The sequence below is a fragment of the Durio zibethinus genome, chromosome 7 (genome assembly GCF_047325235.1).
Source record: "Durio zibethinus cultivar Kanyao isolate XHJ-2024 chromosome 7, ASM4732523v1, whole genome shotgun sequence".
Classification (NCBI taxonomy): Eukaryota; Viridiplantae; Streptophyta; class Magnoliopsida; order Malvales; family Malvaceae; genus Durio; species Durio zibethinus.
In genome coordinates, this window is record NC_143168.1 from 12,460,398 (window position 1) to 12,532,486 (window position 72,089).

At 29.5% G+C, this 72,089-nt stretch overlaps 5 protein-coding genes across 10 annotated transcripts; 3 read left to right on the forward strand and 2 right to left on the reverse strand.

The window, feature by feature from the left end:
* Nucleotides 1-8,535: 8,535 nt before the first annotated feature.
* On the forward strand, nt 8,536-19,329 carry LOC111276750 (O-fucosyltransferase family protein). Of its 3 annotated transcripts, XM_022862526.2 has the most exons (11): nt 8,946-9,085; nt 9,195-9,288; nt 10,846-10,918; nt 11,331-11,407; nt 12,976-13,064; nt 14,222-14,419; nt 15,353-15,557; nt 15,663-15,830; nt 16,146-16,313; nt 16,448-16,638; nt 18,943-19,329. In XM_022862526.2, exons 2-11 carry the CDS (start codon nt 9,256-9,258, stop codon nt 19,109-19,111), a joined length of 1,371 nt encoding a protein of 456 aa, XP_022718261.1. In that variant the 5' UTR covers nt 8,946-9,085; nt 9,195-9,255; the 3' UTR covers nt 19,112-19,329. The 3 variants fall into 3 exon arrangements, with proteins under 3 accessions (XP_022718260.1, XP_089619621.1, XP_022718261.1); XM_022862525.2 differs by having other exon boundaries at nt 8,536-9,288; XM_089763495.1 differs by lacking the exon at nt 18,943-19,329 and having other exon boundaries at nt 8,536-9,288; nt 16,436-16,574.
* Nucleotides 19,330-22,821: 3,492 nt separating this feature from the next.
* LOC111276751 (2-isopropylmalate synthase) lies at nt 22,822-27,274 on the forward strand. Of its 2 annotated transcripts, none has more exons than XM_022862527.2 (5): nt 22,822-23,152; nt 23,272-23,835; nt 24,527-25,801; nt 25,901-25,971; nt 26,662-27,274. In XM_022862527.2, exons 1-5 carry the CDS (start codon nt 23,069-23,071, stop codon nt 26,990-26,992), a joined length of 2,325 nt encoding a protein of 774 aa, XP_022718262.2. In that variant the 5' UTR covers nt 22,822-23,068; the 3' UTR covers nt 26,993-27,274. The 2 variants fall into 2 exon arrangements, with proteins under 2 accessions (XP_022718262.2, XP_022718263.2); XM_022862528.2 differs by having other exon boundaries at nt 22,824-23,152; nt 24,833-25,801.
* A 3,341-nt stretch (nt 27,275-30,615) lies between these two features.
* On the reverse strand, nt 30,616-39,799 carry LOC111276752 (ran-binding protein M homolog). Of its 2 annotated transcripts, XM_022862529.2 has the most exons (10): nt 39,189-39,799; nt 38,129-38,275; nt 37,908-38,000; nt 36,982-37,027; nt 36,660-36,736; nt 36,020-36,182; nt 33,648-33,716; nt 32,606-32,665; nt 31,647-31,733; nt 30,616-31,146 (listed from the first exon to the last, which is right to left on the reverse strand). In XM_022862529.2, the coding sequence occupies exons 1-10, from the start codon at nt 39,587-39,589 to the stop codon at nt 30,865-30,867; spliced, it is 1,425 nt and encodes a 474-aa protein (XP_022718264.2). In that variant the 5' UTR covers nt 39,590-39,799; the 3' UTR covers nt 30,616-30,864. The 2 variants fall into 2 exon arrangements, with proteins under 2 accessions (XP_022718264.2, XP_022718265.2); XM_022862530.2 differs by lacking the exon at nt 33,648-33,716.
* A 651-nt stretch (nt 39,800-40,450) lies between these two features.
* On the reverse strand, nt 40,451-41,788 carry LOC111277691 (V-type proton ATPase subunit G1-like). Its single transcript, XM_022864097.2, has 4 exons — nt 41,701-41,788; nt 41,447-41,547; nt 41,193-41,349; nt 40,451-40,768 (listed from the first exon to the last, which is right to left on the reverse strand). The coding sequence occupies exons 1-3, from the start codon at nt 41,786-41,788 to the stop codon at nt 41,206-41,208; spliced, it is 333 nt and encodes a 110-aa protein (XP_022719832.1). The 3' UTR covers nt 40,451-40,768; nt 41,193-41,205.
* A 2,123-nt stretch (nt 41,789-43,911) lies between these two features.
* Nucleotides 43,912-44,684, forward strand: LOC111277662 (serine-type endopeptidase inhibitor). Of its 2 annotated transcripts, none has more exons than XM_022864058.2 (2): nt 43,912-44,190; nt 44,315-44,684. In XM_022864058.2, exons 1-2 carry the CDS (start codon nt 44,142-44,144, stop codon nt 44,491-44,493), a joined length of 228 nt encoding a protein of 75 aa, XP_022719793.2. In that variant the 5' UTR covers nt 43,912-44,141; the 3' UTR covers nt 44,494-44,684. The 2 variants fall into 2 exon arrangements, with proteins under 2 accessions (XP_022719793.2, XP_022719792.2); XM_022864057.2 differs by having other exon boundaries at nt 44,010-44,190; nt 44,312-44,684.
* Nucleotides 44,685-72,089: the final 27,405 nt, after the last annotated feature.

Below are 72,089 nucleotides of genomic sequence, written 5' to 3' on the forward strand. Positions count from 1 at the left end.
TAGAAAAAATAAATAAATCCACCTTAAATGGAAGAGTAATAAAAAAGTAATGAGAAGATGGAATATTCTGTGAAAAATAAATTGAATGGAAAAATGGTAAAGAATCAAGCAATATAATTTTATTTAATCCATAAATATATTTAAATAATAATTTTATCTATTTAATTATCTTATATTTAAATTGATTTTTCATTTAAATTTTGATAAACTGTAATCCATAAATATATTTAAATAATAAATTTATCTATAGATAATATCTAATCAGATAATAATATTTAAATTTTAGTATTTATACCTTTATCTTATAGTTTTTCTAATGTTTTATATCTTGACTCTATTCATAATAGATATCTTGAAAAATTTCTACTGCTAACATTTTTATTGTAAAGGTATGACAAAGTTTAAAATCTAAATGGATTCCTCATAACCAATTTCTCAAACATATCATAGATTTAGAACATAAAATATTCTTGCATGACTAAAAAGTGTAAAAATTATATATCAATTCTATTTAGTTGCACATGAAAGACTTAAGAATGTTGTAAATGTGGAAGTGTCATTGATACATCTAGCTTTATTTTATTTTTTTTAATTTTAGAAATTATGCATTTGCCTTTTCACTAAGTTGAACTAGTCCACTAATTATTAGACAAATAGTTCCTAATTTGTAAGATAGAAAATAATCTCTAGTCTTCATTTCTGTCAGGGTTTATATAACTGTGTTAGGACATGTGTTTGTTTATTTATATATATTTTTTAATTTTCTTTATGAAATATATTTAAAAATTAAAGATAATGTAATAAGTATTTATAAAAAATATTAAAGATATTAAATAATATTTTTAAAAGTTGTGATAAATTTAAATATTAATGTTAACTGTAGATAAACTAGAAAAGATAAATTACTTGAAAATTGATTTTAAATTAAGATAAAGTGATGTACATGATAAAAGAATTTCATTAGAATTTAAATTGATTTTGGATTAAATTTTAAAATTTTAGATAATTTAATAAATTTTTAAAAATATTTTTTTATAAATAATTTAAAATTAATAAATATTTTATGTGTCATCACAATGAGAAGTTTTAAAAATTATTTTATGTGTCGAAAAAAGAAACTGTCCACATAAGTGTCCATGTCAGCAATTACTATCTGGTAATTATGTATGTTATAATATAATATATATGATTAGATTTAAGATGAAAATTTTTGAATTTTCAAAATCTTACATAAAATTGGTTGAATTTTTAATGTCTTATGTAAATTTTTTAAAAATATAATTTTTTTAAATCAAGATAAAAAATATTGGTGAAAATTTTGGATAAACTTAATCTTTGTAATTTTTAAATATGTTTAAAAGATTTTGATAATTAAATAATTTTTAAATAAGATTATTTGGTAAACAACTATAATTATTTATTAAAAAAATAAAATCCATATTTTACATTTTTAATTTTAAGAAATATATCTCTAAATTAATTTGATTTTCAATTATAATTTGAATAATTTTGATATTTGAATAAATTTAAAATTATCTAATTTGTAATTAAAAAAATATCTTATGTGTCATTTAAGAAAGTTATACACGTAGACATCTATATAACAAACTTATTTATGTATGTTATATAATATATATCAGATATTTTTTATTTTTTATTTAAAAAATATATCTCTAAATTGATTTGATTTTTCATTATAATTTGATTAATTTTGATATTTGAATAAATTTAAAATTATCTAATTTGTAATTAAAAGAAAACTATCTTATTCATTTAAAAAACTATTCTGTGTCATTTAAGAGAGTTGTCCACATAAGCACTTATATGGTAAATTTATTTATGTATGTTGTTATAATATATATATATATATATTATGGATTAGATAACTTTTCAAAATATAAATCTTTATATTAATTAAAAAATTCTAACAATTTTCGTCTTAACAAAAATTTTTATGGAATTTCCATTTTATAATATAAATTTTATTTATACACAAAAAACACCCATTGAATCACACATATAAGTAACCTCACATACTCCAATACTTGGAAATTAGAATACCATAACATAGTTTTATTTATTTTTGTAAAGAGGCGGCCCTCTATAAAATCTTAGGCCTAGTTTCCTTTTCGGTTGTTTAATTAACTTTACCGGTAAGTTTTTTTTATTAAACAAGTCGATATAAGCCCAAAAAAAAGTCTAGAAAATCATGAGAACTATTGCCGGCCCAATGGACCAACTTAAAAGGAAAAAGATAATAATTTTTCTTTTAACATTACTTAAGTGTGTAAAGTAGAGAGAAGTTATAGCTTGGTAAAAAAGTACGTTTTCTTATTATTGGGATTTTAATTTATTGAGTGATTATAAGAGGATAATTTTTTATAAATTCGTTTAATCCGACATAAATAAATTTGTTTAAATCAATTCAAAATATATATATATATATATATATTAAATGTAACTCTAAATCTCTTTCGTTAAATTAAAAAATCAGAGAAATGTTTTATTTTAAAAAAATTAAGAGGTGTTTGTGGGGAGTCAGGTCCGTTGATACCTTCAAATTTTGAATTTAAACTAGGATTCTAACCGTTAGTTAATTTTTAAATTTTATTAAAATATTAAAATTATTTTGAATTAAAATTAATAAAATAATATCAGGAGCAGAAATGAGTTGAAATTAGGTATAAAAAAATTTATTCAAGATTTAGTTTGCATCAGAGTCGTAGGCCTGCCAAGCAATTCTACCCATGCATAGAAAAATAAAAGTTTTTTAACATTTACAAACTTGATATATTATCTATCTATTATATAATACTTATTTTAACATTTTTATAGGGTAAAATTTATTGTTAGTCATTTAATTATAGTAGTGTTTTTAAAATGATCATTTAATTATTTAAAATTTTAATTTAATCACTAAAATTTAGTAAATATTTTTTTACTCAATTATTAATCTCCAACGATAAATTCATTAGCATTATCATATTAATTGTTAGGTACCACATAATATTATCACATTATTTAATAAGTTACGTGATATTATAAATTTTGAAAAAAATAAAATTTGTTGACATGACAATGCCATATGATAGCTAATGTGCCATTATCATGTGATCAACCTATTAAAGTTTAACAATTGGATTACCAAAAAATTTTACTCAAATTTTAGTAATTGAATTATAAATTTTATTAGCTTAGTAATCATTTTAAAAACATAATTATAGGTGAATGATCAATGATGTAATTTATTTATTTTATATTTAATTAGTAAAACTATTGGGTATGAGTATTATTGTAAACACTAAATTTGACACTCTAATTTATACTTAAATTATTTAAATTTACTCAATTTAAAATCATATTGAACTCGAAATTAATTAAGTGAGGATTTAATCTTTCTAAATAAGCAAAGATCATCTTATTTGACTTATGACTTATCAATACTTGACAATAATAAAAATACCTCTTAAACATGATAAACGGTATTAAAAGATAAATTTTGTAATTATCTCCATGTAATGATTAATAAACTGATTGTAATTATTTTGATAAATCAAAAGAAAATGAAAAGGATGCGGTAAAATAAATCTAGTAAAAATTACGGTAAGATAGATTTGTTCTTTTCTCTTTAAAGCTTATCTCAACAATATTTCTCATTTAATTTTTATTTTGAGAATATAAATGACCCCTTTTAATTATAAAAAAAAATATATATATCAAGTTTGATTCTTACAAGTGAATTTGACAATTTATGAATTCGTTTTGTATAAAATATATTAACAATATGAATATTCGTATTATATTTTATATAAAAATTATATATATAATTTTATGTCAATTTAAAAACACAAGATATAATTTTTTATTTTGTTAAATTCATATATAATTTTTATTAAAATTTTAAATTATCTTTTCTTTTATATTATTTTTATATTATGTCACGTGTTGTGTTTTAAATTATCAAATTACTTACAAGCACTTTTAATATATTATTTATTTTCACATAGAGAAAACAAACATTGACAATTAATAGAATTAAATTCACAAATCATATCACATATATACTAATAAAAAAATAAATAAAATTTAAAATTTAATTCAATTGATTCATATAATATTTTTAAGAGAATAGTAAAAATCTAGCAAGTTTGAAATTTAAATTCTAACACATACAATCTTATTTTCTATCTTCAAAATACGATCTTTTAAAGAAAATAAAATAAAAATGTATGAAAGCTACTAAAGATGATGCCAATATATGCTACTAATATCAATGGGTTAGAGATTAACTTTGGATCCAACCTTGCCTAATGCCCATTAATTAGTCCACGACATCCAATGAATACACTTTTTTAAGGCTCCCTTATTTATATATATATATATATATATATATATATATTTAAATTTTTAATAAAAAATTGGTAGAAATGAAAAAGCAAATAGATAACAATAAATAAATAAATAAATAATAAGTAAAATAAGAAGATATCTACCAAATAAAATCTAAAAATTAATTAATTAATTAATTAATTAATATCCACAATAGATAAATTGCTCAACCAATTGATTTCTTTTAAGAAACGTATTTTCCACTTTATAAAATTCCTCTCATGATAAGATAGAGAACAAAAGTTTTGATATGTAAAATTTGTTGGCTAAAATATTAGCATAAAAATTTTCTTTTTTTTAATTAAAAAAAATCTAATGATTTATTATACAAAATTAAAATTTTAAAACATTATCTTTATTTAATTGATCCATTTTGTTATCTTTATCATCTCAGTGAAAAATATGGCAATGCGAGCTAGTGCTATATATTATTTAAGTGTAGACTACTTCACATTTTCGTTGAGTTAATTACAAAAATCATACTTAATAATAGAAAATTATTTAAATTGATACCTAGATTTTGATAAACAACAATTTAATATTTGTGTCACGGTTCTGAAGTGAAATTATGAATCTTATATCGAATGAGTATTAGAGTTAATATTGAGATATAAGAGTTTACATATTTTTTTTTTTATGAAATATTTTTTGTAAGATAAAATCATGAGATCAGAGAGATCAGAACGAATAATATCTTATAAAAATATAAATCGTAACAGATAGACTGATTTGAAATATCGAATGAATGTATATTTAAATTTTGAAGTTATGCAAATATAAAGATAAAATCTCGACCCATAATATTTGAATTAATAACATACTAATATAATTGGTATTCGGATTAATACTGTTAATAAATTATTAATCAAAAGTGACAGATTAACTTTCATCTAATAAAATTAAAACATGTGTAAAATTAATATTTGACTATAAAAATAGTTTCACATCAGCATACATGTGGTCCAAAAATTTTGTTTGGTAAATATCTTGTCAAGAAAAAAATTTCAAATAGCATTTAACCCAAAAAATTCTTTACTATTTTTTAATTAAATGTAACTTAAAAATACATAATTGTTTATTACCAAAGGTAATAAATAGATTAACCTAGTAAAATCAATTTCTTTACTTAATTTTCTTATAAAAACTTTTTTAATTATGTTTTTCTTTTTACAAAATAAAAATAATATTTTACCAACAAAATTAAAAGAGTTTAAAGGATTTTTAAATTAAACTTAAAAAAAATGTAATTTTTTCCTTAAAAAAAATTACAATCCTTTTTTTTTTCTGACCAATGATGGCATAACTTGTATGGTGAGGTACAACATTTTTTCATGGGTCAGATATTAAATAATTTCATACGTGACATTATACCTCTGATGTTTTTATTAAAATCATTAATTTTTTATTTTTAAATATATCATAAAAATGAATATTATCCTATTACTTTTACTTGTGAAATTAAAAATTTAGACTGATAATATATTTAATAATTTATCTAAATAGAAACCAATTCATCACTTTTTACTAAATACTAAATATGTTAACAATTTATTAGTTCTCGTACAATAGTTTTTCAAAATTTAAGTATTAATTTAAATATTTGACTATTGTTCAAGCATTTTCTGTCATTAACTCATTTTTATAATTTTTCACATAAATATTTATATGGAAAAGATAAACACGCTGAAGATAACAAAATTCAATAGATTTTCATTAAAGTAAAAGCTTAATCAAATAAAAATAATATTTTAAAAACTCATTTGGTACAATTAAAAAAAATTAAAAGTTTGGTTGAAAATTTTTGAAAAGAAGATATCCTTTTTCGTATTTTAGCGAAACAGTTGTTTGGCTTCATCGCATCCTTTTTAATCATTCTCCACATAAATGCAAAACGTTTTAAATACGGCGAGTACCATCGGAGTTGGTAACGTGTCCCCACCGGTACACGATACGGCTTTTTTAAAAGGGAAATAACACTTGGGTGCGTGAGATACAAGAAAATTAATGGTATAAGATTTTTTCTAAACTAAATACCGCTTGGTGTAATATGTACAACATAATTTATATATTTGAATGCAATGGGATATTTATTGAAAATGTGAAAATTAGTGATATAGACGAATAAAGTTTTTATGAATTATTCGTAAGTATATTTAATTTTTATTTATAATTATTCATTAAACTTAATAAAAGATTTTAAATAATATTTTTATATTTATTTATTAAATGAATCAAATATGAATAGAAGTTTGTTTAATTTATTTATATTTACGAATAAAATCATTTCAAGATTCGTTTATCGTTTGTTTATAATAATAATAAAATTATATTTTATCTTTTATTTTTATCTTATTTTAAGATTCGCTTATATTTGTTTAAGATTTATTTGTTTAAATTTATTTAGTTATAATTAGTTTATTGTTAATGAACATATTTATTTATATATGTTTGTAAATATATTTGTTTAATTTAATCGAACTGAATGCAAATATCTTACTATTTAAATGAATCGAGTTCAAACAAATAAGGTAATTTTTTATTAAACACGAATCAAATCCGAATACTTTTAAAAATAAACGAATAAATGAACATATTTGTTCATATATATTTGTTTAATTTAATCGAATTGAATACAAATATTTTACTATTTAAACGAATCGAGTTCAAACAAATAAGATAATTTTTTATTAAACACAAAACGAATCCAAATACTTTTAAAAATAAATGAACAAATGACATATATAAATTCATTTATTTAGATTCAATTGATTTAAAAGTCTAACAAAAATGTCCTTAGTATTCTTATTTTAACATTTGAAAAAAAATTAAATCAAAATGAATTGTACATGATAATTAAGTAATATATATCACCTTTATAATAAAAGTTAAAATAATATTATAATAATTTAAACTTCTCTCACCGTTGATTTTGTTCTTTTTTTGTTCTTTCTCTTTTAATTACACCTCCATTTTATTTATTTAAAAAGAATAGATTAAGATTAAAATTATCATTAAAGGGTATGGATATCTTATGACGATTAAAAATTGTGTAAAATTGTCTTATGTATCTTGTATATAACTATATCACGTATACATTCAATTAAATTAATTACTATATTAGAGTAATATGTATATTCCTTTTTAATGATTAAAGTATGCACATTTTTTCACATTTTGTACACAATTACTAAATGACGCTCATATTCTATTTTAATAAGAGATCAAGTGTTTATAGATATTGAGTGTTTATATCTAGATATTTATTAAGGATTTTTAAATTACTATTTTAAGAAAAAAATTTTCTTTTAATGCATTATTTCATTAAATTAAAAAAAAAACCAATGCATTAGTTGTAAATTTTTTTGGGTTCAGGCTAAGCTCAATCAAACTTTTGAAGGTCTTGTTTGGTCTTACTTATCTAGCCAAAAGTTTCGAAATTTTCAAAAATATTAAAAATAATAAAAAATAATTAATAAATATATAATTTTATATTTTAAATTAAAAAACTCTTATTAATAATTCGATATTTTAAATCAAACTAGATTTGAATTTAAAAATCTTTATTCAATTCTCAATCTAAGTCGCTAGACTCACTAATTAGAGGAATAATTTGATCGTTAGACAAATCTATTAAATGATAATTAATATGCATATTCATAATAATATGCAATATACAATAGTATTAAAACATTTATTAAATTAACACATATATTATAATTAAACAATATTTATATTTTATAATAATATATAGTATCTTATCATAATAACATGCACATTAGATTAAAATAATAATAACATTTACAAAATTTGTTCACATATATTGATAATAATGGAATAACATGTACATTTTTAAAAAAATTATATGTATATTTTGTTATATTAATATATACATTACATTATAATAATTTGCACTCCTATTCTTCAATTAATTTTTTTATTACACTTACTTGTCAACATTGCCATTCAACAATTGTTTTCAATGAAACACTAATTCTTAATTTGCTTCTACATCATTACACCAAAATGTAATTTTCACTCTCGTCGGCAGTGGAGAAGCAAAAGAGTGAAGGTGGATGGCTAGCGAATACAGTGTCCCCACTCCTCACGCGCACCTCCTTTAAAACTTCCGCTTCTGCAAATCAAAGCAGCTGGCTTTTGTCCGTGACGTGATCCCTACCACCAAATAACCAAGCCAATTCTTTTTTTTTTTTTTTTAATTTTTTCCTTCGTTTTCGCTCGAAATCCTTATCTAAAAAAAATCTCACCTTTTTTCTTTTTATATTATTTCATTTTCTTTTAATTAGAAAACTCAGATTTTCCCAACCTTTAGAAAATTACTATTAAAAGAAAAGAAATGGAAATGAGAATCTGAAGGCAGTAAGGCACCGATTATTTTTATTTTTTTGGAAATATGTGGCATTTTTCTGCTGAAGAATTAAGCGCTTGCTTTTGCCGACAGATCGTTACTCATTTCTAGGTTTTCTTGATTAAATCCGTTCTCAAATGCACGGCCTAAGCCGCCTCGGCACCGGCAATAACCGTTCGGTCTCCTCTTCACCGCCTACCTCGCCGCGGTTCCGCCGCGGACGTTACAAGAACATTTCAGGTGGTGGTGGCGGAGGTGGACGTGGCGGGAAGCAGAGCGCGGCGGATAAGATAGTGTTCGTGTTGATATCCGCGGTGTTTCGAAGAAAAGGCATGCTGTTGTTTGCACCGTTATTGTATATTTCGGGAATGTTGTTGTACATGGGGTCGTTAGGTTTCGATGTTGTGAGCTTGAAAAATGCGGTTGTTGTTGTTCGTAGGCGTTTGCCGCCTGGCTCCGTTTACCGTAGTCCTCAGCTTTTTCAGAATCTTTGGCCGTTTATGGAGGCTGATAGCAATGCCAGTTACAATGCGGTACTCTTTTGCTTCTGCTTGTCTCTTTATTGCACTTTTATTTTGATAATTCTAAGATATGATTTAAAAAAAAAATTTTTTGGAATATCAACTTCTGTCGAAATATTCTATATAAATTGGTACATCAAGCTTATAGATATTCAATATCATTTGGTTAAACTTTGAATGAAAATTATGGAACCTTTTAGGAGAAATTGTAACTTCTATGATTTCTAAGATTAAATATCGGAGAAATAACGAAGGGCACGGTGGGTAACTGCGTGTGATTCTCGTTGCATGCTGAGAAATTTTGGGAATTGAATTTTTTTGGGAACAACAAATGGGAACTTTAATGCTGATTATATTATGAAATGAGTTGGGAGTATATATTAATTTTGTAAAATGAGTTAAGAATATCTGTTGCATTTTTAAGATTTGGTTCATTTAGGCTGTCTATGCATCAAAGTTTCATTTTCTTGGTATTGGTTGTGCTCGGTTTGACAGAGAGTGTTTAAACCATTTCTTCAACGAGCTGCTAGCATACTTGTCAAATTTTGGCCAGCACCATGCTTTCCTTCTTGCAAAGTGTGTGTTTGATGTGTAATTTGTTGTGATCCATGTTGTAGCTTCCTCGGTGCTCGAGGGTGGGGGATTTTCTCAACTTAGGGTTTATGGTACTAAATTATGGTTATTGGGATTTATGACCATGATTGGAGTTAGAACTAGGGTTTAGGAATCAACTATTGTTTGAATTGAATTTTATCTTAAAACTGGAATTTGAGCAGAATGCTTGCTGGGATTTATGTACAGCAGAGAAATCAGAATGTAAAGTTTATTTATGTTCTTGTGCTGTGAACGGTAAGGTGAGAACACTAGAAAAAGAAGGGAGGTAGCCTGGGAAGGAAAATGCAATCAATTAAATGACAAATTCTCTAGGAATTCTCAACAAAGAAATCTATTTTAACAGTCAACTTTACCATGCCTAGCAGTTTCTATTGATATAAATAGTTAAATACCAACTTGTCCTACTTGGACAGGATTTCCAAAACCATTACAATTAGAAAATGGATTCAGCTAATTCAAGCTAAAGACTGCATAAGAGCCCTAATAATTTATCTAATCCCAACATGAGACCAAATGGATCATGCCTTGGCCATGATTTTGGCAAAAGGAATATTACTAAATGCCCTTGGACGCTAAAATTTAATTCAATATATAAATTGGCTTTAGCTGCCATGCCAAGGGCATTACCTTGCTCCAAAGAATTTCTGTGTTGACCGAGAAGCCCAGATGGTAGCCTTCGGCTTTGAAATGGATTAAGCAACCAATTGAGGCACTATCACCTAATCTGATCTGAATTGTCATGCAAGGGCCCTTTTGGAGAGTGTAACACCCTTTGGGAAATGACCTTCAAATAAAAAAATGAACAAATCCCCTTCTATTGTACTGTTGCAGGAGGGTGAAGAAGATCTTTTATCCTTTAAGCATAATATACCCTTTCTTCATCTGAAGCTTTCTATAATGTTCATAGCCATGATAAAAGTTTGGCTAATGCAATATAAAATGAAAATCATGCAGTTGATGGCAACATGGAATATGAAAATGCATCAAGGTTGGAAGCCATGTGTCAACTCCATTATTTCTAAAACAGGTTTGAGTTTTTATATCATTTCAACTATTATAGCGTTCAACTAAGGACCTGTCTTGATTATGTTGATTTGCTTTTTCCAATTTTTGTAAGCTACAATCCTCATCTTATAGGTTTATGCAAATCTTCCAAGTTGATCTTGTAAATATGGTAATTTAGAATTACTGTTTGTGGGCTCATATTTCAGGTTTATCGAGAATTTTATGTGTATTTTAAATGCTTTTCTGTCTCTCTCAAATTTCTAAGAGTTTCTGGTGGCTGCACCTTTATGTGGCACTAATAAATAATGAAAACAACATATCTGCTATCTCAAGTTATTATTTGTCATCAAGTTGATAATATCAGCAATTCTATTATCTATCTCCTATGCCTCTTGTAATATTAGAAGTTAAATGCTGCTTTTCGTGATTTCAAGGTTTTTCAGAATTGCCAAAGTCTAATGGTTTCCTTATAATTGAAGCGAATGGTGGCTTGAATCAACAACGCTTATCGGTATGTTTTAGTTCTTAATGAATTCAGTTGCCCATATTAATCCTCAAACAATCAAAAGATAGTGCAGAATGCTTGTTTGCTCGTGTGATCGTGTGATCATTTTTGTTAGTTCCTCTTTGTTGCTTCTTCATGCTTCCTTGTTGATGTTATAAATAGCCATAATATGCACTTTATTATATGGTTTTGTTCTTACTAAAACTGTTTACTGCATGCATGTATGTTGGAACTTTGGATGCACATGATAGGGCATTCATTCCTTGAAAAACTGTTAAAACATGTTTTTGGAGATTTCCTTTAAATATCATGCAGACTTTGTCTTTCAGTTCCCTCTATTGTTTTCTTCATGCTTGCTGAAAAGATTTAGCTGCATTTTCTTTTTCTTTGTTATTCATTTCTCTGTACTAATGGCTAATGTGACAGTATTTGAGGGCACATGGTTTTTCATTTGAATGTTTTAGAGCTGTGATCCCCTAAATCAGAAACGCCATCCCACCAAAGATTAGATTGGCCATACTTTGTCATAGTTTGTCCATCTTTCAAAATCACTATTTAAGAAGCCATAATTAAAATACATTTCGGATAATCTTCAAATTCTTATTTCAAAAAATATTCTTTGGTAAACTCAAACAGGATAGAGATTTTAGAACATATATTTAGGGCTGATTTAGCATTGCTGTTGTGGTTGGGAAAAGTGTGTTTAAAAAGTGTGGTTAGAAATTTTAAAGTATTTGGTATTGCTGTGAAAAAGTACTGTAAGTAATTGAAATGTCTAAAAAAAATTATAAAATAATAAAATATTAAAAATATATGGATAATATAATGATTTTCTATTCCAAATACACTTTTTCACCACAAAAGCACCTCTTGAGGAGCTGTTTGGTTTGGCAAACCAGGTTTTTAAACCAAAAAGCCATATTTTTTGTTGTTGTTTAGCATTGAAGTTGGGTCAAAAGCAACTTTTGAATGCCAAAGTTATTGTCAACATGAATGCTAAACTAAGCCTTAGTCTTTGTTGCACTTTGTCCTTAGAACAACTGGGATTCACCTATTACTTGTAGAACTTCTTTTAGTTAGTTATATTGGTATTTTTGATTTAAAGAATAATGATGGTTTTGGACACTTGACTTACAAGAAAAAAATATGGACCAGTATTATGATATGCACAGAGAATATTATTTAGTTCATGATATTGAATTTACTATATAGATGGTTAAACATGCAAAATGATTGACATATTGTCATCTGAGATACATTTTAGTTTTTGGCATTAGGGCTTGATTGAATTGATTATCTTTGGGTTTGTTTTCTTGAAAGGTTGATATGTTAACCATTTTTTATGGCCATTTAGGCATGTTGACTAGGTAACCTTTGTTTCTTCTGGTTTTTTGGTCAATGTTCAATTTAATCTGAAGCAGAGTGCGTTACTAGATTAAAAGTTTCTGCAAACTTGTATGTCTGAATCTTTCTTTCGAGGAACACAAAAGCAAAAGTTCAGTTGACTTGTCAATTATTTATTATAGAAGTTAATGGCACTGTTATTTGATTGCTTCTTCATACTTTTAATACAGATATGTGATGCAGTGGCAGTTGCATGGCTGCTAAATGCAACTCTTGTCATCCCAATATTTCATTTAAACAGTGTTTGGCGAGATTCCAGGTTATCATCATCACCATTATCATTTAATAGTGCATATTCTCACTAAATTCAGGTTTGAAACAAGTTTGACAACCATTCTCTCTGTGTAAAAGAATGGATTTTCGACTGCATTGTTACATTATAGTCACTAATTTGATAAAGGTTTCTATAGTAAAGCCTATGCTGTTTGGTCATAAGGAATTTCACTTGGTTTAAATCTTGAGTCTTTTTGGTCCAATTGATGCCTGTTATAATAAGTTACTTAAATAACTTTTTATTGATAGTATTATTCTCTGTCTTGCATCCGCTGCCCACCCTCCCAATAGGGCTCTTCTCCTTTCAGTAGTGTAATGATGGTGTTTTTCATTCAAATCAAAATGAAAGACAAGAATATGGCAGTAGATTTTGTAGACGTTAGTGATGGAATAGATTTTAGAAGGTGAAGCTATAAGGTGTAGCCATTAGTGTTCTACGTTTATAGAACGTGGCATAAGCCTTAATGCAAGATGTATACTTTTTGAATGCTTATTTTAAATTTGAAAGTAGAATATAGTAAATAAAAATTTTAAAGATATGAATATCTTGATCTAAATTGAAAAAAAAGCTAATGATAATAATGATAAGAAGAAAAGTAATAAAAAATTTACAATAAAATGATATTGAATCCTTGTGAAAGTTGGCATTTAATGGCAAGAACTGCTGCTTGTCTTGGAAACTGCAAAGGACTTAGAGCCAATTGTGTCGGAAACTGCAGTTTTTATTTTTAGCATTTTTTATTCATCCACTGCCTATAAAGAAGTAAATATTTAAATGAGTTTGACATAACAAAGGGCATCATTTTTAATCTACCTTTTTTTAGACTTAAAGGAGAAATGAGGCCACCTTGCATGCATCTCGAGAACACCTTTGAAAACAGAAATGAATGATTTATGCATGAGAAAAGGAGGCTAAATGTGTAGTTAAAAAATATCTACTTTTTTCTGAATGATTCCATATATATACTGATATTTTAAGTATTCCATCTAACTTTTGGTTTATTTTCATGGTTGTTCTTTTGCTTTTGAATTCATTAAAAGCGCTGCTTACACCACAATAAAAAATGTTTCATTTCTCATCTTGCGCTTTAAGATGTTTCAATTCTTTAATGTGTTTCGTTTTCATTTTTTATTTCATTGCAGCAAGTTTGGAGATATATTTGACGAAGAATTCTTTATACATGCACTTAGAAATCATGTGAATGTAGTCAGAGAGCTCCCTGCAGATGTACTTAAGAGGTTTGACAATAACATTAGCAATATTGTTAATTTGAGAGTAAAAGGTTGGTCGAGTCCGGCCCATTATCTCCAGAAGGTTCTTCCGAAACTAGAGGCAATGGGGTATGCATTCTACTTTAATTTATTATGACTACACTATTTCCTTTTCCCTGTGGAAATCAAAATTGTTAGAAAATCAAATCAATGTCAATTTTCTTCCAACTCTATTTTGAAATATATATGAGGGGCGGATGGAAACTTAGATGGTCTATTGTAGTGAAGTATATTCACCTCTAGAAGAATTACAATCTGTCTAGAGGATGATGAATAAGAACAATGTGTTCTGCTGTAAAAACTTTCTTGTGAACTAGTTGGGATCAGTTATGAGAGTCCTATTCCTTCATTCCCCTTGGTTTGGGGAAGCTATATCAATTCCGCGGAATTTTCAGCTGATTCTAATTAAAAAAAGCTTAATTAAAGTTGAATGTCCAAATAAAAGCTGAGATGTGCCCAAGCAAATTGCCTTGAATTTGCAGCATGTGGACTCTTAATATAACCAAAAAAACTTGAAAAGACAAATTTGTCTTGCCATTATCTGTTTGGCACATGACACTAATTTCATCTCTAGATTGTCTTAGTTGTCTCTTCAATGTCAAATCTTTCATGACCATTTTTCAAAATGAAAGCAGTTATGGATAGCGATGTTGTTCTTCAATTTAGTTTATTTCATGAAACATGCCTTGTGATGGTTATAACATAATCTTATAAAATTCATGTTGTATATTTCAGATTTATCTGCTGAAATGAGGTTTTTTATTCTTTTGGGTTGTTTAAAGTCTTACATATATTTGTAGTAGAGCATCTCTATATTTTCTGTACTCTGAGTTATGTTCAGTGAGAGCTGCTAATATTTTAGATATATATTGTTGTCATTAGTTTTATATCATCTACCCTTCTGCATGCTCCATTTCTGATAACAGGGAATATGCTTTGTTTGCATGGATTTGCAACACATCATATGCAATAAACTATTGCTATATGATTTCATCTTTTCAGGGCCGTTCGCATTGCACCCTTTTCTAACAGGTTGGCGTATTCAGTGCCTCCAACCATACAAGGGCTTAGATGCTTATCCAATTTTGAAGCCCTGAGGTTTTCAGAACCTATAAAGACTCTTGCTGATAAAATGGTTGAGAGGATGGTCAAGAATAGCTCCCATAGTGGAGGAAAATATGTTTCAGTGCATCTTCGGTTTGAAATGGTGTTCTTCTTGTTCCTTGTACATGGATGAATAATTCATTGATTTGTGAATGTAATGTTTAGCCATTGTGTTCTACTTCTGAAAGATAAATATTTGCTTGGGAAGGATATGGTCGCATTTTCATGCTGTGAATATGATGGCGGGGAAGAAGAGAGACATGAGATGGATATTGCGCGAGAAAAAAGTTGGAGAGGAAAATTTAGGCGAAGGGGCAGAGTTATAAGGCCAAGTGCAAATCGTATGGATGGAAAATGCCCTTTAACTCCTTTGGAGGTATGCAACTATAACTTATTTGCTTTTTGTATAGGTCACTTTAGGGCATGCTATGCAATGTTCTCAATCAAGTTATTCATGGATTTTCTTTATTTTATGAAAGACAATATATTAACTCTGAAAAGCTAATGCTGCATACTGGAGTGTATATTTGATATCAGTACAATCTTATTTAGTGATTCTCCCTGTTCAATATTTGAAACGTGTAAAGATATTGACTGCTGGTGTTTTAGGGTAGAGAAAATTCAGTTATACAAGTTTTGATGCTGCCATTTCTATTCACTGATTTATTAATCTATTTATTTGGTTCTGCAGGTGGGAATGATGCTTAGGGGCATGGGTTTCGATAAAAATACATCAATATTTGTTGCTGCAGGAAATATTTACAAAGCAGAAAAATACATGGCTCCTCTTAAACAGATGTTTCCACTTCTAGAAACAAAGGATACACTGGCTACTCCAGAAGAACTTGCTACATTCAAGGTATCAAGCTTTTGACCTGTTGTGCTGCTTTGTTAAGTCTGCCAGAGCAAAATCTACTTATAATTACTTCAAAGGAGGAAGAAGAAGAAAGCTAGAAATGATTCAATTTTTTAACATTGTAGTTCATAATGTAGGGCCACTCATCTAGGTTGGCAGCACTTGACTACACGGTTTGCCTTCACAGTGAAGTATTTGTCACGACACAAGGTGGAAACTTCCCCCATTTCTTAATGGGTCACAGACGCTATTTATATGGAGGACATGCGAAAACAATTAAGCCTGACAAGAGGAAATTAGCACTGCTATTTGATAGCCCTCATATCAGGTAAATTGTGGTTCAAATCTATTTCATTCTTGTCAGTATTTTTTTGACTGATTAGTTAACCATTTTTTTTGGCTCTCATTTGACTCTGTGACATTGCCCAATAGTATTTAAAATTCCCCATGTCTTGATGGTGTCATTCCCTGCCAGATCCTAATTCTATTAGTTGTGCATCTTGCTTGTAAACCTAATCATGTTAAGCTCAGAGGAAATATGGCATGTTAAGATTTGGCTTGTTTCATTTTTAGTAATGGAGCTCAACTCGAGATTGATTTCATGCAAGCTTGAAATTAGAGCTCAAGCTTTGCTGGAATAGGTTTGTTTTATTGTCTAACTAATTAGTGTTAAGCTTTCAAATGCCTGAGGTCAGTTGAGCTCAAATGAACACTGCTTAGTGTTATTAAGTCAGTTTTGGGCTATAAGCAAGCATTTGACTACTGCAAAGCTTCAATATGCAACAAATCAAATGCAGTCCTGCTTGCAGCTTCCACCCAAACTATTATCTCTCCCTTATGGAATGCTGTTTTAACTGAGAACTGTCTGATAAGGAGCATGCCTACTGGAACGTGTCTGACAAATTCACTGATAGAAATAGTCACGTGCAGCTTTTTGTGGTGAGAAAGACAAATCTTGTTAGATCTTTCCACTCACCAACTCTTTACTGGTTTGAGTAAATCAAGACCTTTGTGGTAGCAAAAAAGGTTGTGATCAATCTTACAAAAGAGGGTAGGAGGTTTTTTTTTTGGGGGGGAGGGGGATGCAAGTAATGAACAACTTTTAAATTATTCTACTTTTAAGATTCTAGTAGCTGGAGACTTCTCATTGGTACCTTCTTCCTTCTTAGCTTGACAATCAATACCACTTGATTTGCATCTCTCTCTATAATCATCACCCCGCTGCCAAAATCATCTAATAATGCCATTAAGCTCTTTGCATGTAATATAGCTCATTTGAAATGTGAGTGATCTTGGACTGCTACCCTAATTGGCACATTCTTCCCTGCCTTGAATAACATCTTCCCCTTGGAACTTCCCATCTTGTTTTCCAAATCAAACAAAAAATAGCTTGCCTTGAGTAGCCAGCGAACATTGGAAGGGCTAAGGTACCTATAATTGTTTCACACTATGGATAAATCCAAAATTGGCTGAATCTGTATCTCTGCCCATTCTGTGATGTTATTAATGCTAAAATGTTGTTGTGGTTTATCATTGTTAAGTTGGCTGGCTGAAAACCCTCATATTCTTTAACATTGAATAGTCACCGCCTCACTGGTTGAAACTTTTATGGGAAACCAAACTATCATTGGGGAAAAAATAAATGGGACTTCATGTTTATTTCTTTTTTACAACTTAGTGGAGTTTCAATTTGTCTTTAGTCTAGTAGAGCTTAAATATGATCTTCTTTTGAAAATTGGAACCTTTTAAAAATTTCTCTATCATCTTGATTAGATTATTCTAAAGCAATTTTATGCATGATCCTACCTCTTCAATGATGATGAGGATAACTGTTTGCCTTGTTTAAGTTCTAGATTTTTGTCACATCCCTTTTCCATATTATGCTGGGTCTCTAGCTGTAATTTGCTTTTGGATTTTGCATCTTGAATGATCAGCTTTACTCACAAGTTATTCGTAATTATTATTATTTTGGGTTAACTGTACCTACATTCCCTGTAGTTCAACATTTCCCAAATAGCATCTTGTGATTTTTTTTTTTTTTTCCTCACCAGCACCTTAGGATTAAGTTTTGTTCCTAGAAGGTGTTACACCTTTAATTTCATCCAGTAAATTACTAAATATCCTCCATTTGGAGGGTTTCTTATTTGTTCACAATTAAGGGAGTTTTTGTAATTTTATTATGTAAAATTAACAGCATAATCCCTTTTAGGAACAGAACTTATCCACCGAGTGCTAATCCAGAAAAAAATTCATAGGGTGGAGTTTACCTTATTATTTTTGGTTTAGCCCTAGTTCTTCACAGTTGATTGTGCATTTTTGAGCATGGCCTCTCATCTCTTCTTTTTTCATTTCTTGTGTTAGCTGTTACTTGTAAGCATCATAAGGAAAATCTATCTCCGATTATCTTTTTATTTTGGTTGGATGAATATGAATTTTATTACTCTTTATTTCTTTTGATTCAAATATTTTCAAAATGCAAATTTAAATGTTTTATTAATCGGGTTTTACGTATGAGAATCCTAAGGGTATTCTTTAAAGTTATGATATAAAGTAATATCTATTAGAATTCATCACATTAACTGTCAACAAGTGCATATCATTATAGAATATTTCTGTTCCTTGTGTTTGACAGGTGGGAAACTTTCAAACGGCAGATGAAAGATATGCTTCGCCATAGTGATATGAAGGGAAGTGAATTGAAGAAACCCAGCGGTTCAGTCTACACATTTCCCATGCCAGATTGCATGTGTAAACAAACAGAAGCAATAAATGAAATCGGTAACACAACGAATCTGGATTAAGATTTTCCACAACCTGTAACTTATAGTGTATCATGCAATCAAGTTCTATAGTTCTACGTGATTAATTCTTTTGATTTGTTTAGGTAATAGTTTCAGGTTTTGATTCTTTTAAGATTCAAATTTTTTTCATCATAATTTAGCACACTGTAAAATCGGTTGTATATGACACAATAACAGTTTATTGGAACTCCCATATTCATCTTGCATTATGGTCAAAAGCCCTTTGTATTTGTTTAATTTTTTTTTAAATGAAGGTATTGAAAGTTTGCGAGGATTGAAGAGCGAAGTTTATATGCATGGATATGATATTCTTCAAGAATTTCGATTATTTCTATAACAATGGGATGTGTTCACGGACTGGAACATTAAAGTATTATTTTTGAAATTTGATTATCAAAATAAACATAATATAAGGATTATTTTTAAAGATTTTTGGGTGTTGAAAAAGAAATTGAAATCCTTCTAAAAGAAGCCACTCGATCAACATAAAAACATCTCTGATGCAAAATTTGGTGCTTACAGTGAAACTTTTTTTTATATTAGGCTATATACGGTATAACTTTTTGTTGGAGTACCTCACCTTATAATGGAGCGAATCCCAGTCTAAGAAGCTGGCTATGTTATGCAATCCATTAATATAAGGTTAAAATAACAATAAAAAAGACTTTAATTTTTTTAATTTTATTTAGATAAGTTTATAGAATTTTTATTAAATTAAATAAATTTTCAGTCTTTAATTTGCATTTAAATGAGTCTTTAACATAAATAAAATTTTCGTTTGAAATACGGGTTTACTTTAATATAAATCAAAGGAAAAGAGTTTAAGAGTTTATTTGGATATAATAAAAAATATAGAGATTTATTTAAATAAAGTAATAAAGTTTTAAATTTTTTTAATGTTTTAACCTTAATATAACTATGAATTTTGAATTGATTGCTGTATTGGATAAATTGTCTTCTTACAACTTACATATGCTATGTTGGATCCTAATTGGAATGTGTCATTTCTTACTATGCTTCTTTGTCTAGTTTGAGATGCTATCAGAATTGTGGCTTCAATTAATAGGGACCTGTTGCATTTTTTATTATTATCTTTTTGCATGTTTGTGACATGGATCGCTACAAATTAGGGACGAGAAAAAAATCGATAAAATCAATAATTAATTTAAAATTATAATATTTGGTTTAATTTGATTCGAATTATTTTATTTTTATTTGGTTTGGATTAAATTTAAATATTAAATATATATATTAATTTTGTATCGAATTTTGAATAAAAAATAAAAAATAAAAAAATTTATATTTGTTTATTAATTGTTTATATATTTTAATTTTTCATAAAATAAAATATTTATTTTATATAAAAATTTATTTAAATATATTAAAAATTATATTAAAATAATATATACAAAATTTAAAAATTTAAAATTTAAAAATCTATAAACCGAAGTGCTATAATTCAATTTAAATGGGATCAATTTAAAAAAAAAAATTAATTCAAATTCAAAACATATTTTAAAAATTCATAAATTATATATTATCTAAAAAAAATTAAGTCGAACTCCATTCAATTTGGATTATTATCACTCATAGTACAAATAAGTTGGAAGCCATTATCATTATTCTTTTACTATAACATGTTATATATATATATATATATTAATTCTCAAAGCTATTTTAAATTAATGTAACACACATGACTAGTGCATGATAATTAATGAAGGATATTTTTAGTAGATTTGATAATTCGTGTATTTATATTTTATTTTAAATAAATAAAAAAAATTTTTTTATTAAATTTATATATAATTTTTGCTAGAATTTTTTTAAAAAATGTTATTTTTGTATATATTTTCATATTATTTTCGTGATGTATTACTATATCATATTTAAAATTGATAGATCTAAATTTTAAAAGTATCATACTATTTGCTAAACTTGCATTAAACTTGCTAAATTATCATACTTTTTAACATATTTGCTAAACTTGCATTAAAGGACAAGAAACAAAGATTTTTTTTTTCCTATGCAAGAATCTAGATATGATAATTTCAAATATAATATAAAAATAATATTAAAAAATATATTACAATGATAGTTTAAATTTTTGATAAAAATCGTATCTATTTGGCTAAAAAAAAAAAAAAAATTATAGTTATATTAAAATAACTACAATGATAGTTATATTTTTCATATCATTATAAATTGTGACACAATAATTTTTATATTTTATGTATATTTAATAAATAATAATAATTCCTATGTCTTAAGGAAACCATCTTTTTGGGTAGAGATATAGAATTTCTAAATCATTACACTTTGAGTGTAATTAGGGTGAAAATTGAAGGACTTTAGTCTAATTTAATCCTAAAAATAATTAAGGAAGCTTTTAAATACACCTCACTTTTGCTTTTAACACTCCATTTTTTTAAATTTTGTTGTAAGTAAAATTATTTAATTAATTTTTTCATAAGTTTTTGAATATTTATATTCAGATATGGATTTTTAATAAGTTTCATAACTTTTCAAAAATGAATTTTCAATAAAACTTTTGGAAAATCCATTTTCAAGAAGTTGAAAACTAAAATTTTAATAAAAATTACAAAAAAATTTATTAGAAATTTTTATTAATTAGTGTAAATTGATAATTTTTAAGAAAAATTTGATAACTTTAAGAAGAAATTATTATTGAAAATTCATAAATTTTATAAATTAATAAAAAAATTAATTTTATTATTTTAATCTTAGAAAAATAAAATTTTATGAAACATTAAACAAATTAAGGATAAATAATAAATGTAATTTTCTTGTAAACTTAAAATTCATTATTTTTTAATAAATATTTTTTATCGATTATTAAAATTTTATTATAATTTTAACTAAACTGATTATTTTTAAAAATTCTCTAAATTTACTTATCATAATGGATTTCTCCAATTAATATATTAGATTTTAACAAAATTATGTAATTATAATAATATTACTTATATAATTTCAAGGAGTTTCAACTTTTAGATATCAATAAAACTTAGATATTATCTTGGATAACATCAAAAAATAAAATATTTAATTCAGATCTTATAATATATATTTTTAAGGTTAAAATAACAAAATTAACTTCTTTTTTTATTATGGCATGGCATTGCATATATCCATAACAACATCTCTCGAGTAAATTCAGGCTATGTATGCTTTTTACTCGTGTTGTTTGGCGTCTGATTGTTCCGACGACCCGTGGGCACTTACGGTCTCGACCAGTTGACATGTGCGGGAAAAGAGTTTGGCTATGTTGAGATCAAGCCTGTGCCTACAGCTGACGTTACCCTAAACTCCAGATCCAGTCCTTGCATCGGGCAATGGCTTTTAGAATGATGCAAGCAGAAGTTGTGGTCTCAGGCTTGATCTAATAAAGTCTCTTGGGATTTTGACAGTCTCATGGTCTCTTTTCGTCTCTTTTCGTCGATCGCAAAAATGCTATTGTTCCTTATTTATTTAATTTTAATAATAAAATAACAATAATTTTAATAATTATTTTTTAATAATAATTTTTTATTACATCAATTAATAAAAATTTTTAATAATTTTTTTTTTTGTAATTGTTCATAAAATTTTATAAATAATCAATTTTCGATAAATTATAGAACTTACTAAAAATTTGTCGGATATAAATATTAAAAAAATGAGATGTAATGAAAAAAAAAATGGAGTGCATTTATAAGCTCTAAAAAACTAATTTCCCGCCAAGATGAATAAAGCAAAGTGGAAAGGACAAAATAACCCAAGAAAGAGAGAACTTCATAAAAAAAAAAAAATCATAAAATTTTCAAACTTCCTCTCTTTGGATCTTGATATAAATTCAATTTTTTAACCCCCAAAATTGTAATTTCGAGGCCCCTGCAGCTGCAAATCTTAGCTCTGTTTTCCTCAATTATCTTTTGGCAGGTTAGATTCTAGGAAATGGGTTCCCAACGAGGCATGATTAATCGTAGGAATTGTCCTTTCAACTTCAAAACCCTAATCTCTTCCCTTTCTTCTCCACAGGTATCCCAATTTTCTCTTTACTTGGAATTGTTTCTTTCTTTCTTTCTTTTTTTCTTTTACAATTTTTCCACTTACTCTGATTTTTCTTTTTTTCCTGATTTTAATTTTGTTGATTTTAGGGTTTAAAACCAGAAACAATGGAAGGATTGTATTTGCTACTGCTTAATTTAAGCTGCTCCAATTCTGAATCCAATTTGAATTTCTCTGAAACCGAATTCAATTTGAACGAGTTCAAAGTCAAATTCAAAGATATTCATGAAATATCAAATGTCTTATTCAATAAACTCAATGCAAAGTTCAATGAATTATTCTCTGCTTTGAATGATGTTTCTGCCCACCCGGTACGCGCACAATCTATCTTCCATGTCAATGTTAAAGCCACCATTAAAGATCTAACCTTGCTTTTGAGATGTTGCGTTGCTGTTTTCAAGTTGCTTGTGTTGGATCAGAAGCTTGTTGTCGAAAAGGGTCTAATTCTGTTAGGGATTCTAAGGAGATGTGTTTCTGTGGAGTCAAAGAGAAGGAATAGGAAAAGCTGTAGTGGTTTGAAAAATAAGGTTTCACATGAACGTCTGTATGTGGATGGTGGTGGTACTATTTTTCTTGCTGAGCACTTGGTTACTTCCATAAGTTTCGCGGAACCTGCTAATCCATTCCATGAAATTTTATGTGCTGTGCTTGAGGTAATTTTGATTATTGTTTCTAATTCAAAAGCCAACTATTCAATTCCTTGTAAAGTTTGTGCCTTTTGCAAATTGCAACAGTTCATTCAACTAGATTTTATTTGTTATAGACCACAGAGGCAAACAAATTCTTAGTTTTAATGCAGAAAAAAACTTAAGCAAAACTTAGTAGCCAGGCTAGATACATTCATAGTAAAGTTGCTTTATTTTATCCTAGTAAATTTTATCATAGATACATTATAGAAAAGTTGCTTTTTTTTAGCCATGATATTCAAAAGTATCATGAGGCTTACATTATTCTTTAATCAATGACTTTTTTGACATTATCTTGCTCTTTGTGGTTTTTGCATTTAACTGTGATTTTTCCTCATAGATTGTTTGCCATGCATATGGCTATACTTTTGTGTTACCAAGTTAAACCCTGCTATTCATCACCTTTTTGCTTGACTTAAACGGGAACTGGTATTTCTTCTATATTGGTGGCAATTTCTTCTCATAAAATAGGGTAATTATTCAAACCAAATGATAGGCTTGTTGTTTAGGTTTCTAACTTTCATTTAAACTCTTTAAAGTGACTTTATTCTTATCATGGATAGTTTATGGTAGTTAGGTCGCTGCCATGAAAAACTTACTAGTAGAATATACTGCAAGCAGGAAAAGAAGGGTATAATACTGAAAGTACTCTGTTTAGGTATTTGCAGATGAGCTTCTGATGCATAAATCAGTGAGACAGTACATTTTGCTTGCTGATTCTCTCTACTGCGTGAATGAATTTCTATTTGTACATCACTTTGGCCCTGGTAATATTGGAAGCGTGCTGGAAGTTATTTCTGCTCACTTTATACTCTCCATTTCTGATGACCAAGCATTTTATAATTTCCTTTATAGATTATTTTGGCTTCCTGACAATAACTTCAGAGTTCCTGAAGTGACATTGACTACAGCCTTGTCATTGCTGCTTAATCCCATCATGTTGTCTGCACCCAAAATGTTTCAGGCATATTTGATTTTATTGGTTTCTGAGGTCATTGGAATTAGCATGTCTTCTGATCATATGATATCAAGCAGTGAACTGAGATCATACCTATTGGCATTTGAAAGGTCAGTTGCCTTGTATACCAGACACATGTCCAATTTGCACACAAAAGGTTACCCCTTAGTAGATGATGATTCTTTTGTAAAATCACATTTTCGTGCAAGTTACGGTCAGATGGACTTTGAATCTTGTCTTTTGCCAGCCACAAAAGAGAAAATTCATAATCTGATCAGTAAATGTGATAACTTATGGAATTCATATTTGAGCAATATTTTACGAAAAACTAGGTCTGACCTGGTGGCTTTCTCTGTTTCATACGCAAAAGAGAGCCTGCATGTATTTGAGGAATCCTCTAGAGATGAAATTCTATCAATCTTAAGCTGCATAATACTCAGGAGTTCTTCTGATGATGTCGATGACACTGTGCTGCATAAAAAGGAAGATACTAGTCCTCAAGATATTTGTCTTCTTGCATGTATATTGAAGCTAATGAGTGGTACAATGTTACAAGCTATAAGGATTCTAACACAAGGCAGAAATTCAGGTTCTTTGAAAACATTCAAAAATGTTGTGTTAAGTAAGGAGTACGACTTTTTGGTGGCTATTTCTAGTTGTTTTCAAAAGTTTGGTGTACGTCTACCAGTTCAAAAGTTCTTACGTGACGTGATGGAAATTCAGCCAACAAGGCATAAGAAGTCAAAGTGGATGCTTTTTCATTTTTCAGGCTTGTTGTCACTAAGTTATGCTAGCCGGCTTGATTTTCTAGTTAAGAACTGCTTATTTACATTGATGATGCTGTTGAATTTATTTGTTCTTGAAGCGGGTAATTTACACGCATTGGAATCGTTACTTGGCTCAGGGATAAAGTCTTCATCACATAAATCTCATGTTAAATTAGGAAAATCTGAATCTTGCCATAAAGCAAGAGAGGTAAGGTTGATAATAATGAATTTTCTCTTGTTTGTGTTTTTGTTAAGCTCATTACATTTTTGGCTTCTGTTCTTAAAATAATTGAGAATGATGATTCAGGTTATCGTGGATCAAAAATCTAGCCATGCTGTTGCACTAAAATTTCAGAAAATTCAGACATTGTACTTGGGGTAGGTGGCGTTTTTGTTTTTATCATATTAGAATGTTCATGCTGATTATGTCAAGTGTCTAACTTAGCCAATTTGTTCTTTTTAAAACTTTTCTGTGTAAATTACAGTGGACTCAATTTTAGTTTTAAGTCTTTGCTAGTCCTTTCAAATGGGACTTTTTGAATCTGGCTCTCCCTCCCTTCTTGTGCATGTAAGAGGTTACACAACGTACGCATACACGGGTGATGGTGCAAGTATGTTCTAGTTTAGGATTCCAGGTTTAGTGTAAAGATTGAACAAAAGTGTCAAGGATTTATGAGTTCAATAGGATTACAAAAGTCTATATTCAGGGCTGAATGAGTTACTTTAGGAAAGTTATTTCTGGTCCTACTTTCTTGTCATTCATCTTTACCAAAGCGGTCACTAGTTTTTGCTAACATTTGGAGTTTAAGAAAATTTATGTTGTTGTATCACATTGGCCAATGCGTGACTATAGGAATCCTAACCATATTGCGGTTGTCTTTCCCTCTAGGAAATAATTGAAAAAATAAAAAATCAACTAGGGAACTCTGTTCTTAGTTTGGTGGAATAAAAAAACTGTTTGGGGGTAATTTAGAGTCAATTGATACACTTGCAGATTAAATTTCTAAACATTCACCTTTGTTCTATTTTTGGGACAATATCTCATTAGCCTTTTTCTTCATCTCACAGAATGAATTCTCGGACGAGTTTTAAGAAAAGAGCTCAAGAGCAGGAACTAGGAAGTTTAGGGAATGCCCATATTGTGAATCATGTTGACTCAGCTCTCAGCATAGAAGAGAATACAGGGGAGACTTGCAATGGTGAGATTTTTCTCAGGTGTATGTTAGAAGGCACCGAGAATTCATCTGATGTTGCTGATTTAGCAGACTTCGTTGAGTGCAAGCAGGGGAAAGATTATTCTGACTGGTTGAGGGGTCGACAAAAATTTAGACGGTGGAAATCTGAGAAAATGGCAAATATCAGGTGGCAAAAAAGGAGAATTTTTCAGAAGAGAGCATAGTTTTTTCTCATTAAAAAAACTTTTTACGGGGAACAACTAAAACCATTGCAACAACTGCTTGCATAGACTGTCATCCAGGACAGCCTAACTCTTAACAGGAAGGTACAAACTCCAATTGCATGTTCCTGATGCAACAAAAGTTGCAATTCCGATAGTTTCTTATCATTGCAACAGCATGAAAGAGTATGTAATTATCTTTTTCTTTTTTTTTTAGGGATGCATATTTTTATGTTAGTGACTGCATATTTTGAAGGCTTATTTAACTAGGAATATTTTACGCCACATTGCAAACTGTCTTTTTAGTTTGATGCTTTGACTAGACACAGTGGAGTGGGAAGAAACCCCAAAACATGTCATGTGTAATCGATTTCACCTTCAAAACTGTTATACCTTCGCTGCGTCATCACCGAACACCTTTACTGCCACGTCGCTAGCATCTACACATGATTTTAAGGCAGCCAATCGATATTAAGCCAATCAAGCCATCATTCATGAAATATAAAAAGAATATGATTAGGCATGCAACATTCTTTTTACTTTGGACATTCTTTTGTTTTGCTCCTTCCTCTCCTTGACCTCCTCTCGATATGTCTTACAAGTTCACTTACTCTGTTCTTATTAATCAATATGAAAGAAAGAAAAAAATGGAATAATTTTAAAATGGAGAAAAAGTAAGGAAAGGTGGTCTTTTTTGTTTTTTTTTAAAATATGATCTTATTAGTATATATTGATGATTTTATAATATGATTTTTGTACTTCAATTAAATTGGTGATTCTATAACAACTCAATTAAGGTCATGTTAATTATACAAGATTATGATAGGATATGGTTAAATGATATATGAATAAATTATATTAAATAATATCTTATTTTATATTTAATATGTACAAGAATTAAGATAAGATAATTTATTTATTTATTAAAATTATCTTTTTTTCAAGTTCATATAATTTAAATTATTAATGTAATTTTTAAAAAAATAATTAGATATGTAAGTTTCATCCAATGGATCAAAAATAATTTTTTTCACTTGGGGAGGATTGAATAATTTCATGCCAAAAAGATTTTAATTTTTCTTGCAATACCTATCATTCTCTTTTTATGTAAAAATCAAATATGATACAAAATAATTATCTTATCCTATTAATAATGTTATACATCTAACATAATTTAATAGTATGTTTGGATTGAAGGGAAGGGAAAGAAAGGAAAGGAAAATAAAAGAAAGTAATAAAAATAAAAAAATATTTTTTTTGTTTGGATAAACTTTTAATTTAAAGGAAATAAAAGAAGTAAAAACTTAATAACCCTTGCTTTCCTTATAATCTTTACTTTTTTAATACTCTAATTTGGGGGAAAAACTAAGGAAAGAAAAGTTAAAAAACTTTTATTTTTGTAAAAAGATTATTATATCTAATTTTTTATTAATACCAAAAGCCTAGTAAAAAAAAAACTTAATCATATCATAATTTTCTTATAATTTTTTCAAAATCATTTCTTTTTTTAAATAAGTTTCACATTCCTCTTTCAATATAAAAATTTTTTTATAATTTTTTAGTGATTTGATCTCAATGAATGATTGAATATGAACAGACATATTTTTTAGGTTTATGAAATGTCAAAATAACTCAAAATTTTTTATTTTTATATGTAATATATTATAGTTTGAGATGTTGACAATTCTAAGAGATGTTTCATTGAAACACAATTAACTTGACTATACGCTTTTCATATAAACTTAATTGGTAAATATTAGTTTTATTTTTCTTAAGATTTAAATATTTATTTTTTATTTTAATAAAATAAATTTATGTTGAACATCTATATGATGATATGTTATTACTTCTTGTTTGGTGCAAAAAGGACATAATTCACTCATATGTAATGTTTTTATATGATTACATTTTTTATATTTAATAATTTTTATATGAATGTATTGTTAAAGTGATAATGTGTTGAAATTTTGATAATGATCAACAAATCCATCAATGTATGTTTGTAAAACATATTCTTGTTTTACTTGATTAAAAACTACTGATATAATAGCAATTGCGAGGTTAAATAAGATAGCAAATATATTATAGTTCAAAAGTACTCTAAAATCACAAGCAATGAAATGTTATAATTGAAAAAAATTATTATAATGAATCATTTATTTTCTTTTTCATTATTTATCCAAACAATGGTTGTTAAAATTTTTTTTATTAATTTTAATTATCCAAACAAAGAGTACATATATCTTTTTATTTATTTATTTATTTATTAATATTTATCTAAATATAGTGTAAGGATTTTATATATAAGATAAATAGCCCTAAGCATTTCCATTTTCCATCGCAACTACTAATTGTTTAATATATCATTCTTCAATTCCGTTTCACCAATAAAGAGCCCATTATGCAAAGGCAAAAGAAATACAGTTTTGACATTTTCTTAGCAGTTTTGTTCTTTTTTTATCAGCATTTTTGTTGGTACATGCCATCTTTTCTTTGGAGAGAATAAAAAGTTTTATCTATAATCTATAATATACATCTATATATATATATATATATATATATATATATATATAACCACGGATATAGATGAATATTATATATTATTTTTTTGAACCGAAGAAAATAGATATATTTAATAATTATACTCTTAAAAACCTACATTTGTTACTTTAAATTATTTTTACAAAATTTTTATTTTTATTTTTATTTTTAAACTTTAAACTTTAAACTTTTAAGTTTCTTTAAAAATATTTCTTAGAATTGTATTTTTTAATTTTTCATATGATAAAATTTAAAACAAAAAGGATTATTTTTCAGAATTTTGATTTTTTAAAATGTTTTTTTGCCAAGAATTTTTAAAATGTTGAAAATGATGAAAAAATTTTAAAAGTTTTTGAAGCTTTAAATAATTATTTTATAAAATTTAAACTTATTTTTCAAATTAAATTATTTTTAAAAGTTTGTTTTTTTTGCTTTTGAAATTCTTTTTTTATTTTTAAAATAAAAAATTTATTTTCAAATTCATTTTATATTTTAGAATTATGACATACGGATCCAAACGTGTACCATGTGCATAAATTTCCTGTAACATAGTTAAACAGGATTTTCGTAGGGACAATTTGTCAAACACCTCTAGAGCATAACCACTCAAACCAGTAAAACGAGCGTAGAGGATGAAAGTTTCCACCCCAGAACCACAACCAATCTCAAAGTAGAGAGAATCAGTAAATCTCAACCCACCACAAAGATTTCACAAAAAATTTGCAGCAGCCTCCTACAAACAAAGGAAAGTACTGACAAGGATTTGTTCAAGAATCCATTGACATCCATTGTCACGAGGCTGTCAGCTCAAGAATTTGTTCATAGTTTTACCTTAATTTTTACTGTTTAAGCATATATTTATTTATTTTTTGTTATAAGAGCATCCCAGCTTACTTCTATAACGGCATACCATTCATGAGTACCCCTGTAACAAGAATTATAAGATGCCTGCATCCAGAACCAGGTTCCAACAATCAGTTGATGCCAATTTGTAGTAATCTTCCACATACAACTTTGTGACAATGGATGCCAATAGACCTAATCACATTCAAGTCAGTCTCTCCTACACTATTCACATTGGAATCTGCATCCAGCAAATTTCAAACACATTTGAAGGATAAGTTTTGTGACAAGCATATGGAGAAACACCCCCATCTTTCAAGAGAATGTAGAATTGTTTTTGTTTGAAAGTCGGAACCCTAAGGGGGTGCTCTACTCTGTATAGCAGACACTAAAACCAAATGCAATCACTTGTAAATTGAAAAGGGAATTAGGCAAAGATGTGTAGGTGATATGGACAGAAAAAGATGAGAGGTGCAATTTACATATATCGGCTAGCACTTCAGGTTTCCACCACTGTTAAGAACCCGATGCAAATGGAATGCTTCACCCTGATCCCCATTTGCTGACCTTCTTTCCAAACAGCATGCAGTTAGCTGCCTGAGTAGTCTCTCAAGATAAGATTGTAAGCAGCCTTGCATATCTTTCATATTGGGATTTGTTGACAAGATCATAGCATTAACTGTGTCTGCCACAAGATCACGTTGCGACTCTTCAAGAAGATATCCAACAGAGGACTCCTGTGGACGTACGTATGCCAGCAAAGCAACACAATCCTAACAAGAAAACCAACTAAAATATTAGCTTTCAGTGCAACCGAAATACATAAGGATCTGGCTCTAATCTCAGCTGAAAAATACATTAGACCAACAGAAGGGCAGAATTAAAACAGGCCAGAAAACTGTAAAACAAGGAAAGCAAGTTACTCCATATTCCCCCCTTCCTCGCATGCACTCACTTGCACGCCAGACCAATTGCTTGGTCACTATTGTCTAAAAACACTTAGAAGGGGAAAAGTCACATTGATGTACATCTTAGCATTGTACATCTTAATTTTCTTAAAACCATGCACTAAAACAGAAAACCATATTGTATCGGCTTGTATTTGTAGTTATGGCGAAAAAAATGTCCAATTGCATTAACATATGCTAGAAGTGAAAGGGAACAGAAATTCAAACACCAAGCACGTCCCTAACATAATGTTTGTCATCTCACACATTCTAAAAGCAAGCTCAATAACCAAAGATAAAGTTCAAGAAAATAATTTTCTTAGTACCTGCACTAGATATTCAAAATTTGCCAATTCAAAAAATTTTGCCAATTCAATCCTTCCATACTTAACAGCCTCTTCCAGTGCTCCAACCTATAAACAGCATCTCAACAGAAACAAATACGCATCAACCATCTGATACTGATATACCATCACAAACACATAAGAGATAAACTACATAGTTCAGGAATTCACGTTCAAAGGCATAAACCTACAGATTTTGTATTTTTTCTTTCAGTGTTGGTTGGTATATAGCCATACAATATTTACTACCCATGCTGCCATTGTTTTGCAATGTGCATACAACTTCAAGCTTTCCTTGCAGAACCAGATCAAGGAAGCAATGCAATGCTTTTATACAAAGCATGTATAAACTGTCAAATTTTTATTATAGGCATTTAACCCAAAACTAATTCAAAATGGCAGATAGGCATCACATTTGAGAACCCAAGGGACCCCAAGCGTGTCATTCTGAGGATTTACTTTTATCACCAATTACAATTACCTATCATGTGGCATATTCTTCACACAAAAGCATAAGAAGCCTATCACATGAGGTCAACAACAGAACCGCCAAGTCTGTGCTGATAGAAGGTCAAATTTTATTTTAGACGTCCTACTAATTACCAATTAGTTGATATGAAGTCAGAATTTAAGGTTGTTTCTTCGCCCATTTGTTATGTTATTTGGTGTTTGTAGTTTGTCGCTCTGCACTGTTGTCCACATGGTAAGACCGTTTGTTTTAGTTGTTGGTATTGAGCCTACAGATGAGGGGGATTTTAAGTAGTGTAAAACCAAATTATTTAAGTTTTGGAATTTCTTGTAGCTTTTTATTCAAAATGTCTCCTAACCTATTGAAAACTAGAATTTAGGCTAGAAGTTACAAGATTTGAATAGACGACAATGTATATCCAGTGAACTGTTTCCGTCAGTGAAAAAGCTATATATACAGGAAAGATACGTACCCGAACCAATTCAATAAATTTTTGGCAGTGCAGCAGAAAGCATGTAGCTGATTTATCGTCCTGCATGTAGCATGTAAATGGAGATAGAAAGAAAGATTATACATTAATCCAAAACAGTCTAACTATATCAAGTTCATTGATTAATGAACAAGCAGAAATAAAATCTTGCCTCGACACAACTAAATCCATTCCCAACAGTTTTTTCACCATTTAAAATTTATGTGCTAGAAGAAACAGTCACAGATAGCTGATGCAAAATGCATTAGTAGCAAGAAATCATAAGACAAGGAAAATCATAAATGTTGTGACTAATAGGCAACCTTCAAGTTTGAGGGGAGTATTAGGAGTTTTTAATGTAACCATTCCCATTGAAAGTAGAACAATATGCAACTTTTCCCTCTTTCCGTCCAGGTTGTTAAGGCATGAACATTAACATGTTCTGCTGTATCCCTGGCTAACCTGACCTAGTTTAAACATCCCTATCCTAAACACTTCTCAAAAGCAACTAAACCTTTCCAATTCCATCTCAACATGGACAGAAGAAGTGTTTCCTTGTTAGTTCCGCACAGAAGCCCAATTCATTCACATCAGTGGCTATATAAGCATTATCCAATATTCTAGTAAATAACCTTACATAACAGAGACAAGGAAACAAAAGAACTATTAAAGTAAAAAGCAAGAAAGCAAGACAGATTTGATCTCAATGAAAGAAGCCCTTCTCAACAAAATCATATAATTCCATGCCAGGCACTCCTTGAGTTCCTAATGGCCATAGATTTAATAATAATAATAATAATAATAATAATAATAATAATAATAATAATAATAATAATAAAACTGAAGCCAAAATTAATGGAACCTGAAAAGAAAGAATTGAGGGAGAGAAGAAAATGAAAATGCTTTAACAGAAAAAAATGAAGTTCTAGAATGATGTTAAAGGAAAACAAGCGTGCCTTAGCAATGCGTAATCATTGACAGCATATTTTAATCCTCTTCTGACAGTCAATCTATAAAGTAAGTTCACAACATATTGTGTACACACCTGAACAAGTTGGGGATACCAATCACGAAGTTTGCTAATTGCTGCATCAATCTTGCCATTCCTGATTAGCTTCATTGGCGAGAAAAATATAATAATCACTAATTTAACTAGAACATCAACAACTGAAAAAAAAAAGGATCAAAAGGAAAATATAATGGATGCTAAGTACCATATATTCAAAACTAGAAAGTCTTATCCATAAAAAAAAGATAGTCCTCAGGGAAGAAAAGACAAAATAACTTGAAGTGCTAACTGAAGTGTATATCGCATATCATCACTGATTAGCAGGTATTTGAAACAGCAGAAAATAAATATTTATTAGTTGGCTCTAGCTACTTTTTTTACCTTATTCGTGGGGCTTTGGAACAACAAAAATAATTTTAGTTTATAAGCACAAAAGACATACTTATGATAGGTAGTGTTTACACAAAATGGGAACGCCCATCCTTATGGAATAGTAGCTTACATCCAAATTACCAGAGACTAGAAACTAACAGCAATATGAGATCCTTGTAATCCCAAACAAAATGAGGTATGAGACTACACCATACACCAACTTAACAATTAATGCTCAAAAGATCTGACTCTAGCCACCTTCATTGGCCACCCATCACAAGCTATAAGCACATCTCTGTAATAATGTTGAATTGATGGGACTATCCATTTAGAAAATCCAAGGGAAAACCTCTAACTTTTCCTTTTTTTTTTTTTTTTTTTCATTTTTATCATAGGGAAGAAGAAAGCAGACAGCAAAGATTACAGAAAATCGAAGGTGGGGGTCTGAGGTTACAGACTAGAAAGGGTTAAAAAGAGGGAAAGGAAGAACAAAAAAAAGAGACAGATCAAGTGACTACTGCTTGGTTAATGGAGGAGATTAAGGGCATGGAAAAGAGAGAAAAGGAAGAAGTCAGGAAGATGAGATCCATGGAAAGATAATCAAAACCAGAAAGAATGCTGAAGAAAAGAGTTCGAAATGGCTCTAGAGTACTCCAGTAGCAGAAGACTCCAGAGTGGAGAACAAACTCTTGTTACTAAATTCAAGTGAACTTGACAGTCATGCTAGCAGGCCTCAGGAAACCAGATGCTCAAGATTTTAATAATTTGTACATTCATTATCCACATTATTATAATACTTGGAACAGATATATTTACTAACAGAAACATAATATTTAACCAAATTATCTCTTCTATTCTAAAATTATTTCAAATAATTTTGAAACTTAGATATATCAATCAGGTGTCAATAGAGTTGTTTTCTATATTAGAAAAAAGAAACAGTGATTTGCTCAACTGTCCTCCACTTACCATGTTCTTCCCACCCATAGCAACTGAAATAGAAACCTCAAAGTCAACTACCATGCAGTCTATCATCAATAGAAGCTTCATGCTTTCTTATCTCAATCTAAAATTTCTTTTCATTGCTTTTACATCTGACATGTGCTCAAAATTATTATATACCAATATTAAATAGCCTAGTTTGTAAAGCATCTATGTCAGGAGGAAATCAAAAGGAATTCACAAAGATAGTGACAACAATACTATTATGAAGAAATCCCAAGCTAAATCAGCATAAGAGAGGAGGCAATGAAAATGTAACAAGCAAAATTGACAGAGTCTAAAAAAAATCCCCAATTACAATGAAAGCAGGTTGCAAGGAAGCAAGCTCAAATTTTTCATGTCATATAGGAAAGGAAACAATAGAATATACTTATCCAAAAAAAAAAGGATAAGTACATTTTAAATAAAGAGAATTTTTACTGAACTTGAACACTAAGAGAAATAGAACACTTGGAGAGATCCAAGAACAGAGGAAGAAGCATTCTTCCAAGTTCGTCAAAAAAAGCTTAAACCAAGACTACTATTAATAGCTTGGTGGTCACTTTATAATTCTTAACACCAACTATGCCTCAATGATTGTAAACACGAAAGTTCGCATACCATATAGGATGTGAACTTTGGGTGGTTCATATTTCTCTTTATCAATAAAAAATTGATCATTATGTCCTAAGTACAGTAGTGCAAACATGTACAAAGACAGAGATCAATGAGCATGCCTCCTAGTGAAGGAAGAGTTCTAGTTAATGCCCTGAGTTCAAACACCTCAGGCTCAGTCGTGTATAACAAACTTTCTCCATTTTTACTGATCTTCTAACAACCTATCTCATCCACACTTCATCATTCCTTTCCAACCACATGTAGGAAATAGACTAAATCATAGAAGAAAATAAAATTCCCCAAACTATAAACTTAGATTAAAAAACTAGGAACCCAAATACCATTATCAGAAGAATCAAGGGAATAGCTCCTCCAAAAGACAAAGGTGTAACTTATAACTGTAACATAAAAATGTAAATTATCAAACAATTACATACCTGTCGTAGAATCTTTCTCCGATTTAGTGCATACACAATATCCTGCTCATCAAAGCCATTTTCTTGAGCTATATAGATTGGAGGGATAGTGCTTTTACTAGCCAAATCAAATGACTTAAGTGTATCTTCATAGCCATAATGCAGCAAGTAGGAGCGAACAAGTCTGTTCAAAAAGATTAAAAAGATATATATTAAAATATACAAATACGTCATGTTATAATACTAATCAAGTTTAATGTGATAGAGTGATAAGTTCTCAGGTTGACTTTTACATCCACCTAGAGAGAGACAGATAACCTCAAGATGGGCTTTACAACTAAGAATCTATCATTTTAAACTTAAGTTCAGGCCAACAATATTCAGAGTTCTCCAATGCCTTCTTCACCCATGAGGTAAAACAAGGTGGTAACAGATGGAATCATTGTCAAAAATCAACAGGTAATTAGTATTATGATCATTACCTAAACCAAAAGCTTCTATTTTACAGCAATAATTACATTATAAAAGCATCAAACCATCAAATTCTATTTCAGATATTTCTCAATCACAAACATCAAACCATCCAATAGGTAATTGTGTAGGACAGACATGTAACACCACAGAGCAGAAAATACTTTTTAGCAGAAAAAGAAAAACTTACCCATAACTAATATTAGGTGGTAGAGATATCTTTTCAATAGTCATCTGCTGCTTCAACCTCTCTTGAGCTTCGTACTCCTGATGATATAGCATCACATATAATAAATAGGAAGATACAAGTAAGAAACCTTTTAGAAATAACTTAACGTAACAGACTGAGAGAACCAAGGTATACTGAAAGTAAGAATAGGAAGATACAACTAAGAAACCTTTTAGAAATAACTTAACGTAACAGACTGAGAGAACCAAGGTATACTGAAAGTAAGGTTACCAAACATCGGAGAAAAATAAAGCATGATGCAGAATAATGAAGCATAACTTGCCTTCAGATCAAAAGCAAACTTCTTTTGCCCGAAGTTGACATGAACCCTGCACATTTTCAAATGAAAAAACTCATTAGAACAACTTAAAATCATCACCACTTTAACAATAACTACTTGCATTGTAATAAAACTGTGCAATTCCCCAAGTTTTTGAAAATACGAATGCCTCTCAAGATGTCATTTTTGGTAGCAATCAACTTCCTATACCTTTAGCAGGTATCAAGGCAAAGTCTGCATTTGAAAAAAACTTCAAAGGAGATTGTAAGAATGCAGGGCTTTTAGCAATTCACACTGTCAATTTATATTCCAACCATCTTTTATGGTGCTTTGTACAAACCTATTGCCATTGTTAACCTAGATCAAGGACATCTTTGATATATTAGATGGATCAAAATGCACTACTGGCCCTAGGGTAGGGCTGCAAAGAAGCTGAGTCTAGCAACAAATTGCACAATTTCAGCTAGATAATTTATTTTCTTGCTCAAGCACATTCCAAGCTCGAGTTCAGCTCTGAAAATTCTAATTCAACTTAGCTTAAAGCATACAGTTTGTAACTGACTTTTCCACCCTCACTGTCACAAAATAAGCTTGAACAAACTCAAGTGAAAAATGAAACAAATGTTTTCCCAAACTAAGAGCAAATTTTAGCTTAAAACCCCTCATAGTAGTTTTACTAGGCCAGACACTACTTTGGACAAAGCCAGAAACAAAAGTGTCATAACTAACACATCACTACTCATTCATTGAAGAGAAACCTCAATGTATCATGCACTAGAAGAACCAATTTACCACAACTAGAGAGGAAAAATGGAGAAAAATGATATCTTCATTATTCCTATCGTTCACTAAATGCAAATATGGGTGCCTTATTACAACATAAAAATGAGAGAATTCATATAAATACACAAAACAGAAGAAAAACATACTCCTCATTTTGGCTGTGAACGGCAATTGTAGGAAATAAGCGACTCTTCATTTCCTTTTCGCCAGAAACTGTTCCTACTAGTGCCCCATTTTTGCTGGCATCAACACAATGAGCATGCAAAATCATGAGAATCTTAAGAAATGAATAGTGCTTTACATTAAGAAACATAGATGCTCAAGGCACAAGTACTACACACGGCACAGATAGACAACTGCATCTTACGTGAAAAAGAATTCCTGTGAAGCATAGTTTATGCCACCACCAACTGTATCTCCAGCTGTATATGTTGGACCAAAAGCATCTCCCTTTCCTTGTCCATGGTATAGAAATCCATCATCCCCATGATACCCACAACTGTTTACTTCCCACCTGCCACAGTTAAGAAGAATACTTTGATATTACTTTTCTTATTTTCCTACAATTTCTCAGAAAATTGACAAATCCCACGCCTAATTAAAAGCTCTCATCCTGATTATATTTCTTTCTCTCCCAAAAAAGCTTGTGTCGCTGGCAATGTTAATTAAAAAAACCCATTCTCCTCTCTTTGTTTTCTTCCTACACGTTCCCAAGCACAAAAAAGACATACTTTCACATAGGAGGCCTGAACTCTTCTTTCTTCATTTCTCTCAATTTACAGAACCCATCCTCAAAACCAGACAAAAAACCAATTGAACTAAATCATTTCCTTTTATTCCTACAGCAAAGTAGGGCACTTTCACTTCAAATAAATTTTTTTTTTCTTTTGTGCCATATGATTAACATATGTTCACTTACAAAGACCAACTCCATTCCCTTTTCCTTCTCTTTCTTTTCCCTCGTTTTCCAGACTCAAAAAACAGCAGTCTGAATCAAAAAGGAAAGAACTCTACCTTGCATTTACTCTTTTTATGCATGTTCTTCCATTCCCAAGAAACTATACACAAATCACACATACTGTTAAACTACAACAAGAAAAAGGGGAAAAAAAGTAGTAAAAATTTTATGTTTTTTAAGTTGCACTTTATAAGACCAAAAATAAAAAATAAAACTAGAAATCAGAAGTAAAAGAAATAAATTCTCACGCTCTTCCTCTTCTTCTTCCTTTTTCTTCATTTCCACCATTTTTCATTTTTTTTCTTTCATCAACCAAATGCAGACAAATTCAAACGAACAAACAAACAAAACCCTAACTTTGAACTATAATAAACACCAGGCACTCCAATTAAAACTCGTCTTGATAAAAAAAAAAAACAGTATTCCACGAAAAACAGAAACGAAAGAAGAGAAAATAGCCCAAAATTACCCAGGCTGCCTTCGCATCTTGAAGCCTTCATTGGTGAATCCAATAGCAATCTGTCCCTTAGCCCCGGCGTTCTTCACATAAATCTCAAAGTAATAAAGCAGACGCTTCACTGGAACCGGCTTATCGGCTTGAATCACACCGACGTCATGGCCATGGAGGTTAATAGTCGGATACTTCACCGACAACTTATCAGGCGCCACCACCAAAAACCCTCCCGAACTATTGATCGTGTTGAGCTCTTTCGGAGCCTCCTCCTCATCCTCCTCCATATCCGTCGGCGCCTTAGACGAGCCGAGCCGAGCCAGCTCCAAGAAGTATAAGCCGAGATCTTGGTTTAGGCTATCGAAACTGCTGCTCTTCCCGTTGTTGCTTTCGCCATTGTTGCTGTTGCTAGAGTTCATTTTTATCAAAGCCTAAAAAAAAAGGAAACCCTAAAATTTCGTTTCAAATAATCATCTGATATTGAGGCTTTTTTTTCTTCTCGACTTTTCAAGTTTCCGGTGTTGCTTGAGAAGAGGATTTTCAGATAGAAACGGGAGTGGTATTTTTTATTTTTATTTTTTTCCTTCGTCTTTGCTTCTAGAGAGTGAAAACTGAGTAACGAAGAAACCGATTTTTTTTTTTTTTTTAATTTCTTTATAATAACTTCTTTGAATTTTGTTATAAGTGGGTTTTGTTTGTGTACGGTTAAGAAAATGTTTTAGCCTCCTTGATCGTGACACGTAGGGTCGGCTTTAGCGTATTTGATCATCTTTGGCATGGCAGAATCTCTTGTTGCTTCAAGGGCTAAAATTATAAATTTTAATGCTTTGATGCTTTACCTATGTTCGGCTAACATTTTTTTTTTATTTTTTAAAATTATTATTAACCCTACAATCTTTATTTGCTTATTCACATAAAATATTACACTCTTAAATCTTCTTAAATATTAAATTTTTAAAAATCTAATCAATATATATCATTTGAATTAATATTTAATTGACATGTTAGACAAATTTAAATTTAGAAGATTAAATTCGAATTTGATTTATTATATAATCAAAAGTTAATACCTAATTTTCATGTTTGGCAAACATCAACTTTTCGGACTTGATTTGTTGTATAAAGTGAGGATGAAATGTATACATTATATAAAAATTATATATATTTTTCTTTCAGAAGTTTAGTAGAACTGCTACTTGGAGATGGAATTCATGGAGAGAGGATGATAACAAACGAAGAAGGCAGATTTATTTAGCTAATTAATAAGTTATATTCTTGGCAAGTCTTGTGGATTCAAAGTGGAATATGAGAAACTAACATGGTTGTTTACAAGCTAGTTGATTTTCAGTGCCAAAATCTGCAACTACAGAACAATTAATCAAACATCGCAGTTGTGTGTGAGGTAAAGAGAGGTTGCATTGCAACATCTGATCAGAAAACTAATCATCCGCAAAGAAAGATACAGATGAAATAAAATTTTGGGACCTCCTTGGCACCATTATTGGAATTAAAAACTGCAAATGCTTATTACATCTATGTATCATTTGACCAAGTTCTGCCTTCGTCTGTTGCACTCTTGTTCAGCTTCGTATTGCATTCTGAAATAAGAACGATAAAGTTTGTGATTAGAAGGCGAAGATTTAGGATGAAAAAGCTGCCAGTGTTTCCAAAAGATGATCTTGGGGCAACAGTAGCAAGCCATGAAGATCGTACATATGCATGAATAATATGACAAACTAAACAAGCAACCTAATAAATGCATGTTCATATAGGCACTCAATCCGTCATTCAAGCACCAGGTTTCACAGTATGATTCACATTTAAGAGAGGACATATGCTCTGTTTTATGTTCTAGAGATGAACCGTGAATCCTACATTAGTTGTATGCTAGAATTAGACTCATCTTAAACTTACGAGATGTTTTTTTATGTGACAAAACTGTGAAATTTAATAAACTAAAGCAGATAATACCTTAAGGTGTGAACCGTAATGCTACGCATGTGTTGATTTAGATTCACGTACCTTAATGAAGGTGTCAAGTCCTCACAGTTGTAACGTGCTTCATGAGCATATCAACTATTTCTTTCGATACCCTTGAGGTTGATTCTGTCAAGGCTTTAATCTTCATTTCCGTTTCCTCTTCAAGCTGCTTCACAGTGTTTCCAGAGCTTCCACTTGTCTGCAAACATTGCAGCCAAAAGGAGCAAAAGACAGCAGATAATATATTTATGACAATGGCAACAATAATCTGTGGCAAAGCATCCAATATTATGTACCTCGGAAATTTTATTTTGGTATTCGGTTTCCATGTGGGAGCGATAATGGTCCACATCCTTCTCAGCTTCTTCTTTTGCTTGTTTTAGCCTGGCCATCTTCACTGAGCAATTCATGATATAAGTCAAAAGCAACATCGAAATGGAAATTTGGAAATCATACAAGAACTGAAATCTCAAGCAGTATATGTAGTCAACTAATCATCCATTAATATCATCTGAAATTGGAAGTCAAGCATTTTGGATGGATTTGTTACAGCTTCTAGCACTTGAAACTATTTGTTGGGCCTCCTGCTCTGCAGTTAGCAACATCTGAATGCCTCCATGCCCTCTAAAGGACTCCATGGTAGCCAACGTAGAATATCTAGACAAGTCACAGAAAAAAAAAAAAAAAAGCAACAAAACTTGATATTGAACATACTTTAGGAAGATATTGCTTAAAGTTTCTGATGCATTGACAACAAAATTTTCAGAAACAAAAGTTCAAAGGACATTGGAAGCATGAAAAAGCACAAAAATCATTTTTTTCGCAGACTAGAAACTGATATTTGAACTTGTGCACAATAAAGACTTAGCATCTTTACGCAAATCTCCAATAATATACTTTTTTTTTTTCTGATGTTCCCTTGGCTTTCTCACAGGATTACTAACAAGTTGTGATCCATAGCATTGTTAATTCCTTTTTTTACAATAGAGGTTGCAGCTTGAGGATAAAGTAAGGGGTTAAAAGTACAAATTTCAATCTCCGACTTGTTGGATGACATTTCTTAAAAATAACTACATAAACCAATTGGGCAAATCCCGGGTTCATAAGATTGTTAATTTGAATGTTGTGATGAGAATTAACTTCTTGTAACTTTCAGAAAACAACAATGATTTCCAGTTTGATTTCAGTATCTTAAATTTAAATGAAAAAGGTGTAGACAACTTAGAAACAAAATACAGAGAAGTAAAATTCTACTAGCTGCTCTGAAATATAAATAAAAGAAATGATAACGAGAGACTTAAAGAAGAGAATTGAATGTAGAAAACTTATTGCAGTGATAACTAATATATAGAATCCAACCATTAAAGTATGCCATAACTTATGAATCAAGAGAAAAATCAGCGCTATCAAAAGAAGAAAAAGGTGCAGGGCAATGGTTGCCAAAGGTGATAAATCCTACACATATATATGCCTTAAATCTTAAATGTCATTAACGCTAGAGAATAGATTACATTCCCAGAATATTGTAAGATGCAAACTTTTGTACATTTAATCAGCAATTTTGAAGAATTACCTCACATAAAACAGCGTAGTAGGAAGAAGAAAAGTAAACAACATGGACAGATTGTGAGTGCAAACTAGTTATATATCTGCTTCTTTGATTGAACTTTTATGGGGTCACACAGCAAGAAAATTCATATGGGAACAATGAAATATAACCAAAAAAAAAAAAAAAGCTTCAGACTCCAGGTATATTCCAATATGGAAATCTATATGATGCATCTTTCATTTGGGACTGAACACAGTTCATGAAAAGGCCTCTATCTGCCACAAGGATGGATTCAAAAACCTTGTATATTGGGATTTAAACAAACAAAAAAGGAAAGAAGAGAGCCATAAATGAGTGTGAGCTGAAGGATTCATACCTGAATAAAAAGATAATATGCAGAAAGAATGAAACCCTTCATTCTTAAACTACTTGCTCCAAATCTTGGATTGGAGGGGCTCTTGCTCTTCTCTTTCATCTCCATAGTTAGCGGGATTAGTTTTGATTTGTTTTGTTGGTCAAATTGATACATTCTATTATTAAGTTCCTGTCGACTCAACTATTTACAGTTTTGGTCACATCAGAAATTAGAATGAACAAACATCAATTAAAAAAAAAATGATTATGTCTTCTATATATTTCAATGGACACACCCCATGTTAAAATGAAAATGTTGTCACATATTACATTATCTTTTATATGTACTCTAATGAGTTATTTGATAAATCTCTAATCTTGTTAGGAAAGATTTTAAATTGGTAAATAAGTTCTTTATTATTACCTTATATTCTGATAATTAGAGATAATCTAGATAAGTTTTCTTTTCCTATAGTAATTTGTGTGTTTATATTGTGTCCATTTTGTATCAAATACATGTAAAATAAAAAAATTATTGTATCGCAATTCGTCAAATATAAAACACATTTTTTTGTTTTCACTAAACTTAAACAAAATTTTTACTAAAATTTTAAACCTTATTTTTAAGATTTTTTTTTAATTATTTTCATATCATATTTAAAATTATAGTATCTACTAGCAATCCTTTCTTCTTTTTTTTTTAATTGGTGAAGAGCAATCCTTAAGGGTTTTTTTTTTTTGGCAGAGCAAAGAATGGCATGTTGTTCAGAAAGTCAAAGCTTATCTTGGCACTGGGTTTGAAAAGTCACAATTGATTTGCAATCTAAGCTTTGAAGCGTAAAGCATAATTTAGTTGGAGACAAATCTCAAGTACTTAGAAAAATTAGCAGTTCTTTGGGTTGACTTTGACTGGGATTATTAAAGTCAACCAGAAACACAAGGATTCATAGCTGGCCAATGGATCAGATTTGAATTCTCCAGCAAAAGATAAAAAAAAAAAAAGATAAAAAAAAAAGAAAGAAAAAAAAAATCGCCTTCTACTATATATATGAAGCAAATCCGTGAATCACCAAAACTGGAAGGCAAGCATGGCTGATGCAAGGAAAGTTGGTATATTGGTTCTTTTTCTCCTGTATGGTATGCCTTATTCCTCTTTTGTCATCTCTGTGCATGAATTTTTTTCCAGTACCTTGCTTTCTTTTGAGCAGATCACATAATAAATCTCCATTAATGGTTCTTTTGTTTGAATGATGAGCAGCAGTTTTGTCATCATCAGCAAATGTGGAAGCCAAAGTCTGTCCTTTCTATTGCTTAGATGTGGTTTACATGACCTGCAAGGCGTCAGGCGATGAGAAGCTTAAGGCTGAGTGCAATTGCTGCTTAGCTCCAAAAGATTGCACCCTTCATCTCTCGGATGGGTCCTCAGTTGACTGCAATTGAATTTGAATGGAGAGATCCTGTTGCCTGTTTCTGTATTCTGATCATGCATACTGATGTTTATCATGCAAAATAAGTAGAAAATATAGTCAAGAATTTAGATTTATTCCAACTTAGGATGGATACATAATGGAATAATTGTATTACTACAATAAGGTGATGAATGCCAATGGGAAACTATAGCCATCAAAATATTATGATTTACAAGCAAACAATTATAGCTAACAATCGCATAATCTGTTAATAGGATAGCCAATAACTGGTGTTTAAATTCGGATAGCCTCAAATATTACAATAACTTTCTGCATAGTATCGTTTCAAACGTATTTTCTTGCCTCCATGGTGAAAAGGAAAAACAAAGACCAAAGAACGAGTAGCAATCACTTGAAGGGATGAAACGAAAGCCAAAATTGAGTTAGAAGGGATTGAATGTAACAGGTATCCCTCCTTCAAATCCCATCCACTCTTCCCAATTATCATATTCATCAAAATCCTTCACAGTTTGCAGCTCATCCTCATCAAACTTTTGCATCAGGTACTGAAAGGTGAAGAATTCAAAGGGGATAATGGTTCGGTTGAATTATTTTTCAGTTCATATATAGTATTTTGATTTTGAAAATTCCATTCGATCTTAATCATATTGTATAGGTTTTGTCTATTAGATTTTAAAAATTAATTTCTTTTTAAAATTTTATTAACATTTTAATATTATTTTTAATATGTAAAAAAATAAATTTAAATATAAAATAATTATTTTTTCTCTTATAAAATTTAAAATATAAAATTAATAAAAATATATAATTTGATTTAATTTAAATATTTTTTATTTTTCATTTTTGGATCTAAAAATTGAACCGAATTGAAATATAAAATATTTAAATTTAAATCAAATTGAATAAAAAATTAAGTCAAACAACATTGTATTTTCGAATTGATTATTAATATTTTTTTTCAACCCTAATGCCAGAAAACAATCAACTTGCAAGGCTGAGAAGCAAACTGAAACTTGGAATTAAAGAAACATGTACACGATGCCAGTTGTATACAATGGATGAGTCCAGATAACAATTCACAGGTGATTTAAATAAGAAATTTGACTTTGAATTCTTTTATTGGTGAAAACAAAAAAGAAATTTGCTAGCTATAGGTTTTAAAGTTCCTAAAGTAACTTGAACGTTGTGCAAAATATAACATTAATAACAAAGATAAGGCATCATAAAAGATAAGCTTCTATTGGCTAATATAAAATTTTAAAGCATACAACAAGATTCCTTTCCCTTTTAATTGGGAATACACAAAACAGGCATAACTTTTTGGCTTAGTATTTTATCAAGCTTTTATCAAATGATGTAATTTCTATGTGTTTTTTTGGTATCGTTTTTAAGTGGTGTCTGATGTCTAAAATTACAAATATAGATGACTGGATCAGACACTAACAAAGGATTATCAGAATTTCAATGGCTGAAAGCAAGTATTTTGTTGAGTTCAAAACTAAGCATTATTTATTAGTTACACATCAACTACTAATTTTTACAATCTTTGACTCAAAAATATCTAGAAGTCAAAAAGACGATTATATCTCTATTTTTTACCAATCAACAAATGACAGAGGGCATGAAACTGATGAATTTGCTAAACAGTGGCAGGTAGTACGGTCAAGGCTCTGGCAACTGACACGGCTTCAGTTTCGGGCTCTCCGAGTGGTAGAGTCCTGACAATACTATCTGGTACTATGATAACAACGTGTAGATCGATCAAACTTGACAAGATAATACCAACCATAAGCTTTCTATAGATCAGACATATAACCAAGATATTTTAGCCGGTGTTCAAGACTCTGACGCCTTCTTGGCTTAACGTCGAATTGGGTGCCTGACTTTTATGGAGATATGTCTTTCACTATAGTAACTTACTATTAGTATAATCTTGGGACGGTATGACTTTTCTTTGACTGAGGAAAATGGATCAATGATCTGTTTAACAGATTAACAAGATTTTCTGATGCAGAGGATCCATAATAATATGACAACTGCAGAGCATACTCAACTTGTATCACTGCAAACTTTGAATAGTTTGAAGAGAAGCATGAAGCTAAAAGATTTAACAATGGAAAAAGGAAGATGGAATCACCAAAAGAGAAGAGATGTTTTTAGCCAAACATATTTTATAAAGGAAGGTTTCTTACAAGGGATATTTTGTGATAGGTTATGGATTCTTAGTATGATTACTTCCTAGAGAAGTATCATTCTATTTATACATGGAAAAAGTAAAGGACTAGTAGCCTAATAAGACAAGACTAGGACAAAGCAACTTTACAAGTGGCTTAAGATAAAGCTAAAGGACGGTGAGTCATAACTAAGGTATAATGACTCATTACTATGGTACAAAGGTTTATTATTATGGTATAGTGACTCATCACTTATGGTACGGTGACTCATCACTATGACTCATACTAAAGTACAGTGACTCATTATGACTTGACTAAGACATAAAGTTGATGAAGACTTGATATAAGGTTGTCTTGATGTAAAGGCATCATTATCAACTTTTGTGGAGTCTTCTAGAGAATCATGCATAATTATACAGTATTGGACTGGAACAGGGAATCTTCTGTCTTATAGCACCATGAGTGTCATAATTCTGGGAAATCTTCTGGGAAATCTTCAAGGTACTGGAGAACGAGACAATCATCTATCCACCTGAATAGTTCTTGTTCAAAATCATCAAGATTAGAATCATAACATTGGAATAAGTGATTGTAAACTCTGTGTTCAAATCTTGCTCGAAGTCTGGAGAGATCTTCATCATCTGCCAATAAAGATTGGTTGGAAGTTCTGCTAATTCTGAAGGACAGTGAAGATCAAAATTAATAAGTCATTGTGATAAATCACTCCGCCAAGTGTCATAAGGTGGTTCAGGAATCTAATGTGCCAGGTGAATGAGTAATTCTTGGATGTATTCTAGAGGGTACCATCATCATGGTTTTTTCTTGAAAGGAAGAAGTTCTACAGGGATTGGGAGGTTGTTGATTTTGCAGAGTCTTTTTAACAGGAGCTTGTACTCATAAGCATAGAGAAAGATAGATTTGTACAAAGAGTATGGATTACACACATACATGTCTGAATGGGGTTGAAAGAAAGCATAATTTTTAGAAAGGTCACAAGGTCGGTGGAAGAAAAAGATAACATGGTAGTGTGACTCATCATTATGACTCATACTAAAGTACAGTGACTCATTATGACTTGATTAAGACATAAAATTGATGAAGACTTGACATAAGGTTGTCTTGACGTGAAGGCATCATTATCAACTTCTTGGAGTCTTCTGGAGAAAACTGAAATTAGCACACGTAATTATACAATATTGGACTGGAACAGGGAATCTTCTGTCTTGTAGCACAATGAGTGTCATCATTCTGAGAAATCTTTTGAGAAATCTTCAAGGTACTGAAGAACGAGACAATCACATACTACCTATCGCTGTGTATAGAAATGGTATCAGAGCCTGTAGCTTGCCAAGATAGCGAGAAGAAAGTCACGTTTCTAAAGTTTTGATTATTGAAATTGGAAAAGTAAAAGCCAAAAGAGAGTCTTATTATCATGGATCTATCCACTATTAGCAACTCTAGTTCTCAACCTTCTTCCTTCAAATCTTCTTTTAGTTTATCTTCTCCTCCATCTCTTGTACTTAAAAAGTCTTTCTCATCTAAGCTTAAGTTCTTATATAAAGTAGATTACATTTCAGAAGAAAAGAAAACCCAACAAACAGTTCTACTTTTTGTAAATCCTTATACAGCTTTCTCAAACTCTTCCCCTTCTCTTACTAGATCTTTAAAACTCTTTTAAAACCCAAATATTCAGCTCCAAAAGAGTATGTTCAAGCCACAAACTTTGATCAATATATTCTTCCAGCAGGACCTCAAGAGCACTTTGTTACTTTTCAGATTCCAGAAGAATTTTCTCACCAGTGGTCAGAACAAGGATACACTCACATTCACTTTGGTGCTATCAGAATCGCTTTAACCTTTCATGGCAGAAATGAAATTCTTGTCTGTACCAGAATGACCTTATTGGACACCAAATTTAAAGATTACAAGCATGCAATCCTTGGAATCGTCGAGATGACACTCAATGCAGGAACTGTCTTCTTCATAGTCTTTCCAAATTATAATATGTCTCTTCATGATCCAACCTTGTTAGATGCTTTAAAAGTTCAAGTCTAGATCGTAGGCACAGAAATGAAAGGCCTCCAGGCAACCCTTCACTACCAGATAGCATATAGAGTTCAAGATCATGCCATTAACTTGCCTCTTTCACACTCCAGTGATGCAGTCTTTGTTAAAATGGAAACAGCAGACAGAACTCCTAAACATGTTCATATTCCAAAGCAGGTTTCTAATGAAGAACTTGCCACCCTTCTTTCGAAGACGTGGACGACAAGTTATCAAAAGATTTGGAAATAAGATGAACCAATTGAACACTTTGATCCAACCTACAAGACAAATCAGGATGGCACTGTCACAATTGAATTTGATCACAGCAAAGGAAAGGATGTTCCTCTTCCTACAATCTTGCCAACCCAATTTATGATGCAAAGATGTCATGCTCATCTCCTTGATATTTCAGTCACACACTTTCAGTCCGATGAAAATCCCGTGTATGTATATAAATCTCCAGAAGGACATTGCTATTGGGACATAAATTATCAATGCAAAGAATGCCAGATCGATGTAGATAATAGCTTCTTGGATGATGATAATGATGATATTCTAAAGAAACAAAAGAAGAAAAAGTCTTCCCAGCAAAAGCTCAAAGAAAGATATGAAAATGGAAACCCTGAAGTTGATCTCCTTAGTGAACCCTCAGGAAAGTTTGACTACTATGTCATCTATCCTAAGAAAGACAAACGACCCTCTCAAACCTATTCAACTCAACCTACACAAAAACCAGATTCCACTCAAAATTCCACCCAACCTTTACCACAAATCTCCATGATGCAACCAACTTACCCCAGCTCAAATTTCCCTCCTTTTGAAGAATTTCATAAAGACCAATACAAACACATTCCAAAAATCCCCACTCCCACTGACAGAGATGAATATGGAAACCAAACAAGTGTTTCTCGTGCTGAAGCAGTTTTAAACTGACAGACTGAAAATTCTCTCCAGCAGAATTCATACCTGCACAGAATCGAACATAAGTTGGACCAAGTCAGTCAACATTTTGATCAGAGCCTTGTCAATCTCCAAAATATTATTTTTAAAATTCAATCAAGGATAATCACATTTGATTAAGAACTCAGATACATGGCTGAAACCAACACTGGATTCACTTATGCTTTCACTGAACGAGAGAAAAAAATAAAGAGCCTAAAGATTCAACTTACAGACCTTCAAAATCAGTTTCGTCAGAAACAACAACAACAACAAGTAGCCTTTAGTTACAACATCTTCACATCATATCACACTAGTATGTATGATACTCCTTACCAAGCCTATACTCCTCCTCCATTTCAACCATACAATCTTCTAACCTCACCTTCAAAACTTTTTTTCACACCTTTTCAGTACAAACCTCCTCCAACATCTATCCCAACATCCTCACAACCAATATAATACTTCACTCTTATCTCAGACCAACTAGACCAACCCCCTTTTGGTACAACTGAAAAATAGATTCACAGATTTTGAAAAAATCAATCAGTTGATCTAAAACCTAAAAGAGTAGCAGAACAACCACTTTCTCAACCTTTAAAATGAAAACCAAGCTCAAGTTCCACACCTCAAAACCCTACACCACAACCAACCCAAAAACCTGTACAACTTATGATTTCGCCTACACAAACCCTTCCAGAAATACTTCACCAGATGGCACAAGACAACCTTTCTCAGTTCTCTCTTGAAGATATTTTTTCCTCTACCTTTGAGACTGAATCTCACATGGATACTGTCAAATCAGATGAATCAATTGAAACAGATGATATTGATGACTCAGATGAAATGATGCTCCCTCAAATTTTCATGACAGAACCAATAGTTGAAGTTCTAGATGAAGACTTGACATAAGGTTGTCTTGATGTGAAGGCATCATTATCAACTTCTGTGACCTTACTAATCTATGTATAGTTATATATTGTTATCAATATTAATGTAATCCTTTAATTAATCTATTAAGCTTCGTATTTTTATTTTAAAATTTTAAATTATTTATTATGATATTTTAAATTATTTTTATGGTGGAGGTAGGCTTAGACATATGAATATATATATATAAAGTAAAACAATAATTCAATTTATATATCAATATAAAATTTAGAAATTTCAATCTAACAAATTTTTAATGGTTAATATCATTACTACTATAAATAGTATTACCCTTATTTTTGTACCAATCAACAAATGACAAATGGCATGAAATTGATGAATTCGATGATCAGTGCAATTCGAGTTTATTATCTATATATAATTATAGATATCTATATATAATTATAGATTTAGCCTTTAATTAGTTTTCTTAAAAATATCTAGAAGTAAAAAAAAAAGCGATTATATCCTTATTTTTTACCAATCAACAAATGACAAATGACATGAAACTGATAAATTTGTTAGACAGTAGTTGAACAGTACAATTTGAAAGCTTACTATCTATATATAGTTATAGATTATTATTATCAATGTTAATGTAATATTTTAATTAACCTATTAAGTTTCTTATATTTTTATTTTAAAATTTTAAATTATTTATTATGATTTTTTAAAATTATTTTTATGGTAGTGTTAGGCTTAGATATATGAATATATATATATAAAGTAAAACAATAATTCAAGTTATATATCAATATAAAATTTAGAAATTTTATTCGATAACTATGTATCCTATAATATATATATATATATATATTAATACTACTTTATATAAAAAGGATCACTTGAGGATCTTGGTGATGACATGTGTAAAAAATTTTTTTAAACGTTTTGTCTTAGAAGTTTGGTAGGTGGCTTCTTTTTTTGCACTATAATATTATAGTTTATTTTCTATTTGCTAGGTGTGTTGTAAATGCATTTTTTGAAGTTTCTTTTGGTCTTTGTTTTATTTGCGATTAATGGTGGTTTGAAATAGACTAATGCTGGAGTAAAACACACTGGTACTTTTTTTTTTTGGTTTTTTTTTATGTGTTTTTCAGTCAAATTTTTTGGTTGTTTTTGTTCTTTGATTGAATGTGGGTTTTGTTATTTTTTCATTTTTTTGGGAGGATTTTGGTTTTATAGAGTTCAATTTGGTTTAGTGAAGTTGAATTGTTGAATGAAGTTTTGGTTTTTGTGATTTTTGGTTTTAGTTATTTTGTTATTGAACAAAGTTTTTTCAATGTAATATTTTTTTTATTGATTACATTCAGGTGTTAACAAAGCTTAAAAGAAATTTCGAAAATAGAGAACAAGCTGTTGTGAGGTTTACATTTCTATGTTATTTGGATTTAAGGATTATTTGATTTTAAGGGTTGCATGTGTACTATGTTGTGAGGTTTGCATGTTGATTTTTTTCTTAAATATTTGTGTAAAATATTTGTTGCATGGGTTTTTTTGTAGATTAATTTGTGTTTTTTTGTTTAAATAGTATATTTTTTTTGTTAAGTTGTTTTTTTTTTATTTAGTAATTGAAGGTGTATATATATATATATATTTTTTTTTTCTCATGTTTGGTTTGTTTAATTTTTTGGGTTATTTTTCATCAATGAAGAACTATGATGTTGTTATTAAAACAGCTTTGATTATGATATTATTGTTAGAGTAAGATATATATAGTTGTCCTAAAAGTAGTTTGAATCTGAGATTGCTTTGAGGTTATATTGTGTGAAAAACATCAATTGTCATAATATATTGCATAAGTAAGTAGTATTTATCTACAAGTGAATACAAATATAAATGTTATTAACAAACTAAATAGTTAACATTAAGAAGAAAGCTGATGGAAAAATGTTCATTTTAGAATGAGGTTGTTATGCCATGATTTGGATTATGACACCAATTGACCTACCTTTGACTTATTCTACTCATCATTCTTTCTTTTTCTTACTTGATTCAAAAACACCATTACCATATATTAAATTTGGTATTGCTACTTTTGATGGGTGTTTTTTTTTTTCCAAAAAAGGGTTGTCCCGATTAAGACAAAATGCATATGAAACAATGTTTTCAATCATTAAGCCTTAGAGATAATACTAAACACAAACCAATCACATTCATGATTAGCTTTTTTAAACTTAAACCTTGTTTTGTCATAATTAATTAGCCTTTTTATATTGCATTTTTTAGGAATTGAACTTAATCACGAAATGATTTTATTGTTTAATACAGTTCAGATTTCAAAGCATATGGTGATGTAAAAGCATAGGTTGATGTAGTTTTATTTCAGATAATGCATTTTGACTCCACTGTAGGACTTTTAGGGGCTTTTGGTGTGAAATTTAGTGTATTAAAAGTAATGATAACAGTAACTTGATCAATTTTTGTAGTATATTATTGATTTATATTATGTTTAGGAGCGAATAGAAGTGAGTTTGATAACATTTAAACTTTAATATTTATGTTGGACATGAAACAAGGAACCTCCAAAGTTAACCATATAAAATTTCTTTTACCTTTTCTGAAATAGATCTTGAATAGCTTCGAGTTCATGCTTTACTTTTCCAAATTCCTTTAAGTATGACATTTTGATGCAACATTTTACTCGTGTACATAGTTAAAACTTATTGCATGCTACATAATATTCCATCCAAACGTAATTGGTTGTTCATTTAGAACAACAATAGCGATTATTCAATATGTATGTGGATAACGTTATATATCAGGGAACCTAGCTATTTAAAAAAGTGGTTAGTGTTCTTCCTTTATAAAAATTTATACTTGATGAAGCTCATTGTTGATTCAATGAAGAAGAAAACTTGAGAAAATAGATCTTTGACATGAAATTAAGCATGCATAATTTTGAATAATTACTTCAGATGCCTTTATGGTCTATAAAAATTTTCATGTTCAGGATCATCAGAAACATTAAGGATTGTCATTGGAGTTAGTAGCATGTTTCTCAATATTCCAAAGTTCCTAATAAATTCTACTATTGGTTTTATTTGTGCTAGTTAAGGAATATTAATAACTTCTACACTCATAACTTTTTATTACTTCTCTTATTGCTCAACTTTTCTTTATTTTTCTTTAAGCTTTTGGTCTATGAAAGCTTTTCATTCCCTAAAAAATAAAACTACTTTGTGGTAGTGGTTATTACCAATTGGGTAAGTTTGGCAGTTAATATCAATTTGGTAAATTTGACAGCTTCCTCTAAATTAAAATCTCATTTTGAATTAGTGATTGTAAGGCTTTAGATTAGTAATTGGAGATTATACCATATTAGTGATACTTAACATTAAAAAATAAATTCAACGTATGTATATAAAAAGGCTACTTGTATAAGTCCTTTTGTTGCAGTAAGATTAACATGAAGGTATGGATTGATATAATTTCTACATGTGCAAATATAACTAAAATGTCTAAAACATTACACGTAAAGTACAAATGCGTAGCCTTATGTTAAATAAAAATTTGCATTTAGTCAGGATAAAAAACATATAAGGGTAAGAATGTGATGTTATTACAATCATTTTGTTTGATAACAACAATAGATTGTACCATAGATGGACTTGCGAGCCTTACAGTACTCAACCGATTGTGCAACTTTTGGTTTTCGTTTTTCTATGAAATTTAGGCATCCAAACAACACCCTAAACCTATTAAATTTTCACACTTCTTCTACCCTAAGGCATATATATTAACATACTTTAGAAATTGTTCACTTTTCATTCGTAGATTTTCAAATTTATTGACTTTATCTTATATAAATATAAATATAAATACATATATATATATATATATGAAAGTAAAAACTTTTAATAAAAAAAAAAACTTATTCAATGTGGATTACAATTAATTTTTTGGATGCTAAGGCCTTAAATTCAGCCAATGCAATTGGAAGATAATAAAGTGGTTATTATCATATTTATTAGTTTTTTATTGTTATTTATTTATTAGTAAAGAACCATGTTTTTACAGTGGTTATTATCATACTTGTTAATTTTTAATTATTATCTTTCAATCAGTATAGAACCATGTTTTTGTTTAGTTATTTGAAATGCTTTGATTGGCTTTTTGTTATTTGAAGAATATTTAAAACCTTTCAACTTTAATTTCTTCATTTATTTATTTTTTACATAAGAAAATACTATGTAAGATCTCTTTTTTTTTTATTTGTTATTATTTTTTTATGTAAAAGCTGAGAGTCAATTTTTAACACAAGTAGACCCTACAATGACTTTTTTTATAATTTGTGATAATAACACTTATATCAAGCTTTCTTTTGTTCATGACAAGACCCATCATAATTATCTTCAACAAAATCAGATTTTGGTCAAGTTCATCCTACACATTAGTCTTTTTTTTCCTGTTCTAGACACTTTATGACTTGCAAATATATTGACAATAATTCTAGAAAAATGCAATTGATTTTCTTAATACAAAAGAAAGATTTCAGGCTACAACAAATAAAGTTGTGTATGATAATAATCATGAAAATATTGTTGGTGGCATTGTGTTGTTTGAGATTATGTTATATACATGATGATTTGAATTGTTTGAGTTCAATGTTGTTTAAAAATAATGATGAATTATTTTTAGTGTTATTTGAGTTTTGTTATATACAATGAAATCAAGTTTGAGTCAATTTCGCATGAATCTTTGAGACTTTGATTATGTTTGAGTTCCATCGACATTAAAATATAAATGTTTTTAATGAAGTTTGAGATGTTATTTGAGTTTTTTTAATTTATTTTCAAATAGAATTTATCTAATTAATATTTTTTATTTTTGTTTTAGTGACAAGAATATGCATTAATAGTGATTGTTCATGATAATTGTTCAATTAGATTTGAGATAATTTTGAATATTATGTGTTTTTTTTTACTTATTTTTTAATTTTGTTTGGTTCTTAATAGTTATTTATTTTAATATTTTCTTATTATTCTTTTAGAAATGTTATTATTGCTTAGATGTGAATGTTGATGAAATTTGTATTATCTTTTAACTTTCAAGTGAACTAGAAAATTAGACTAATGGAATTTACAAAATTAGAAAAGGAAAGCTTGGCACTTGGTTTTGCAATTAGCCTGTAAGAAAAAACATGAGGTTTAGTAACTTTGAGTCTTTGTTTTATAATGACTATTCATGAAGGTTGAAAGCACTACTGAGTTTTTGTAGATTATTTTCCTTTGGGTTTGTGTTTTTTTTTTTAAACTCCAATTGAAATCCATATGCAATAAAACTTTCTTCAAGTTTGAGATAAAAGTATAAAAAAATGTATAGAAGTATGAATCTTTCATCTTATTTCTAATTTTATTATGAAAAGTTTTTTAAGTTTTTAAGTTATTCTCTTTCTCTCTCTTTATATATATACATATATATATATATATATCTCATTGAAGTTCTTTTTTCTACTTAGATTTAGGTTTGTTTCCTTCTCACAGTTCTGCTTAGCTTTTGATTTTTCTTAGTTTATTTAGTTTAGTTTGTTTGACATGGGATCTTAGCTTATTTTGTCTATTGTTAGGTACTTGAGATACCAAGAAAAGACAAAAAATTTTTTGAAGGTTTGAGGTTATTTTTTTGTTGGTTATATGTAACTCAACATCATCTTCTTTGAATTGAACAAAGTATTAAGTTGGTTCAGTATCTGTTCTTTACATGAAGAAATGATGGTTTTATTCAAAGTTTTGATTTTTCTAAAGCAGGCAGGGTATGGGTTTCTTTTAGTTACTAGCAAGTTCAATTTTCTTTTGAAGTTTTCATTTTTGGAGTATCTAATATTTTTTCACATTGTTGTAGATAGGTAATAAAATGGACTCTAGGTACTTTTAGTTGTAACAAGTAAATAGAAATTTTATGGTCAGGGTAATGGTCAAATAGATTAGTATTTTACTTTATTATGCTCACAAATAGATTACATTGATGTGGATACCCAAACATGAAAAAGAGTTATTAATTTTAGGTAATATTGTTCTTTTTGTTTGGTTTCATTTAAAGTTTTAATATCAACTTAAATGCAGGGTTTTTTAGGCAGTGTGACTCCAAATTATGTCTTTTTTCAAGTATGAGACTCTTTGTAGGTATAAAAAATATGGATAAGCAGTTGGGCGCTACTTAACTTAGTAATCCTTGTTGATTAAATTTCAATCCTTTTTTATTTACATTACGTTTGTAGGGAATTTCAACGTAGATAAGAATAATGTTTTCTACCTAAGTAAAGGTCAAATTTAATTGAGATTAGACTTCTTTGAATTGTACATAGAGTATAGACTATATGTTGATCATTTTTATATTTGTTTGTTGTTTATTTTAACTTCTTTCTTAGGCTTTTTTAAGTGCTATTGGAGTTAGTGAGAAATCAACAACTATTATTGGTGTAACTTTTCAGGTAAAATTGGCATCCCATATACATTATTATATCAATCTTTCCTCTATTATTCTAGATAATTTGTGATAGTTGGGACTTTTGCGAAACCCTATATGAGTTGAAATGAGTTTTAGGGCTTCTAATAATAAGTTTTGATAATTATAATTCTTGCAGTGGTTCTTGACAAATCTAACAAGAATGCTTAGAGCCATATTATTCACTTTTAATCAGGTTTGCTCATTTAGATTTCCTTGATTTTATTTTTCTTCTTTATTAAAATTGTTTTTTCAAGTTCACATTAAGAGTCTGACACCTTAATATTCTTCATTAAGGAATTTTGATAGCAATAAAATGTGATTTTTAGTTGCAAATCTCATAAATGATTTAGGCATGTTAATGTTTCTTCTAGAGAAATTTCATTGCAGTGTAATAAAATAACTACATATCTTCGACCTTTCTCTCTCCTTCTAGATGTATGCACTTATATGAGTGAAAATATATGCGTATGGCTAGAAGATAGTACACATATAAGTGTGGATGCTACTCTAATTATTTTACTAATTACTTTATGTTAATTGCACATATCACTCTAAGTTTAAATTCAATCAAGTATCAATTAAATAAAATGCTAAAAAATTTTCTAACAAACCAGGCGAAGTCGGGCTTCCCACATTAGTTATATATGATTTTATCAAAATGTTCATGTTTAATAATTTTTTTATATTAAAAATAAATCATTTATAAAATGTAAATGATTTACTTATAAATAAAAATGATAATTATAATATCATTTATACTATATATAAAACCGACGATTGAGTTGGTGTCACTAGTCAAGTGACAATAATTATTATATAAAATTAAAATTAAAATTAAAAACACACATGTCTATTCATTTTAGAAAAAGGTAATAACATATATAATTCCTAATCTTTAACTAAAATTTTATTTTGATTATTAATCTTTAAAAGGTTATAATTAAATCTCCAATTGCCCAAAATTATCTTAGCTTGGTCTTTCTGTCTATAAAACTATCTAAATTGATGATAAATGCTAGCTGATGCCACGTGATAACATTAGTTGGCCATTACGTGACGAGGAGGAATCAAAATATAATTCTCTCAATGTTTAAAGATAAAAGTGAAACTATATCAAAATTTTATATATTTCATAAAATATTAAATTTAAAATTATATTTTTATATTTTTTGTTGTAATATAATTTATTAGTTAGATTTTTTTTTTGTTTTTAATATAAAATAGATTTTCAAAAATTAAAAAATTAAGTTAAAAATTTAAAATTCCTTTTTTAAAATTTCAATATCATTCTAAAAACAAAAATTATTTCTATTAAAATATTAATTTACTCATAAATCAAAATAAAAAAATACAATTTTCTATCCAAAAAAATTATTTTTTGAATATTAGATATCTTTTATTTTTCCTTTTTAAAATATATTTTGTATAAAAGAAAATTAAAAATATTTTAAATTATATTTTTATTTTATATGTATCTAAAGTTTTCTTTAATCCATTTTTTAAAAATTATATGAAAAGTTTTACATAATCTTTTAAAACAATACAAAGTTTTTTGTTTAATTTTTTAAATTAATGTAGAAATTTTTACTTAATTTTGTAAAATGATATGAAATTTTAAAAAATTGTTTTGAAATTTTAACTTAATTTTAATTTTTTTAAAATTTATTCTTTATTAAAAATCTTTTTTATTGATAAATCATATCTTAATAAAAACTAAAAATATTTAAAATTTAATATTTTTAAAAAATATATTTGAAATATATAAAAATTAGTTTTTTATTTAATTATATTTATTTTTTCATTTTATAAAACATATTTTATAAAATATTTAAGAAAAAGGAAAAAATATATTTAATATTGAAAACTAGATTTTTTAATAGAAATAATATTTTTTATTATAATTTATGAGTAAAAAAGTATTTTTAATAGACAATTTTTTAAATGATACTGAATTTTAAAAAAAGAATTAAAAATTGTAATCTAATCTTAATTTTTGAAAATCTACTTTCTATCAAAACAAAAAAATTAACTAATAAATTATATTACAATAAAAATTTTAAAATTAAAATTTTATAAAATATATATAATTTTGATATAGTATCATTCTTGTTCCCTAAACTTTAAAAAAATTATATTTTATCTCTTATCTATCATATGAGATGTTAATTGACGTCATTAATAACGCTAATTAATATTTATAGTCAATTTATATGGTAAGACCAAAATAAGATAATTTTGGACAATTAAAAATTCAATTAATTTTCTTAAAAAATTACATCCAAATAGAATTTAAGTTAAATTTGGAAACTTGAGGTGTCATTAACCCTAAAATGAATTATGTACTTAAAACTTCATATCTTTCTATGCATTTTTTTTTCAAAATATAACTATTTTATAAACATTAGTTTTTACGTCCACATAATGGGTGATTCACATTATAATATGATTTATATCATGTTGCACTTATCACATAAAATCACTAAAAATAAATTTTTAAATCGATTATAATACTTATATAATTATTAACAATAATTATATATTATTGATACTTTGTTGATTTCAAATTAATTTTTTACATTTAACTTATACGAAAATGAAAAAAATTTTAAATTTAATTATTTCAATATTTTTTTTTGTTTTTAAATATTGATAAACTATACATTTAAATGTTAAAAAGTAAAATGTTTAAAAATTAAATATAAACCATTTAAAAAGTAAGAATTGAAAACTATTTTGAGATAATTTACATATCTAAATGTGGAGATTTAATTTGAGAAAAAAAGTTTGTTTTCAATTTATTTATTGTTATGTTTTTTTTATTATTTAATCAATATTATCATTATTTTTGTCTTTTTATCACTTTTAAAATTTAAAATTATTTTTATCGTTTCTTAAAAAAAATCAAATTTTGCCTAATTTATCATTTTTATTTTATTTTTATTCCATTTATTATATCCTTTATTTTTAATGATGATGATTTAATTATATTAGAAGTACTTTTGAATAATAAAACATATTATTTGAAAATTGTCAAAATAACTAATATTATTAAAAATATGTAAAAAAGAAAGTAATAAAAAAATGAACAAGTTAATTTATATAATAAAAAAAGTTTTTAAGCATAAAAGAATAAATCTTAAGCCCTCTTTAAAAGGATTAATATATAAAATACCTCCGGTATTATGGATCATATATCAATTTAATATTTGAAGAAATAAAATTTACTGTTTGATATTTTAACTTTTATTACATCAAGTACTTTGATATTTGGTACTGCTATTGTTAGTTAAGTGGCCAATGTGTCATGGATACCTAATAAAATCATGCTATATGTAATGACTGTTAGTCAATGCCATGTCAGTAAAAAAATTATTTTTTCTCTTTCTCTTTTATTATTTTTTTTTAAATTTGAAATTAAAAAAAATATATTTTTAAAAATTGTTGAAATTTTTATTTAACTGAAGTGAAAAATAAATGATATGAAGATAATAAGACATTTAGGATCCATTTGGATAAGTGGTAAGATTGACTCCAATGGATTAAAAATAATGGTAGAGGTGAGATTTGTTACTGTAAAGATGAGATTAGTTACTATAAGGGTGAGATTGAATACTGTAGCTGTGAGATTAAAATTAATAATGAGATATGTATTTGGATGCAAAAATAGCAGTGGCGGTGAAGTGAAAAGAAAAAATAACTATTAAAGACATTAGAGTATAAATTATATTTACAAAAAATTTAAATTATTTAATATTTATAAAATTAATTAGAATTTTATTTATATATTAATTTATTATATAATAAATAAAACTTATTTATTATAATAAATTAATAAATTTATTTTATAATTTTTAAATAAAAAATTAAAATTTAAAGTATAAGGATATTTTTGTCTTTGTAATATAAAATAAAGGATGAAAAGGAAAAAAAATTTGAAGCTCAATGCGTTTTTTCAACTGGAACTAAATCTTCTAATGAAAAAAAGTAGACAATCGTACCACAGTTTTGACATCCAAATGGGTGTTAAACACCAGTGGACACAATTTTTGTTGGCAACTGCACCTCACTGAAGGTGCAGTTGAAACCAAATGGAGCCTTAGTCACGTATTTTGATTTTGTTGAGTATTAGTATCACGTGAGTTAGTTGATTAATGTTGTTAAACTGAAATATCAAAATACTTGACGAAATAAAAGTTTGGATAGCTATGTAAGTTTAAATGCCAAAATGAAAAAATGTAAAAAATATATGTAGATACTTAATTTTGTTCGAATTAAATGAAATAGATCTGAATTGCATCTGTATATCCAATTTAAACCTGTTCAAATTTTTGATCATATTTTTGTTATATATATTATTATTATTTCATTAATAGTTTAGGAAAAAAAAGAAAAAAAATTATAAAAAAAGAAGCAAAAAATTTTGAAAAATTTTAATCAGTCAAATTGCTAGAATTTGGCTATTGAATTTTTTTTGATCACCTACCATGTCATTGTCTAACTTGGCAGCATAAAAATCAAGCCTAAAGTCTTATCCAAATCCCAAGAAATTTGGGATTTCATCCTTGATTGGCTCTATAAATTGAGCTTAAAAAAATCGCTTATGAGGGGGCATTTAAAAAAAATCTTACAAAAATAACAAAAAAAGTCTCCTATAAACCTAAGCTTATCTCCATTAATGTTACCAGTAAGTAGCTAAAAAATGACATCCCTCTAAACATAGTGTAGACACCCAATTTGGTTCAAGCCCGGATCAATTGAGCCTAGTCCAAATGGGTAAGTCCATTTCATTCTATTTTATTTTATTTTTTATTTTTACTTTTTTGTATTTTGTATTTTTTGTATCTTATTTATTATTACTATTTATTAATATATATATTTTTATTTAGTATTTATCTGTTGATATATATACTTTATTATTATTTATCTATTATTATTATTATTATTTATCTATTAATATTTTTATCTATTAATATATTATCTTTATTTTTTATTTTTTTCTTTTCTTTCTTTTTTTGATTACCCGGTTGGGATTAGGATTAGGAACAATTGAGATTTTGGCATGAATTTTGGGCTGGTAGAGTTAGGATTGGATTCAAATATTGAATCCAAATCCTAGAGAGAATTGGGATTGATTAGAAACTCTTCTGATCAATCCCTATAAATAGGTGCTGGAATAGAACAGAAAGGACATTGACAAAGAGAGAGCAAAAAGAGAAAGGAAAAAGCTGTTCAAAAATGTCAGAAGCAATTTCAGGATTTTTTTGAGAATTTTAGGCAATTTTTTTTTGGAAATTTTTGAAAAATTTTCAGATTTCGATTGAATTTTTCAACTAAGTTCAAATTTTTTGATGAATTTTTTGACACCGGTTGAACTTTTCGGTCAGGTACCCAATTTTCAATAATTATTTCTAGAAACCGACCAACTTTTCGATAAACTTTCAACGAAAAACCCAGATTTCGATGACATTTTTCAGAATCCGACGAGATTTAATCGGAGTTCTTCGTTTGGGTAAAGAGAGGGAAGAGGAAAGAAAGAGAAGAAAGAGAGAGAAAAGAAAAGATCTGTTAAAAAATAGAGGATATAACCTTTTATACCTGTTGAAAACGATGCCGTTTTGGCGTTATTGTTCCTAGAAGATCCGCGTGTTTTGAAATCAGGCGACCCGACCCGAGCGCGACCCGCGTGTTACCTGAGCACGAGCATTTTTGAAGTCGAGTCGAGCCGCTAAGCCGAACCGTTCCAAGGTTTTTATTTATTTATTATTATTATTTATTGATTAGATTAGAATTATTTAGTATTTCTTATTTTATTTTATTTTATTTTATTTTTATCTTTATTTTTTTTATTTTCTTTAAATAAAATTTCAAAAATATATATTTTTAAGGAAAAGTTGAAAGTATCAATTTTCCTTGAAAATAACTCTTCAAAAAAATATTTTTAAGGAAAAGTTAAAAGTATCAGTTTTTCTTGAAAATAAGTTTTCAAAAAAAATATTTTTAAGAAAAAGTTGAAAGTATCAATTTTTTTTGAGAATAATTTTTTTAAAAAAGGGTTTTTTGCAGAAAAGTTGAAAGTATCAATTTTTTTTGTATGAAAGCAATGAGTTTTTTTTGAAAAGAAAAAGATTTATATCTAAAGCTGAATCATTTTTTTTTTGTTTTATTTCTTTTTTTTTTGTTTTCTTGAATTTTTTTTAATGTTAAATAATTCGACAATAAAGCCTCTGCAAGTGAAACAATAGTCTCCTTGCATACTCTTGAAGTGAGGGAATCTTTTCAATTTTTTGCTAAAATATTAGAGTAAATTGAGAATAATTTTCAATAATTAATTACTTAAAAAATTTTTAAGGCTTATTGGATAACATAAAATTAACCTGGTACCATCTTTCGATAGGCGTTGTGAGGGTGCTATAACCTTTCTCACACGTAACCGTACTTTCGAACCCTGTTCTGGTTAGTAGACCTGAACCTATTCTTTTAGGGACCCTTAGGCTTAGGTGTTCCCTAAAAAAATAGATTCCTTAGGTGGTCAATCGCATATAGATTAAAAAGATTGGTGACGACTCCTTTAAATCAATGTCTAATGATAGATCCCTGGATCTAGATGTTATGACAGTTTGGCGACTTCACTGGGGACATCTGAGAGTCAGGCCAGCAAATAAATTTGTGTTATCCAAAGCCTAATAAAATTGAACCTTTTGTATAGATTCTTTTATTCATTCATATTTATTTACTTTATTAATTATGTCATTCATATGCATATGCATAACATGAGCTCTATAACCGAGCTCCGTCCCTTTAGGAGAGAGTAAAGTACCTATTGCTTTCGTAAGGTTTAATGCCTTCGCAGTGGCTAGCGAAATACTCTCACTCAAATTGAACCTTTTTCGCTTGTAACCTATAATGGGTGAGGATTAGGGTGCCTTACTAGTATGTGATGGACAATGATGTGAGGAACAATTTTGGAACCTTTAGGCTTTAACCTTAAATCATATATAGTGAACCTTAAGACTGCCTAACCTATAGATAGAGCTATCACTCTTCTTTTTTAGAATTGACTAAAAGCATAAGATTCATTCCTCTTATTCAGTATGATGTTTTAATTTACTTAGTTATTTATTTATTTCTTATTTTCTGGGCATACAAACCTTTTCTCTCATTCTTTTACATTGGTTCATGCTCATATCATAAAGTTACATAAAGAACATTTGCTTGAAAGACAATCTTCAACAAAAATTTTTCATGGACTTCACATAATGACTAGTTTGTTCTTCATCTGTATTAACACCTTGTGAGTCACCCAACGAAGTAAGGGTCCAGTCAAAAAAGATTTAACTGAAAATAAGGGATTGTTTACCAATCGGATATGATTTTACTTTGTCTCAAGAAACATTTATCATTCTCAAACAAAATGATCTAGAGCATTTGGTTGATATATAAAAGAAGATGAGTCCGTCAAAACAAGAGCAGTTTTGCTAGAGACACGGGCATATAACACATCTTCTTACAGTAGTTATCGATGATCAACTAATCAGAGCTGTAGCACAATTCTGGGAGCTTGTATACAAGTGTTTCATCTTCAATGAAGTTGATATGACATCAACCATCGAAGAATATTCGATTTTATTGGGTTTGCACCTTAAGGCTCTTGATAAGATATATGTTAAAAAACACAAGTCAAGATTTCATAATGGTTTGGCTTAACTTATGGGGATAGACAAAAAAGTTGTAGATTCTCATACAAAGAAGAAACAAGAACATGTTTGCCTATCTTAAAAGTTCTTTCATGAGTTTCTAGTGCAACATGCCAACAAAGAATAGGGGTTAGATATATTTGCCTTAGCCATATACAGAATGGTGATATTTCTAAAGGTTTTAGGTTACGTTAAAATAACGGTGGTTAACTTTTTCGAGAGTGTGATCAACGGTTGTAATCCTTCAACGATAATATTAGCAGAGACTATCAGATCTTTGAGTCACTGTCGTCAAAATGAAGGGCGCTTTATAAGTTGTATGCAGTTATTATACTTTTGGATTAAAAGCCATTTCAAATGGAGAAAAGGTGCTTTCTCGAAGCTTTATGTCTGTAATCGAGCTTTGATCAAAGAATTTTATGAAAATGAGTGGTCAGAACAAAAGTCTAAAAAAGAATGGATAACTTTCATACAAAAATTGACCAGTGTTGAAGTAAGATGGTTGGCCCAGTGGATGAATCATGAACCTATGTTGTATTAATGTAGGGATAATACAGTGGTCTCACTTTTGGGTTTATGGAGAGAGGCAAATTATGCACCACTCCTAATGAGAAGGTAGTTTAAGGCAGAATAGTTTATTCCTATGACGCATGGGCTTCATCAGTTAGATTTCTCTTACAGTGAGCCAAAAATATTTTAGAAGATGAATGAGATGATTAAAGCATAAAAAAATCCCTAAAGAGTGACTTCTTGACCGTTTACTGATAAAGTCACTCTAGGATATTTGGTTTGAAGAGTAAAAGGAAGATAAAAAATGGTATTCACTTATGAAAGCTTTCAATTGTCAATAGGAGGAAAACTTGAAGAGACACCATCGGAATTAAAGTTTGCGACAAAAGAGTTTGAGTCCGAAAATGATAAGTTAAAGTAAGAAATCCAAAAGCTTCGAGAAGAAAAAGACCAGTGGAAAGATAGAGCTGAAAGTCATGAAGCCAGAGTTTGCAAGATTGCTAGAGAATATGATATAGCTGTTGAAGACTTAGCAGAGCTACACCAAGAACATAAAAGGTTATGTGTGAAAGAAAGGGCCAAAGAGATATCCATTGTTGAGTTGACTGAAAAGAATGTAAAATTGAAGCAAGAGTATATTGAATTGGAAGAAGAAAGTACCCAAGTACAGACAGAGAATAACATGTTGAATAGTTATCTAATCAGGTTGAGACAAAAGTTGAATGAACAAGAAGACCATATTGCTGCATTGGTTAGAGAGTATAGAGAGTTATCATACCAAGTCTGATGTGATAAAAGAGAGAACTTAGGAAGACAGAAATACATTGAGCACCTAACGGCTTAAATTTGTAAAAGGGTATGCAAGGCAAGAGAGATGGTGGAAGAGACAGAGGCATTAAAACAAGTGGTGACCTTAGTAGGAGAGTATGGGCAGTGTCTATTAAACTTCATCGAAGAAGCCAAGGCCTAGTATGAATAGATCAAGCAATTTTATGGTCATAATTCTAGGATGATAAACTCAATGTAAATAAAAGTTTTTTGAAATAAATGAAATCTTTTAGTTAAATATCCTCTTAAGGTAAATATTTTGTGCATACATGCATTTTCATTCATTGCATTTTCACGCATTACACTTAACAAAGTAACCATGAGATAGTCATATAAATTTATTAATTTTAAGATATGATATTCAAGGTTTAAGGATAGCTCTATCTAGTGAGAATTCTATCCATCGATATAACACAAGAGCTAGAGTCAGACAGATGGAGTAAGAAAATTTTCATAGATTTGAAAAGTAGAGAAGGCACATGAGAAGATTGAGAATGGGTTGAACAAAATTTTAGATGCTCTCAATAAGCTGAACAAGAAAAAATGAATAGAAGAAAACATAAACCAACAAGGCCCTCCATCACAAGAAGTGGTCGACCCTTTGTATCCTCCAAGTTCTGATCCACCTCAAGCCTAGTCTATACAAGAGGTTCCACCACAACACTTTGCATATACTACATAACTTGAAATTCCATCAGCCTCTAACACAGGGCATTACCATAGCTATGTAAATCCTATCTTTACTAAAAAGGGAGTAAAACTGGTTCTTGATCTAGATGACTTGAAAAATAAGGAGAAAGAAAAAGCAAAAGTGACAGAGTCTCAGAAAGATTCAAAGATTATTATGCTTGAACAAAGATTACGAGCTGTAGAAGGGATTAGATTTTATAGTTCTATTGATGCTGTTGGGCTATGTTTAGTCTCGGATGTAGTGATTTCACCAAAGTTTAAAATACCAAAATTTAAGAAATATGATGGTATGAAGTACCCCAAAACTCATATCACCATATATTGCTGGAAGATGGTAGCCCATGCCCATAATAAAAAACTATTAATGCATGTTTTTCAAGATAGCCTTACAGGCTCTACTGTCAGGTGATATGTCCAGCTGGACAGAACCCGTATTCATTCTTGGAATGATATGGCTCATGACTTTATCAGTCAATACTGACATATTATCGATTTGACTCTTGATCGTTTGTCTTTACAGAACCTAAAAAAAAAGATAAATGAGTATTTTAAAGAATACGCCTAGAGATAAAGAGATGTAACTTCTCAGGTACAATCTCTTTTGACTAAGAAAGAGATTACAATGCTATTTGTTAGCACTTTGAAACCTCCATATTATGAAAAAATGATAAGGAATGCAATTAAAAATTTTACTGATATGATAATTTCAAGAGAAATTATCAAGAGTGCTATTAAGAATGACAAGTTGGAAGGAAGTGAAGCATCTAATAAAAGAGTCTAAAAAAAAAGAGATTGAAGATCAGGCTGTGTACTTTGATAGATAGCAATTTAGAAGTTATCAACCCTACTCACCATAAGATATCTTTCATATTACCCTGCTGTAAATAACACTTCCCCTTACCCATACCAACCATTTATACAGTCATCTTATCCCCAAACATATCAACCTCTTATTAGGTCTCAGAATACCACATATAGTCCTAGCACTCAACCTACCCTAAGGCCTCAAACTTGTCCAGCTAGCCCAATGGGTAGTTTACAAGAACAACAAATTACTCACGAAAAACCTGTATTTGACCCAATCCTAATAACCTATATAAAATTATATCATGAGCTTTATAACAGTCATCTAATTGCTCCTAGTAAATTAGAGCCCCTCAAGCCACCTTACCCTAAGTAATATGATCCCACAACCCATGTGACTATCACTATGGGATTATTGGTCATTCTACTGAAAATTACACCGCTTTGAAATATAAAATGCAACAGTTGATCAAAGATGAAATGATTAGCTTTGATACAGGAGGGGTAACTACACCAAATGTCAGTGGCAATCCTTTGCCTAATCATAATATGAATGCTTTGAGTGAAGAATAAGAGTGCCATTTGAAGAAAAAAGTGGTAGATATTAAGACACCTCTTAGTCAGTTGTTTGATATTTTATGCAAAGCTGACATGATAAAACCAGTGAGCTATCATGGAGTATATATAGTCGGCACTAGTTGTAAATCATAGTGGGGTAATGGGTCACTCTATTGAAACTTATGAGCAATTTCACCAAGAGGTGCAAACGCTCTTTGATTCATACTAGATGGAGGTCTACGAAAAAAGAGAAGACTTAAAACGTTAAAGTATCCATGACTGATAAGCCTGCAGAGCTATTTCCAAAGTCAATGACAATTCATTGTAGGAACAAGCCAAAGTCAATCATAGATAAACTCATTCCCAGGCGAATAACTTTTAAAATTTTGACTCCTTTCCCATATAAAGATGATAAAACTGTTCCCCAAAAATATGGCTGCGATACAATAGTTCAAGGGTAAGAAGGGGATGTCTTTAAAGTTGACACCTCCAATATAACTGGTGTAGGAGGCATCACCTGAAGTAGAAAGTGCTACACTCCAAAAATATTGAAGAAGGCTAGAAGAGAGAAAGTCAAGAAAAGAGAAGAATGAAATAATCCTGAAGTAGAACCTAAAGAAGATCACTCGAAGTCGATGTCAGAAAAATAGGCTTGTGAATTCTTGAAATTGGTAAAACATAGTGAGTATTCAGTTGTTGAACAGTTGAACAAAATGCCAGCGTGAATTTCATTACTATCACTGCTATTAAATTTGGAGCCACACCAAAATATCTTGCTGAAAGTATTGAACTAAGCATATGTGGCATATAATGTATCTATTGAATATGTGAACCACTTGGCTGAAAATCTAGTCATGTCGAATTACATTTCATTCAGCGATGATGAGATTTCCTCGGAGGAAAAGAGAAATACCAAAGCTTTGCATATCACAATCAAGTGCAAGAGTCATATCATAGCCAATGTCTTTATTGATAATGGCTCTCCTATCAACATCATGCTTATGTCAACTTTGGCAAGGTTACCCATTGACTACTCTCATATGAAAAACAGTTAGATGATCATGAGAGCTTTTGATGAGACCAGAAGAGAAATCTTGAAAGATATCGAGATGCCCTTACAAATTAGGTCATGTGCTTTTAATATGAAGTTTCAAGTGATGAATATCTCTCTCTCCTCAGCTGTTTACTGAAAAGGCCATGAATTCATATAGCAGGTGCTGTACCCTCTATTTTACACCAAAAGATCAAGTTTAATATAAAAGGTTAATTGATAGTGGTAGTTGGGGAGGAAGACATGTTAGTGACCTAATCGTTGAATGCTTCGTATGTAAAGGCTACCGAAAAAGTAGTAGAATGCTCCTATCGATCTTTTGAATTAGTTAATTTTGTAAGTAAAAGACTTAAAAATTAACATTTTTCAAGAATAGTAATGAGTCAAGTTATCAATAAGGGCTGGTATCTAGGATTAAGGTTGGGCAAGAACTTATGAGGAATAAAGAAACTCTCGAAGTGGTAGACAATAGTGAAAGGCTAGGCCTAGGCTATGAAATAACAGAATGAGAGATCAAGAGAAGGCCAGCAGGTAAAATAGCAAGATTATGGTTATCCCATACCTGTATGAGACTTTCAGACCTGAAAGATTCATGTACCCAGATACAAAAAAAAAATATGGAAAGAGCTTTTGTCCAGTTAACCATTCATGTTATTGAAGATGAAGTGAGGCTTAATCAATAAGGGTGGATCTGTCTTTATCTGCCAGATTATGAGTTGAACAATTGAAGTGTCATTGAAGTGCCTTTGACTTTTGAAACTAATTTAATGTAATTGTACATCCTAATAGTTATTGCCCAAGGCATTGGAGTGATTTTTTTTTGTTTGGACCATTTATCTTTTATTATTTTAATAAAGAATAGGAAAGATGCATTTTCATTCATTTCTTCTTGTGTCTTCATTATTATCATTTTTCTAAACACATTTTACCAACATATCCCATTTCATCCAATTTTAGGTCCTTAAATGAACATGAAGATAATTATGATAACAATCAAGAGATTAGTTTTGAGAATTCAATTAACACTGATGAACTTGACAATGAAGAGAATTTTAAGGAATATGTTATGCCTCCGGACCTAATGAGATTGATTGAATAAGAAAATAAGCCAATTGAGCCTCGTCAAGAGATAGTTGACTTAGTGAATCTGAGAGATAAAGAGAATAAGAAAGATGTTAAAATTGGTACGTTACTTTCATTTGGAGATAGGCAATGTTTGGCAGATCTACTTCAAAAATTCATGGATGTATTTACTTGATCTTACCAGGATATGTCAAGAATAAGTACGGAGATAGTAGAGCACAGATTACCCCTAAAGCCAGAATGTAAGTCGGTTCACCAAAAACTGAGACGAATGAAGCCTGAAATGCTACTAAAGATAAAAAAAGAGATAAAAAAATAGTTTGATGCAGGTTTTCTACAAGTGGCTAAGTATCCAGAATGGATAGCCAATATAGTACCAGTTTCTAAGAAAGATGAAAATGTACGAATATGTGTAGACTATCATGACTTGAATAGGGCTAGTCCAAAGGATAACTTTGCTTTACCCGGTAGATAACACAGCTAAACATTTAATTTTCTACTTTATGGATGGTTTCTTAGGATATAATCAGATAAAAATAGTTACAGATGATATAGAAAATACCATTTTTGTGATCATGTGATGAATTTTTTGTTACAAAGTCATGCCTTTTAGGTTAAAGAATGCTGGGGCAACATATCAAAGGGCCATGGTAACACTCTTTCATGATATGATGCACAAAGAGATTGAAGTGTATGTAGATGATATGATTACAAAATCTTGTGAGAATAAAGATCATGTCACCAGGCTCAAAAAGTTATTTGAAAGATTGAGAAGATTTCAGCTCAAGTTAAACCCTGCCAAGTGCACATTTGGGGTAAAGTCAAGGAAGTTACTAGGTTTTATGGTCAGTGAAAGAGGAATTGAAGTCGATCCAGACAAGATATGGGCCATTCAAAATTTGTCATCTTCGAGTACACCAAAGAAAGTTCAAGGTTTTCTAAGAAGATTGAATTATATTTCTCGATTTATCTCTTAGCTTACCTACAAATGTGATCCTATATTTAAGCTTCTCTGCAAGAATAATCCTGGACAATAGAATGAGGAATGTCAAGTGGTTTTTGATAAAATTAAGCAATACTTATCAAATCCTCAAGTGTTGGTGCCACCTGTTCCAGGGAAACCTTTAATTCTATACTTGACAGTGTGTAAAAATTCAATGAGATGTGTGCTGGGGTAACAAGACGAGTCTAGCTAAAAGGAAAGAGCTATTTACTATCTAAGTAAAAAGTTCATAGAATATGAGTCCAAGTATTTCTCATTGGAAAAAATATGTTATGCATTAGCATAGACTGCCAAGAGACTCAGACAGTATATGCTCTATCATACCACATGGCTCATAGTAAAATTTGATCCAATTAAATACATCTTCGAGAAGCCTTCTTTGTCTGAAAGAATTACTAGATGGCAAGTAATGTTCTCGAAATATGATATTATATATGTAAGCCAAAAGGTATAAAAAAGGGTGCTATAACGAAGTTCCTTACAGATCGTGCTACTAAAAAATATAAACGAATGAGGTTGGAATTTCTTGATAAAGATTTAATGATCATTTCCCAACTGGAGAAAGGGAAGTATGAAGAAAAGTGTTGAAAAATGTATTTTGATAGAGCTGTCAATGCCTTGGGACATGGAATTGGAGTGATTCTGATCTCTTCAGAAGAACAATACTATCCTGTAATAACAAGATTAAATTTTAATTGTATAAATAACATTACTGAATATGAGGCATGTGTTATGGGCTTACAAGCTGCTATAGATAGAAAAGTGAAAGCATTAAAAATGTTTGGGGACTCAGCTCTAATTATATATCAGTTGAAAAGAGAATGGGAGATGAGAGATTCAAAACTT

Bases quoted from the DNA above. Each gene is read 5' to 3' on its own strand.
- LOC111276750 (XM_022862525.2), top strand. From the start codon at position 8,893: ATGCACGGCCTAAGCCGCCTCGGCACCGGCAATAACCGTTCGGTCTCC. The intron at 10,919-11,330 runs GTTTGAGTTTTT...CGTGATTTCAAG, and splicing joins CTCCATTATTTCTAAAACAG to GTTTTTCAGAATTGCCAAAG. The intron at 16,639-18,942 runs GTAAATTGTGGT...TGTGTTTGACAG, and splicing joins TTTGATAGCCCTCATATCAG to GTGGGAAACTTTCAAACGGC.
- LOC111276751 (XM_022862527.2), top strand. From the start codon at position 23,069: ATGGGTTCCCAACGAGGCATGATTAATCGTAGGAATTGTCCTTTCAAC. The intron at 23,153-23,271 runs GTATCCCAATTT...TGTTGATTTTAG, and splicing joins CTTCCCTTTCTTCTCCACAG to GGTTTAAAACCAGAAACAAT. The intron at 25,802-25,900 runs GTAAGGTTGATA...ATGATGATTCAG, and splicing joins CTTGCCATAAAGCAAGAGAG to GTTATCGTGGATCAAAAATC.
- LOC111276752 (XM_022862529.2), bottom strand. From the start codon at position 39,589: ATGAACTCTAGCAACAGCAACAATGGCGAAAGCAACAACGGGAAGAGC. The intron at 38,001-38,128 runs GTAAGATGCAGT...TGTTGATGCCAG, and splicing joins TCACAGGAATTCTTTTTCAC to CAAAAATGGGGCACTAGTAG. The intron at 31,734-32,605 runs GTACGTATCTTT...TGCTGTTTATAG, and splicing joins AATTTATTGAATTGGTTCGG to GTTGGAGCACTGGAAGAGGC.
- LOC111277691 (XM_022864097.2), bottom strand. From the start codon at position 41,788: ATGGAGTCCTTTAGAGGGCATGGAGGCATTCAGATGTTGCTAACTGCA. The intron at 41,548-41,700 runs GTAACAAATCCA...TGAATTGCTCAG, and splicing joins AGTTTCAAGTGCTAGAAGCT to TGAAGATGGCCAGGCTAAAA. The intron at 41,350-41,446 runs GTACATAATATT...CAATGTTTGCAG, and splicing joins ACCAAAATAAAATTTCCGAG to ACAAGTGGAAGCTCTGGAAA.
- LOC111277662 (XM_022864057.2), top strand. From the start codon at position 44,142: ATGGCTGATGCAAGGAAAGTTGGTATATTGGTTCTTTTTCTCCTGTAT. The intron at 44,191-44,311 runs GTATGCCTTATT...AATGATGAGCAG, and splicing joins GGTTCTTTTTCTCCTGTATG to CAGTTTTGTCATCATCAGCA.